This window comes from Tiliqua scincoides, chromosome 2, assembly GCF_035046505.1.
Source record: "Tiliqua scincoides isolate rTilSci1 chromosome 2, rTilSci1.hap2, whole genome shotgun sequence".
Classification (NCBI taxonomy): Eukaryota; Metazoa; Chordata; class Lepidosauria; order Squamata; family Scincidae; genus Tiliqua; species Tiliqua scincoides.
In genome coordinates, this window is record NC_089822.1 from 221,681,707 (window position 1) to 221,753,007 (window position 71,301).

General features: G+C 46.7%; 1 protein-coding gene and 1 long non-coding RNA gene across 5 annotated transcripts; one reads left to right on the forward strand and one right to left on the reverse strand.

The window, feature by feature from the left end:
* The first annotated feature begins 14,485 nt into the window (after positions 1 to 14,485).
* GATA2 (GATA binding protein 2) lies at positions 14,486 to 43,022 on the forward strand. 4 transcript variants are annotated; one of them, XM_066616271.1, is made up of 6 exons: positions 14,486 to 14,613; positions 26,842 to 27,295; positions 28,693 to 29,331; positions 32,812 to 32,990; positions 38,534 to 38,659; positions 39,492 to 43,022. In XM_066616271.1, the coding sequence occupies exons 2-6, from the start codon at positions 27,067 to 27,069 to the stop codon at positions 39,789 to 39,791; spliced, it is 1,473 nt and encodes a 490-aa protein (XP_066472368.1). In that variant the 5' UTR covers positions 14,486 to 14,613; positions 26,842 to 27,066; the 3' UTR covers positions 39,792 to 43,022. The 4 variants fall into 4 exon arrangements, with proteins under 4 accessions (XP_066472368.1, XP_066472367.1, XP_066472369.1 ...); XM_066616270.1 differs by lacking the exon at positions 14,486 to 14,613 and adding an exon at positions 26,301 to 26,363; XM_066616272.1 differs by lacking the exon at positions 14,486 to 14,613 and adding an exon at positions 26,301 to 26,363 and having other exon boundaries at positions 32,845 to 32,990.
* LOC136640883 (uncharacterized) lies at positions 24,667 to 27,446 on the reverse strand. Its single transcript, XR_010793830.1, has 3 exons — positions 27,188 to 27,446; positions 26,823 to 26,902; positions 24,667 to 24,938 (listed from the first exon to the last, which is right to left on the reverse strand). It is a non-coding gene; the product is annotated as an uncharacterized lncRNA (long non-coding RNA).
* Positions 43,023 to 71,301: the final 28,279 nt, after the last annotated feature.

The following is a 71,301-nucleotide window of genomic DNA, read 5'->3' on the forward strand; positions in this document are numbered from 1 at the left end:
ATTGAAAAGTAGCCACTTGATTGAAGGCAATGCAATGGTGAAAGCAAAGGTGTCTAGTTTTGTCCCATACTCTGCCAACAATGAACCAAAATTTCCTCTTTTGACCTAACCATACAATTGATAGTCTAAAGCCATGTTTCTCCTCACATGTGCCAGCACTCTGGGTTTCTCCTAGAGTCCTTTTAGGGGTGCAGGGCTCCAGAGGCCAAAAGGTTTGAGAATAGCTGCTCTAGCGGAAGGGTGCTCTGCAGTTGGGAAACAGCCTCTGGCAAGTCCTCTCAGACTTAATACATAGGTGGTACAGTCAAGGAGACACCCTATTGATTTTAAAGATTGTGCCTGAACAAAACAAAGTGGCTCCTGGGATATGACAGGCTTCAGCTGTTCAGGGCTTTGTAGTGAAAAGCAACACCTTGAATTTCACCCAGCAGTCAGAGCACCATGGAAAGCCAGTGTGGATGCTAAGAACCAGTAGCAGACCTCCCATTCACTGAACAGGGTAAATGCCCTGGGTGCGGAACTCACTCTCCTTCAGGACCACACGGGAAGCCTTAATGAGGCTCCCGACACGACTGGAAACTGTGCTTCTGGTTTGCTGGAAGCACAGATTAAGACCATGGGGAAGCCTCAGATGGCTTTGCCAGTTGGTCCTGGAGCCGTGTGAAGCTCCATATCGCTCCAGGTGAGTGGAGGGGGCAGCTTCATGCGGGGAGGGGGGTGGCTTCACGGACCTTTGGCCCAGGGCACCTTGAGGGGAGGTCCACAACTGCTAAGAACTGGAATAAGAGGTACTTTGCAACTCCATCCACATGAGGAGATGAGTCATCATTTACTTTCTGCCCAACCCTAGCCCCCACCAGTTCATGCAATGCAGCTGCACCATGGAGGAAGACCGTAGAGGCACATGCTGCATACTGTTGTGGGGAGGGGACAATCAGGAGGTCTCTGAGGTAGGCCTACCCCTATGGGTCTCCTCGGACCTGTGCCAACTCTATAGCTGGCATAAATCTGAGGATAGTAAGGAGGCAGCACAAGCCAAATTTCAGGGGATCGGACCAACCACAGACCTCCGCAGCCCCACGCCCGGGGCGAAGCTCTGCGACGGCATCCCCCCAAGGGAGGACTTGGGGAGAAATTCACCCCCCCCCCACTTACCAGAGGCTCACAGAGCCTCACACGACCTCCTCCCACGCCAGGGAAACCTCTGTGAGGTTCCCTGGCCCTATAAACTGTGCTTCCGGCAAACCGGAAGCACAGTTTCCGCCCCATCAGGAACCTCAGAGAGGCTTCCGTGGGGCCCTAGAGGCTGGCGCTCAGGCCATTTGCCCCAGGTCAGCCTATGGCAGATGTGCAACTGGATCAGATCTGGCATCCACATTTGCCACCAAGGTCTTCCCCCTCCAACCTGCTCCCTGCCTCCTGCCCTCCCCTGAACTACCCATTTATTCTCCTTGCCCTCCCCCACCTATTCACGGCTTTAACAGTCGTGCAGGTAACTGTGCTCTTAACATGTTGCTACCTAGCCTGGACTTTTCAAGAGCCCAGGCTAATATATTTACTCACCTCAGCAGTTCCCAGGTCTCCTGCAGGCCCTGTGACTTGTTGAGAGCTAATATCCTTATTCAGTGTATCCCATCCTTGAATAGAAGCCCCCTGCAGATATCTCAATGCAAAGCATTTCAAGCCACACTTCAGAGTTAGTTTGTTTCCCAACAGTCGGCACCAACCCATCATTCAAGGGGCAAGTGTGCAGAGTCTCTCTCTCACACACACATGCAGTCTGCTGGACCTTGGCGAATCCATCTCAGTCACAGTAGGCAGAATTAGACTCGACAGACCAATGATTGGACTCGGTATAAGGTAGCTTCCTATATTCTTTGATCAAGGAAGGAAAGGCCAGCATATCCCTGTGGCTTCCGCTGGCTGATTAATTTCATCTCCTCCCCCCTCCTTTGCAAACATACCTTTTAAACCACATTGGGGGAAGCCACTGGGGAAGGGCAATTTGGAGTGGTAAGATGGTGGGCGGGGAAAGGATTAAGCATCCCTCCTTGCTCTGCTACTCCATCTGAAATTTCACCCTCCAGAGTCACTTCACTGTTTGCAAAATGGCATCAGAACACGATGAGGTGCTTTCACATGTAACATGTAAGTAGGTCCTCAAATAGTCAGGATAGGAAGACCCCTGCCTGGGACCTGGGTGAGATGCACTGCCCATCAGAGGAGACAGTACCAAACTAGTAATGGACCAATGCTCTGCGAGAGCTTACATCTATATCCATTTCAATAGTGCACAGGGCCACAACTAATGCTTATCTGCAGCATGGTAAGGAAGCACAAGTGCTATTTCTACTCTTCTTAATATAATAGATTATAAAGAAGTAAGTGGTTTCTAACAACATACTCCAAGTATCTGCATAATCCTTAAAATCATGGAATAAGGTGCCCCATAATGGCTTTATGATGGGAGTCTTGTTTTCTAAGGGTCTTGCACATGAGAACTTCCTGGAGTTGTGCCCAGTGGGTCTGTGCCCAGTGGATCTGTGTCCACTCTGTTGCCCTTAATAGCACCCAAAATCTACCTCTTGCCTCTGTAAGCTAGGAATTTACTAGCATAATCCAGCTTTCCAAGCCCAGTCTTCACAACCTCAGGAGATGAGTTCCATTGAAGCAGGACCACCCAACGACCTCCTGATTCCCAAGGTGGCACGTTAAAGGCTTACCCAATGATGTGCCAGGCTAGGCTCTTCCCAGTCTTCAATGTTCAGCATTCTCCTCTCCTCCTTTCTTCCTCTGCCTTCTCCAGTCCAGGGAGTGGAAGGAGAAGGGGGAGCAGTGGAGGCAAGTAGGCAGACAGAGATGGGCTCCCCACACCTACGTGCTGCCTGAGGCGACCACTTCAATTGGCCTCGTGGATGGGCCAGCCCTGCATGTAAGTAAAGCAAGAACTTCCACCTAGCTTGGGCAAGTAGCGATGTCTATCATCTTAGTGCCACATAGTGATTTCAGTTCAAAAGAGATGTCATTGTATCAAGTGTGACAGGATGAACGTGTCACAGGTGCTCCTGAGATTAGTCAAAATCTTAACCTGTCTGCCCTATAATCAAACTAAACACAAAAATTCAAAACAAAACCATGTTTTGGAAATGCCACTCTCTCTCCAAAAGTGACCAGTAGGTGGCACTCCCCACCTGCAAATCAGGCTGAACCCAATTATGTGTTCAATATCACTAGAAATCATTGCTGTTGATAGAGATAAATGGGTAATGCACTACCTATGTAACAATAGTTTTTTTTTTTTTAAATTGAACTGTTCATCAGCTGCTAATCATGATTTTTTAATGCTTTGCTTTGCATTTTCTGAGGAATAAAACCTCAGGGGAGCCTACTCTTTTGTAGAAAATGAAAGGGCATTACAAAAAATGAATGTACATGGATTCTAAATATTTCAGGTTGTATGACTTTGTGTTTGACCTTAGCAGAAGATGAACTAATCCTGCAATATAATAGACTTTCATAGAGATATGGAAAATGGCTGCTTTTTTATCTCAGTTGCCATGGGAACCATCAGGGAGAAGGCCTAGCTGAGATGCAATAGAAGGTTATTAAATGCGCGCTTGTGTATATTGGAAAAATACAGCTTTTTGTCATCCTGTGTCACTCATAGGTCTTTAATACGTAATGTTTAGGTTATTAATAAACGAACACCGGTCCATTTTTAGAGGGAACAACCATGGATGTAGTTGTAAAAAAATCAGTACAAGTTGAACATTTGCAAAAACTCTTTAATCGAGGTAAAAGCCATGCCGGCTTCTGGAGGCCTTGCGTTTGTGCTCAAGTTCCCCCTGAAGTTTGTGCGTTTTGCTGTAACTACTGTAAAGAAAGGTACGCAGAGGTGTGAGCCATGTCAGTTGAAAAGCAAGCTCACACCACACCTGCTTCCTTGGACGAGGGTCCCCTTAGCATCTGTCCTTGCTTAGAACTGAAGTTACCAGTGGAGTTTAAAAGAGCACATTCTTGTCCAGCCCTGATGTATGGGTGTGTGTAGATGAGCCTTGCCCTGACATGGGGGAGACGGGGACGGGACAGACAGACTTCAGCAACAACATGTATCCCCAGCAAAGTTCCATGTTACAGTTTTGGCCTTTCTCCGCCTCTCCCTTTGGGTAAGTGCCAGATCAAAGGAATCAGGCTGGGAAGAAAGGATGTCTCTCTGGGTGCTCAGATTGTGCAGAAACTGGCCTGTGGTGGGCATTCTAGAATGAGCCCCCCAACCGTAACATTTTCCACTAGGGCTAGAACTGCAAGTGTGCTCTGTCGATCCTGTGACCCATTGCTGATTGATGGACTCAAAAGATGGGCCTTGATGCCTTGACTTCTCAGGCAGGGATTCAGTTAACCCTTTCAAAGATTGTTTTCCCCTGAGGTTTCTTTTGTGGTCATGTGTGTGTGTGCACGCATGTGTGAGACACCCACAACAGACACACATACATTTAGACCTGCCTAAGACTATGATCCGTAGGTTGTTCTTTAGAACTGGGTTGGTAAGCATGGTGTAAAAGAACCAGTGTTAGTCTTTTGACTGCTGTCCTGAACAGGGGTGGAGAAGGAACAGGCAGCCCCTGGAAGGGTTGATCTTACTGCCCAGTGTGCATGTGAATCAGGACCCTTATGTGCAAATCAGTGAGGAGAACTGAAGGCCTGAGAGCCACCAAGTGGCTCTGCTCTCCCCATCTGCTGCTTGAGGGGAGAGGGGAGTCCCCTCTGGACTCTTCCGCTATGGCTTCTAAGATCTGAATCCTGACTCCTTTCGAGGCTCTGTGACAGGGCAGACTTCAAGCTCCCTCCCCACCACCCCCAAACTGGCCTTTGCTGGGTGCCAGTGCCCGTGCCAACCATAGAGGGTTGTCCAGCTGGTGAGTGTCCGTCGCCCTGCTCTCTCCCAGCGACCACCCCACCGGATCCCCCTGACAGGCACTGGAGTCCCATATTGCAGGTCTACCAGGGAGTGCGTCCATTCCTTTCCTTTGCTTCCAGGCTGCCACTGACTGGAAAGGAAGCCTTGAGAAAGGGCATCTAGCTGCTGATGTGAGGGGCAGACGCTGTGGGTTCCGGCAGCAGCACTGCCACCTTGCAGGGAGGGTGGATGGAACTGGGAGCTCCTACCCCACCTGGTCCCAACTCCAAACTTTCAGGTGCCCAGCAGATCAAAGGGAGGGGCAGTGCGGGAGGCTGCCAGCTGCTTTGGGAGTCCCCTCAAGCCCCCTGCCCAGATCTTAGGCAGACCCCTCCAACACACACACTGCCTGTCGTTGGCACAATCCATTCACAACTGGTCGCTTGTCCCATGCGCGCGCACGCCTCCCTCCTGGGCCATCCATCAGCTCTTGGATTTCTATGAGCCCCCAGGAGCGGTGAGATCAATATTTCCTCCGAAGATCGACTTCAAGAGGTCTGGGGGGGGGGACTGTTAAATGAGCCGCACACCCCTTTCTCTCAACCCCTCGGAGGAGGAGAATGGCCTGTGCCCGCGGCCCTCTCGGCAAGCACCCCGGATCGATGCCATTGGCGAGGATCCCGAGCCGCTCAGAGGCTCTCAGGAGCCAGAGAGCCCCACACCGCGGCTGAACCTGTCCCAGCCCGCACCTGGCGCGTCCACACCGGGATCCCGTCCCGAGGAAGGAGGCCCCAGCCAGGCGGGTTATTAGCGACAAGAGTCCACCCCATAGATGCTCCCCCTTCCCCTCCCCCCCGCCTATCTGCCGATCAAACGCGCGGGGATCTGCTCTGGTAAATGATGCATTAGATGCGCTGGCTGTATTTGTTGGGCGAGTTTTGAAAGGGTCCCGATAATCTGGAGGCGAGAGATAAGCAACAGCATTTATTCAGCAGTACTTTGGAACCAATTTTCAACCCTGTTCAACCCCATTCTCCTGCAGCCTCCAGGAGCCCCGGAGATAAGGATTGGACTATTCATTATCTTCACAAGGAACAAAGATTAGCTAGCAGAGATGAAAAATTACTCCTGGATAGTAATAATAAGGCGGAGGAACCTCGGGGAGCTGCTCAGCCCGCCTTCTGGGGGCTTCTTCTTTATAGATATGTGTGTGTGAGAGCAAGCCTGCATCTGTGTTTATATAGATTTTTATATATACATATACACACACAAATATATACACAGATATCTTTTATTTATATGTGTGTGTGTGTGTCTGTGTGACACAATTTGTGTCTTCAATTTTTATATATATATTTATATTATATTTATATATATACACACACATATATATACATATATATATATGTATATATATACATATATATGTATATATACGCACATACATATTTTATTTATATATGTGTGTGTGTGAGTAAGTGTGCATCTGTGTATATATATACATATACATATCTATCTATCTATCTATCATATTTATATATATAACACTTGCAAGCTTGCTCACACACACATATATGTATGTGTTTGTGTTATACATATCACACACACACACACACACACAAATAAATAAAACACTCATGCAGGCTTGCTCATACACACACCTCTAAGTAACTTGAAAAAGAAACCAGTATTGAAGACTCGGCTGCCTTTAAAAAAATTTTAAAAGCCTTTGCCACTCAGTGTCTATCATATTTTTTTCAATATGCAGAACATGAAGAAGGAGACAGCCAAAGGGGTGGTTTTTTTTTTTTTTTCCTTGTTCTTTTCTTCCCCTGGTCTTTTTTTCTTTTCTTTTTCTTTTCAGACCTTAAAGATGACACCTTCAGTAGCAGGGCAACCAGGGAGAGTAAAACATCATTATGGCATAATGGAGAGAATTTGAGGGGGGAAATGTCAGGTGGAGGGGGTTGGTGGAAGAAGTTGGTGGACGGGGTTGGTGTGATCGGAAAGTTGGGTGGCTGAGAAATTGGGAGAATTGGGGGGAGGGTGTCCTGGAAAGCTTCGAGCCCACAAAAAGGAGAGAATATGAAGATGCAATCCTGACCTCTGGAGGAGTAGTAGTAAGTAGCGGTAGGAGTTGTAGTAGCAGCAGAGGTAGTAGCTGCAGAAGTTGCGGTGGTGGTGGTGGTGGTGGTGGTGGTGATGATGATGATGATCATAATAACAACAATGGCACAGTCACTGCCACTGCGAGCAAACTGATTTTCCTGAAGTCTCTAGGATCAAGTTCCAACATGGATTAACGGCACATACATTCGACCTACCACCAGCCGCCCCCGCCCGGGCTATGCAAATAATTCCATTTTACTCCAGCTTGTTCAATGGAGAGAATGTTCTGGTCTCTCCTTCCCTGGGATTCCAGCACCTGAAACTGCAAACAGAGGGAATTTAAAACATACTTGAATAAATCTGGTTATGTATCTCATCTCCTTGAATGAAGAGTGATACGGGAGGGTAATTAAACCAGTTACTTTGGCGATGGGCTGCTTCGGACTGATAAGAATTATCTGGAGCATATCAAGGGGCCCTTTCCCCTCCTGAACCATATCACAAAGACAGACAGAAAATGCCAGCAAAATAGGATTTTTTTTTTCGTTGCTATTGCTCTCGGTTGTGTTTTTTTTTTATAACCCACATACCATTATGATGATAATTCTTTTTCCATTGAACACCCCCCCTTCCTTCCTTCTTTGACCATATTTGTGAAGTTTTCCTGTTCGTTACTAGAAGCATAAAATATATTTAGTAATTTCACTTTATGGAGGCCTGAGATTAGAGCCAGTGGGTCCAACCCAGAGAAAGGGAGATCCATCCTAACGAGCTCTGGGCGGCAAACCTACTCGCTCGGCGGTCAATCCCATTAAAGTCAGTGGGACTTCCTTCCGAGTAAACATGACTAGGGATTGGGCTTTCGGGCACCAGGCTGCCCCCCCCCCCGGGACTGAGAGCATTCACACGACAATGTCCTTGCTGGTGTTCCTTTGTCCATCCCTGCCAGCATCCCCCTGACTTTGACTGAAAAGCGAAACGCAAGGGAAGGTCCTCCTGTGAAATGGACAAAACGAATTATTTCGTGGCCTGCTGGGGTGGGGCGGTGGAAGAGGAAGAAGAGGAGGAAGAAGAGAAGCGTGTAGATGTGAAGGAATGAGAACCACAACAACACAACAAGAAGACCGCAGATCTTTATAGCACCACCAGAAAATTAAGCACCCAGCCACGATTCCCCCGGCCTTCAAAGCCCAAGCGGAGCAGTCTTGAGCTGGCAAAGATTCCCCCCCAACCTATTAGTTCCGGCTGACTTGCCTAATGGACCAAGAATTTATGAATTTCAAGATTTCTCCCCCCCCCTTCTTTCTTTTACAACAATGGCTGACGGGTTAGGATCTGCCTTTTACAACCCACACATCACACACACACAGAAACACACACACTAACACACACACACACACACACACACACACACACACACACACACACACACACACAGTGTGTCCATTCGAGAGGGGTGATGGCCTGCACTCCAGTCCAAACGAAGTGAAGACAACAGGGTGTGCAGTGGGGGGGACAAGGTGATCAGCCAGCCCACGATCTCCAGTTGAAGACTTTGCCCCCCCACACACACACACTGAGAGAATAGGGAGGTGAGGGGTGTGTGGAAGTCCCCCTCTTATGACTTCCTCTCTGCCCCCCCTTTAAATCAATTGGAACCAGGGGTCTGGAGGGAGGGGGTGGGGTGCTGGGGTGGCGTGCGGGGTGCAACCGGGCAGGCTGGGAGATCCGGTGGCGCCCCTCTCCCTCGGCGCCGCCTTTGTGCGGCCTTGCCCGCGTGGGGCTTGTTGGCCTCCTCCGCGGAGATCGGCGCAGGGGGAGATCTGCGAGTCAAGTCGCGTCGCCCGCGACAGGGGAGGCAACAAAAGGTGCGCGCCGCAGACAATGCCAGGCGCTTGTACAGATATTGTAATGATGCAAATGAAGGCGAGGGGACGAGCTGCCGCCTTATTATGTACATCAATACACACACCGGCTCGCCCGCCTTGCCATCTTTGAAGGAGGGAGGGGGAGGGAAGGAGGGAGGGCACAGAGAGAGAGAGGCTGCCAGGTTCAGTAGCTCCCCCCCCCCCGCCGGCCACCCTCCTCCCCTCCCCTCCTGCCCAGTCATCAGCCACTTCTTGGCCCCTCTTGATTCCCAGCCACCGAGGGGAGCACCGACCTGGGCAGAGGCAAAAGGGTGGTCTCCTCCCCCCACGAACCCAGATGTGCCAGCAGCAGTAGGGGCAGCAGCGCGGTCCTTTTCCAGCCCCGGAGGCGTCCCGCCCAGGCGGAACCTCTTGAGCAGTCTTCCACCACCCCCCCCAAGTATATCTGGCCAGGGGGGGCACTCAAGAGGGAGAGAAGAGGGTGAAAGAGCTGGAGGAGGACGGGAGCCAGGCACACCTCCAGAAGAAAGGTAAGGAGAGTCTTTCAACAGCCATCATCCCGTCGTGAGGATGGGACGGCATTCTTGGACATGGGGGGGGGGCAGGGTGTCGTTGTGCAGTTCATCCCTCTCTGACCGGGGATCCGCTGGAAGTTCGCTCGGCCGGCTCCAGCTGAATTCGGTAGGCAGCGCGAGCACCTGGAGGGGCACCTGGCGCTGTTGGCGGAGGGACCCCGGGGGTCGCACCTTTGTTTCCCCCCTGGCAGGAATACAGAGGCCAGTCCGGGCTGCTGCTGCCTCAACTCCACACACACACACACCCCCAATCCAGGGACTTGTCTGTTTCAAGAGTGACTGACGCCCTGTGACAACTCCGCAGTCCGGGGGGTCAAAAGAAGGTGGGGAGGGCGTGGGCAACAAACCAGCCGTGGAGGGGACTGGAAGCATTCGTGGCACGGGGGCGATGTTGTTCTCCCTTCTGAAAAGAAACCTACAAATATGATCTGATGCTCGGAGCTTGGACCCTGTGGGACCAACGCCACCCGTGGGGGGGGGGCGGTTATAATAACAAAGCATGGGCTGGGGCAGATCTCTCTCTCTCCCTCCCTCCCCCCCCCCTCTCTCTGGAGACAGGACAACACCCGATCGCTCACCTATGGGTGGGTGGGTGCGCGCGCGGGGTCCCGGGTGTGTGTGCTGTACTTGGATGTAGATGGAAAGTGTGAGATCAAAGGTCGCCCCTCGAGAAAAAGGGGGGTGGAAGACGCGATGGGCCCAAGAGGTGCTTTGAGTCTTGGAGGAGTCCACCCCACACTGATGGCTAAAAGATAGGACGATGCCAGAGACGGAAGTCCTTCCGTGGAGAGAGGCGGGCTGGCCGTGTTGGGGGTGACGCTCTGGGGGTATTCGGGGGCCCTCAAAGACCCGACTGGGACGCCCCCCCCCAAAAAAAGGGGGTCTTTTTATGGCTTGCTGGAGCGTCTGAAAATGCTGGGAAAATCCTGAAAGCCCCGTCGCGGAATGGGAGCGCACTTTCCGCGTCGTAGTAGTGAGATCGCTACTAGTGAGAGTAGTGAGATCGCGACGGCCTCTCGAAAAGCCAAACTCTGTGTGTGTGTGTGTGTGTGTGTGTGTGTGAGAGAGAGAGAGAGAGAGAGAGAGAGAGAGAGAGAGAGAGAGAGAGAGAGAGTCTGTGCCTGTGTTTGTGTGTGTTTGCGTGAGACGGGGCAAGCAGAGACAACAGCCCGGGCGGCACGACAAAGCCACTCGTGGGCTCCGCAGTTGATCTGAAGGGGTGTTGTGAAACTGACAAGAGTCAGCAACACCCCCCCCCCCCGCCGCCTCCGAGGGAGGGGGATGCCTTTCAGCCGGGATTGGAGAGGAAAGGAAACACACAGAGGGAGAGTCTTCTTCCAAAGAATGTCCTCCACTCCTGTTCCGATCGCCCACCCCCCGCAATTGTTCCGAGATTTATGAATCAAAGTGAAAAGACGCGAGGATCCGGCCGCTTTTGTGTGCGCGTTTGCGGGTCCCTCTATTGGAGACCCCCGCGGCTCCGGGGAGCCTCCGTGCTGCGGCCCCTGCACCTGCCTGCCGAGGGAGCCTTCGCAGTCCCAGTCCCGTGCAGGAGATTTGCACGGCTTAGCATGTTTTAAACCCGGCCAACTCTGGGCGACCAGCCTCGTGTGCCCCCCCTCCAGGCCACGTCCCTTTATTTATTTTCCTTCTGCAGGGCCAGCTTTCAAGAGAAGACCCCTTTCTTCTCTTATCGCCCCCCCTTTCTGTTGGGGGACGCGGAGATGGGGCGAAAAGACCCGAATCCCTTCCCCTCCCCCGATTGATTTCAATGAGAATAGTGGAGGGGCTGGAGAGGCCGAGCAGTTTCTCCCGGAGACCAAAGAGGAACCCAAATAAAGCAAGCCAAACGGAAAAAGGGGGGAGACCCGTGCCAGGCAGAGAACGTGGCCTGCACGTGTGAACGGTGCCATCCCCGTGAAAACAGCCACCGCCTCCCCCGCCTTCCACCAAAAGAAGCTGGAAATAATTTTTACCCCTAAGCATAGGAAACACAGTGTTAAAACTTTCCATATTTTTACATTGAAAACAGCGATTGTCAGCCACTGGTGTGCCGCGGACGCTTCGCGGGTGTGCCACAGGAGTTTCTTAGTAGGGTTCTTGGGGGATTTTGAGCCCCCTACCAGCAGCATGGTGGGCAATTTTAACCCCTTCTCAGTGTGCCGGGAGATGATAAAAGGTTGAAAATGGCTGATGGTAAAGTTGCCAGGAAAACAAAAGTGCCTGTTGCGAAGATACTCGCTCTCACAAGAGAAAAGGCTCACAACAAACGTAGTTCAAAAATTGCTCAGATACTGTTTTTCCCCCCATTCCCCCAATTCTGATCCTTTTTTAAAGCCCCCCCCCCAACCCTCAAATAAAGGCACTCTAAATGGGGTGGAACGGGATCTTTCCTGTCCTTTGGGGGGGGGGGGTCTCAGAGATATGGCATTTCTAAGCCTCTCTAATCCGGCCATGTTCCCATCATGGATTGAGAGCCCAAGCCTATGCCTGTCTACTCAGAAGTAAGCCCTATTGTAGTCCAAAGGGCTTACTCCCATGAAAGTTTAGGATTGCAGCCTGAAAGATGCCAAGGTCAAGGTGATCGGGTCGACGTTCGTCCAGCGCTTGGGAGACCTCTAAGCGCCCTGACTGGTGCTTGGTCTAGAAACTCAGGAGTCGCCCTTGGGAAAGGAGGACCGGCTTGTTGGCTCTTTAATTTCAAAGCAATGCAACGAAATGGAAGGGATTGCAGGATCCCTTTACTCCTCCACGCCTGGAAAGATCCCACCGCTGCAGGAGGCATTGAGAGGAGGATTCCTCGGGAGAAAGGAGTCCGATCCCTGCTGCAGAATGGCAGGGGGCCTCTCTCCGTGGTTGAACCCACGGATCGCCTTGAAATCGAGCACGAAAACGCCTTTGTGCTGCTCGGATTCCCTTGGAGGGCGGACAACGACGCGAAGAGGCTTCCGAGCAGAATGAGAAATGCATTTATTCAAGGGGGGGGGCGGGGGGGAATCAGGCCTCTTCTGTCCAGAAACCCTCCTGAAGTCAGGGCAGGAATGGACTCGGGCGATCATGGTGACTCAGCCCGATCTGGGCTTGGAAAATCGTATTTGATCTTTTGTGTAGGTGACAAACTATAAGCTGATCCCCCACCTTTTCCTGATGTGAAACCAGCCGGAGAGCTGGTGAGGAGGAGGCCAAGGCTGGAGACGGGGTTCGAAAGGGATGGACTGGGCTGGGGAGGGGAAGGGGGGCTGCTGCTGCTGTCTTTACAAGCTGTCAGGTGCATCTGCTGCTCGGGAGATTTTCGGGAGAGAGCTGGAGCGAAGAGGGAGGAAGGAGCGGGTCCAGCAGATGAGAAGCAGACTCCAAAGGGGGGGGGGAGCATCCCATAGAAATTAATGGGGTGAAAGAGATGGGGGTAGAGAGAGATGGAGGAGCCTGGTGCGGTATTTCCTTCTCCTTCCCAAGGCTAAGTAGTCCTGACTTATTTCACAAGTCGCCCCCCCCTCCCTCTGTCTCTCCAAATAATGCAGCTTCCAACATTAGCATCCAAGGCACTGGTAACAATGGGCATATTTTAAGAGAAGAGATATGGGGGGGAAAGCCCGACCAAAGACATTCCTTCCAGCAGAGAACAGGAAAGGTGCCCAGGAAGAAGAAGCAGGGCGATTGGTGCCAGGAATGGCAGACCCTGGCATGGTGGCAGAGCTTGTCTTTCTTCCTCGAGGGCTTCCTCGACTGCTCTGCCCACCGCTACATTCAGGCTGCAATCCTATCCATACTTTCCTGGGAGTAAGCCCCATTGAATATATGGGCCTTACTTCTGAGTAGAAATGCATAGGCTTAGGCTCTAAGCCTCCTAATGGCCATACTCAAGGGCAGCTGAAGTCTGGTTCTTCTGTATGGCCGCCTGGCACAGAGAAGGGGGGGAGGAGAGACAGTATAAGTGGTGTGTATGTGTGTGTGTGTGAACGTGGCCAGTTTGCTTTCAGAACTTCCGGCCCTTTCCCATTGTTTTAATCTGGTCTGAAGTCAGTGAAGTTTGAGTATGATCCAGAGAGAACTGAGCCAGGGCACAAAAGACCCAGAACTGGGAGTACAGATTTGTAAAAAGAAAAGAAGGGGGGGAGGGGACAAAAAGGAATTTGTCTTCTTAAAACTCCAGGCATCTCCGGGGATCGCAGTTCAACAGCGTCCTCAACCTGTCTACTCAGAAGGAAGTCCAACTGGGTGTTTAGGGGCTTAAACAGCCCAAGCCTAGGCATGTCTACTCAGAAGTAAGTCCCATTATAGTCAATGAGGTGAGTGTAACAGCCCAATCCTATCCACACTTTCCTGGGAGTAAGCTCCATTGACTCGAATGGGACTTACTTCTGAGTAGACATGCCTAGGCTTGGGCTGTCAGACTACAATCCTATCCACACTTTCCTGGGAGTGAGCCCCCCTGAACACAATAGGACTGACTTCTGAGTAGACAAGCATAAGACTGTGCTCTTACTCCTTAGTAAGCATGAGGCTGCTGCAGCCCTGCCCTGACCCCCTCTGAAGCCGGAGGGGTCACTTCCGAGGGCGCAAAGTGATTGGGCTGCACAGAACTGGAGGGGGAAGTCTGGGATGGGGGAGGCGGGAGAGACGAGAAAAGGTGGCCCCCCCACCCCGCGCAATCCCCGGTCCTGCCTGTCCTGGGGTGCACGAGGACGGCCGGCCCGGGGTTTGGAGCGAGGACCCCGGCTGGCTCCCTGGCTCAGCCTCCCGCAGCAGCAGCGACAACAGCCAGCGGGCTGTGGGGCGGCTGCCTGGCTGGACGGCTAACCCGGAAGACAAGAGAGCGGGGAGGGAGGGAGGGGAGAGATGGGGTGTGTGAGTGTGTTTCTGACGCCAGTTGTACGTGATTCTATTTCTGTACCTGACTCCTCCGGCTGCCTGGAAGAACACTGAGAGGGGGTGGCAGGACAGCAGCAGCAGCAGCCTGGCCGGCCGCTCATCCTGCTGCACCCCCCCCCCGCCTCCGATCAGCGACTTTCTCGTGGCAGCCACTCCCCCGACCACCAGGCGCCCCCCCTCCGCCCCATCCCCAGGATCTTCCCCTTCACCCTCCGCTCGCACCGAGGAGCTGTCTTTGCGCCGCTGCCTCTGCAGGGGACAGGCGTCTGGGGAGACCACCATCGGTGCAGGGGTGAGTAACACATTTCCGTGCCTTGGCGGCCCGGGGAAGGCAGTTCCTGCTGCAGCGTGGCTACTACTACTGCTGCTGCTGCCCGGGTGTAAATCCGCCGCCTTTGCAAAGAGGTCTTTCAGTGGGCCTGCCCCCTCTCCTTCTCTCTCTCTCTCTCTCTGTGCCATCTTCCCTCTCTGGCTTTGCATGTGGAGAGGTGGGTTGCAAATAGGAAGGGTGGAAGGAGGACATTGCAGAGAGAGAGAGAGAGAGAGAGAGAGAGAGAGAGAGAGAGAGAGAGAGAGAGAACTTGGTAACGTGGTCTTTGCAGGCAGGCTGGGCGGCAAGGCTGGAAACAAAGAGCCGAGTCCAAGGGGCTGCGATTCTAAGGGGTCGTTTGACTGGCAAGAAGAAAGGGCGATCAGAAGGCACAGGCAGAAGCGAGGAAGTTCTGCGTGTGAAAAGGGCAGATCGTTCAGGGAAAGAGATCGCAAAGAGGTGGTAGCTGAGAGAGAGAGAGAGAGAGAGAGCCCTTGCATTTATTCTGCTGCAAGGGAGAAAGAAAGTCTAAGGCTGTAATCCTAACCACACTTTCCTGAGAGTAAGCCCCACTGAACAAAATAGGACTTACTTCTGAGTAGACCAGGTTAGGCTTGTGCCCTAAGAGGCTGCCACAGACGGGGAGAATGAAATCCTACCTTCCAAAGTGGGGTTGGCTGGTGGTTCCTCCACACACGCACTTTACTAAGGCCAAAAAAATCCCATGAAGAAGACTGGCGGAAGTTGAGAGAGAGTCTCTAGGAGAGCAATCGTCTTCGGGTGTCCTTGCGCGTGTGGAGAAATGGCCAACATTGCCACAGAGCGGGCAGCTGTTAGCCAACCACTGGCTGGCCCGTCGAATGCTGCTTTCGAGGATGTGAGGAAATCGCTAGTCCAGGGAACGATTTCTAGGACCAAGGCTCCTGGCTGGGGGGTGCGGCCGGGGGTCCCTTCCTGAGCCTTAAGATTGGGGGGGGCGGAGTGTTTCTTTTTGAGTTTCTTGAGTTAAATTGGAGAGAGAGAGAGAGAGAGAGAGCACGTCGCACCAGTGTAAATAAACCGTCTTTGTTATGTCTGTCCTTGGTAGGGTTCTCTTTCTCGCCGGCCACAGGCACAGGTGCCTGCCCGCCTTAACAAGCACAACGAAATCGTTGCAGGTCATGTGCTGTTGGGGCGCCTACTGGGGGTGGTGATGTCACCTCCATGTTCTGGCATGATTTGTCCCAAGCATTCAGACGTACGAGTGGAATCTCTCTCAGAGTTGTGTGTGTGTATATATGTATATATCTCCCAAATTATTAAAGGCTTTTGGTTTTGGTTGTTTCGTTTGGAAGGAAGGTGAAGGCTAGTTAAAAAAAAATTAGTAAATTATTAGTAAAAAAATTAGTAAAAATAATTTTTATAATTCATGGTCTCCATCTCTAAAATGAGATGGGTCAAAAAAAAAGTCCCAGTTCCTATAATGGATGGAGAACAAAACTTGGAGAACTGAGGAAACGCTTGCCTGTGTTCTCGGTCTTCTCCATCCTCCAAAGATAAATCTTCAGGGATATCTCTCAATCGACCCGTCTGCTGGTGTAAGCAAGACAGCTGACAAGCTTTTCCTGGGACGAGAGATGCGCTCCCTCCCTAACCCACCCCTCCGCCTGTCACAAACCCGCCAGGGTGCGAATGCATCTTGGCCTCCCACCCTGCAGGGAGAATCTGCAGGCTGGGCTGGAAGGGTCTCTGCCCACCTTCCCACCCAACCCATCCCCTTTGGAAGCTGGCATACCTTGCCCAGAGCATCTCCTGACGCTTGGATCAATCCCAGGCGGGGATGGAGGAGGAGGAAGAGGCTCAGGCTGATCCTTGGGCCCAGGCTGGGATTTCAGGGCTGGCTGCTGCAGTCCGCTGCCCTCTCGAGCAGATGCTGCTCTCCAGAGAGGACTTTCAGAAAATTGACAGCACCGTTGTTTAAGCAGCCGTGTGAAGCCGCCTGCATCTCCGCCCCGGGAAATTAGTTCGGCTCCTGCGCCCGCGGTCCTTGCGCGGGTGAGTTTTCTGCTGCGATGAGTGCAGGAATGCAATGAGAGCCCTCCACACGCTCGGAGGAGCCCCTGGCCCTGCGCCGCCCTGCTCCCCGTTGGCTGCAACAAGCCCACCCCGGAAAGCCCGGAGTGCAGAGGGAGAGAGGGCCGCCGGCGCAGCGCAGAGGAGTCGGGGAAAGAGGAAGGATTCACAGTTTACGGTTAGGACCCAAGGCGGAATCTGATCTCGGGTAAATATCGGCGGGACTCCAGGCGGCGTGACCATGACAGGATCGCTGGCCCATCGCTGGTGGGAACCATGTGGACACAACTCCTGCTTCCCCCCCCCCAGCCCCGCACTACTTAAGTCACTGGGTAGTCCAATCCTATCCTCACTTTTCTGGGAGTAAGACCCTTTGGATCTAATGGGACTTACTTCTGAGTAGACATGCCTAGAATTGCGCTGCAACAGCCCAATCCTATGCATGTCTACTCAGAAGTAATCCCCATTAGAATTAAAGGAGCTTACTCCCAGGAAAGTGTGGATAGGCTTATAGCCTAAGAGCACAATTCAAGCTTGGTTACTCAGAAGTAAGTCCTATGATCTTCAGTGAGGCTTACTCTCAGGAAAGTGTGCCTAGGATTGCAGCCTAAGTCTCCCATGGGACTTACTCCCAGGAAAGTGTCCGTAGGATTGCAGTGTCAATAAGATTGCAGTACAAGCCCAATTTGAAGTGGGGTGAGGTGGGGGGCTGCGGTGTGGGGAAGAGGTTTGATGATGACACATGTGTTGGATGGGGGAAAAAGCAGGATTTGGAGGTCTGATCCGGAAAGGAAAGAAGCCTCGTCTTTCTGCTGCTGCAAGGCTGATCCGCAACAAGGCGAGTGTCCCATTCGAGAGAGAGAGGAGGTGGATCTGGCCCTATAAGAGGGTCGCGCTGTAAAAGCGCGGTGTGTGGCTGGTTCTTGCGAGGGCCGCGTCGGCCTAAGGGCGTCCCGGGGCAGAGAGGGCTGCTGCTGGGTCGGCCGGCCGGCCGGCCGAGAGTCGACTGGCTCGCGGCAGGGAAGAGGCAGGAGCAGGCTGTAGGGTAACCTGACACGCGGGCTTCAGGGGAATTTCCTGGGCAGCGGCAGCAGCAGCCTTGGGGTCTCTCTCCATAAATCAGGCAGCTTGATTAATCTTTACAATTTGTCTTTTAAAACAAACAAGGGCGAATTATCAGCTCGTTAACTGCGATTTTATCACCTGTCTAAAACAAACAGCTCTAACCCCCCCCCCCCAAAAAAAAACCCGCTGCCTTCGCTGAAGGCGGGGGCGGACAATAATTAAAATGAGGGTATTAATTAATGAAGGGGGGGGGATCATCCTGAACGCACTTTCGCCGGTGTGCGCAAAAAAAGTGGAGGCTCTATCCAGGGGATGCAAAAATGGGAGAGCCTTTTATTCTGGCACGTCTGAGCCAAGGGGCTCTAGTTTATTTTATTTTATTTTGCGATTTCCAGGGGGAAATGTTTGATCAGTGATTAATTAAAAACAGGCTTTATTAACCTTAAACAAAACAAAAAACAAGACACCGAAAGGCTGGGAAGGGCGAGCGAAAAAATCCTCGAGTTCTTAATGTGCTGAAGGCTTGCTCTTGCTGCGGGCTCTGGGGTGGAACCGCACGCCTGCCTTTATTCCTACCTTTTGCAGTGGGTCTTGGGGAGGGAGACAGTCCCGCGTGCTCCGCTCCCATCTGCAGTGTGGTTTCGTTGCGAACGTGTTAAAAACAAAAGAAAGGAAACGGGAGGACTCCTCGGAATGAACAAGGACAGTCAGTCCCCGGGCCTGGTGGGATGTGAAGCCCTTACGCAGAGATAGCGGGGGCAGGCGGATCGAGCTTTCTGCGCCTTGAGACCGAACCACCCCCGGCCCCCTCGATCGGATTTTAGGGCTGCGAGCTTCGGCTACAGTCCTATCCACACTTTCAGTGGAGTAAGCCCCATTGACTATCATGGGGCTTACTTCTGAGTAGACAGGCATAGGATTGGGCTGTGAGGCTGCAATCCTATCCACACTTTCCTGGGAGTAAGCCCAATTGACTATCATGGCACCTACTTCTGAGTAGACATGCCTAGGATTGGGCTTCCCCAGATACTCTGCAAGGCTGCGATGTCCCTCCTGCCTGGCTCTGGGGCGAAGGACTCCCCGCTCCTTCTCACCTGAGGACATCCCTATCGCTGAGGACGGGGCAAGACCTGAATTTGCAGGGGTCGGCGGCTGGGAGCAGGCTCTGGACCTGCCCGGGCCAAGCTTCCGCAGGATTGCAGGACGGGGCTCGTGGCGATGCGCTGCGCACTCCTGTCCCCGGCCCTGTCAGAGCAGCCACCCTCCCAGCCATTAGCCCTTGTCTCCAGGCTCAGGGCGACCCTGGCGGGCAAGAGAGAGGCTTTTCCCAGCCCCAGACCGCCCATCTCCGGAGTCACTAGTCGAGCAGCCCGGTCCTTCCGGCGTGGCTGAACACAGGCAGGGGCACTGTGGCTGCAATCCTAGGCACCCTTTCCTAGGAGTAAGTCCCATTGTGTTCAATGACACTTACTTCTGAGTAGACAGGCATAGGATTGTGTTGACACCCCGCAGAGCCCAGCGGTGGCCGCGCCGGCCCCCTTTGCCGGGATTCCCCGGGCTCCCCTCTGGCTGGGATCCTTCCCCCAGTCCCGGGGCTGCTGCAGCCGAGGGGCGCAGGGGCCAGGCCGCCTGGACGCGCCTTCCTCCCGCCCGCCCGCCCGCCTCCCTCCAGGATCTGGGATTGTTTTGTCTGGGTGGGAATTTGCCAGGGAGGCAACGGGGAAGGGTGGCGGGCCGGGGCTCCTCCGCGGAGCTGGTGGAGCAGGAGCTGCTGCTGCTGCTTTGGGGGAGAAGGTGGCAGGACGGGGGGGGGGAGGGTTATGATTGGGCATTATTAAAAAGTTCATTTCCTGGGGAATTTGGCCCCAGGGTGACGTCAGAGTCCCGGCGTCTCCGTGACTGGGGCCGCCTGGCTGGGTTGAGGCAGGCAGCCTCCTCCGATTGCCCAATTACCGACTGTCAATCCTCCCAGCCCCCTCCCTCCAGGAGAAAAGTAGGGCTTCTCTGGCCCTCCCCATTAATATCTGGTGGCAGAGCAGATGAGAGTCACATCTCTCCCCAATGCCACCATTCCCAGCTAAGGGTGCCAGATCTGACTCTGACCCTAATTTTAATTGTGCCTCCCACATCTATGCCCCCTCCCAAACCTTTTGCCATGCAAGTCTCTCTCTCTCTCTCTCTCTCTCTCTCTCTCTCTCTCTCTCTCTCTCTCTCTCAGTGTGACCAGATACAGTGGAGTACAGAATCTTCCTATATCTTTTACCATTGTACAGAATCTGAGGGAATTTGGGCAGGCTCATCTCAACGAGGAAGGGTTTAAAAAGCTGCACTTGCCAAAATTTCTATACAATGGTTAAAGATATACAGCCCAATCCTATGCATGTCTACTCAGAAGTAAGTCCCATTACAGTCAATGGGGCTTACTCCCATAAAAGTGTGGATAGGATTGGGCTGATAGGCATTCTGTCCTCCATTGTATCTGGTCAACCTGCTCTCTCTCTCTCTCTCTCTCTCTCTCTCTCTCTCTCTCTCTCTCACACACACACACACACACACACACACACACACACACAAAATTATTTACAAAGTCCACCTCCCCACAAATAGTGGTGATGCAACACTGGATCACATACACCCTAATGTGTTGTCTTACACTGTAAAAGGGAATCTCACCCCAGCGCACCCTTTGTTCATTATTCCTGCACACGTGCACCCACAATGGAAGTTATGGTATCTTGCAATGTGTGTAGGTGTGGGGGGGAATGCTTATTTCCATACATATCAGAGCCAACACAAATTCCCTTCCTTTTCAAGAGCACCTAGAAATGCATTCGAAGGACAGGGCCTCAAATGATTCAGATGGTATTTCTATTGTAACTAGTGTGCTGAATAGGACCACAAACTTTCTTGATGCACAGAAATCTTTTCTGTGGAAGGAAACTGAAGAATGGGTTCTGCACAGGCCCAAAGCTTTCTTCTTGTGGATTTAAACAACAACAACAAAAAGTATCATTTGAAACTTTTCTCCTATAGCCTTCCACCCACACAACTATCTAGTACAGTACAATGTGGATACTTTACCAGCAAGTATGAAACACACTATGGTAATCCTTCCCCTCCAAGCTGACATTATACAACAAAAGATCGCAACTCCTCCAGCCCATGCAGCACCACAATCTATTCTGTTTTGTGGCTGAAATCCCAGGAAGTGCAAGTAAAAAGAAAAAAATGGAACAGATTAAGGTGGTGGGTCAATTGTAGATTCACATATGAATTTCCTTCCCCATCCTGAAACTAACACTAAATTTCACTTTTAGAGCTGGAGGAAAGGACTTTCTCTTCCTCTCACTTAGACATGTTTATTTGTCTGATTCTTCTAAAAAATCAAAGGGTTTATCAAATCAAGATATTTTACATTTCATTGTTTAAAAAAAATGAGATAAATTAGTTTTAAATGTTTGTGGGAGGGAAAAAGAGGGGCATGCCACAATACCCTAGTCTATACAAAGAATCCCCCATCACTTTTTAAAGACCTCCCCCAGAACTTGAATAAATTCAATGAATTAAAAAAAAACTCCATGGCTTCAAAAAGAATGTGCCTATCATTGGCTAAAACAGGCAGCCTGAAAGAGTTCCATGACAATAGAAGTTCAGCTGGCTAAAAGGTGCCCTAAATACACAACACACCTGGAGAGGTTCTGTCTATTGTTGCTAAAGGGGTGGGGTGTGATGGGATTGTGTGCCCCTCCATCAGACTCTTTGCAAGAAAATAGAGCACATTTGTGTCCGCAATGACAAGGACTTCTTCCCACAAGTCTTCCTTGGGGGCTTGTCTTTTAAGAGTGGTTTCCTGACAATTGAGCAGCTCTGGGCGTCAAGAAAGAAAGATCTGTTGCACTTTTGAAATCAGCCTTGCCTTGTCCATTTAGAGCATTAGTTAGATGTGATATTTTATTTCCTTTGGGGGGAGTACAGAGTTGGGATCTAGATGTAGAATTAGGAGGATCAGCTGTGGGGTTGTCTATGCAGGGGTGATCAGGGATGTCCCCTTTTGGAACTAAGGCTGAATTCTTTTCTTTGCTGACTTTGCTCCACTGAATACAGTGGAGCTTAATTCTGAGTTAGCATGCATAGGATTGTGCTGCGCATGCCGGATGTATCACTGCACATGTGTCTGATAGCATACTCATTCAGCTATGGGTTATATAGCTGTGTGTGTGGATTGTTGTGTGTGTGGATTGAAACTGAAAAGCAAATTTATTTCATGGTCTTTTTTCCCCTCCCATGCTGGGTTCTTGATCTACTGATTACTGTAGTCCGGTCTTCAGTAGATCAAGAACCCAGCATGGAAAAAAAAGACAATGAAATGAGTTTGCTTTTGGTAAATATATATATATTTTTTTCTCTGGGAGAGGGGGAGATTTTAGAGGAGAAAATTCTTTTTAAGTAGCCTGAAAATAAGAGGTGTGGTGGTCATCTTGCAATTTACATGATATATCTCTCCCTCCCTGCATGTGCCTGTGCACAGGACATTAGAGGCATAAGGTTGAAAGTGCCGGGGACTTTGTAAAGCAAGGTGACACGCATTTCTCATTAACGGGATCTTAGAATTATTATGGAAAATGACTCTTCAGTTCCAAAATTGATGCACACTCTGCATGTTGCTGTACCTTTCATTCAAATAGGAAGTATGTCTAATTTACGGTAGCATTTGGCTAAGGGTGTTTCAAAAGGGAAGGGGAAAATCAGGAAGACCTATTAGCATCCATTCAAATGCATTGCTAGCACTGGGCATGTTTTTATAAGAGAAAAAGGAGAAATAATAATAATAATAATAATAATAATAATAATAATAATAATAATAATAATAATAATAATAATAATCCTTTACACAGCAAAGCACAGGAAAGGCAACCAGTTGGTGTCAAGGAAGAGACAGGAAGTCTGGATTCTAAGGAAGATTACCCTTGGAATTGTGATTAGAACACATGTAGAGGGAGTGTGAACTATAAACCTATAGGAGAAATGGCTTTGCCTCTTCTGTCCAGAGCCACATCCATCAGCTCCTTGCCACACTCAACAGCAGCTTAGAATAGATCTTGATCTATGCGAACCTAGAATATGAGAAAGACGTGAGATGGGGAGACACTCTGTGGACTGCGTTGGCTTTCAGAACTTCTTGTACTTCCTCACGGTTTTAAAATGAGTTCTGAAGTCAGTTAAGTTTGAATGTGATTGTACAATTAAACAATGCAACAAAGATGGAGAAAACAGGCTACAGATAAACAAAGAAAAAGAATACTGTATTCATTCTTAAAACTCTCAAACTAGGGAATATGTAGGCGAAGGTTCCAACCTCATACACCAGCCATTTTCTACCACTGTGCCGTGGCACACTGGTGTGCTGCAACTGGTCTGCAGGTGTGCTGCAGGAGTTTGGGGGAAGGTCATTTCTTAGTACGGCCATTGCGGGATGTGAGCCCCCCCACCAACAGCATGGTGTGCCTTGACAATCAGTGTGCCATGAGATGAGAAAGGTTGAAAGTCACCACCTTACACACTAAGTTCTTGGGGATTTTCCGTAATCGCAGGTAGACTGGGGCTGCCAGAAAGTGAAGAGGGTATGCATTTATGTGGGGCAGTGCTCCCAATGTTAATGGGGGAAATGTATAAGTGTTTCTTATATCTGGTTTAGCCACTGAGAAGAGGTGAGGCAGAAGCAGACAGGCCATGGGGCTACGCTTACTCCCTTCTGCCATCCATCAGATGGTTTTTGATGGCTCTTCCTAGTGGGATGGGGGTTGGGTTTCCCCATTACAGGGGGCACAGGTGCCTGCCTCAACCTGGCAAAACAGGATTCTAAAGTGTGCATAAGGGGAAGGGAGTTCAGCCTCCCCTGGTTCAGCATTACCTGCCCATCAAACTGACCAGCAAGTCACCAATCAGAGGGAATCACTCTTCCAAAGCATGGCTGAAGAGCGGAGGGGAGGCAAATGTTCAAGTCAGTTAATTTTTTTCCCCTTATTAAAAGAGCAGAGTCCTGGAAAATAGAGATGACACCTGGAGTACAAAACTTCCACAACTCAAAAGAGTCTTGTTGTCAGTATGAGCAGTCAGTTGTGTTGAAAAGACTGATCTGCCAGGCGACTCTCCTACCTGTCCATTGGCCTGAGAGTCTGGAGACTGAGACTGGAGGCACGCAGGCCACTGAATGAGGAGTGGGTGGGTGGGGGGCGCATTCAGAGGGGACTTTCGCATCTACCTATGCTGCAAATAGACACAGAGGTGGAATCTGATCTCCTGTGTATATCAGGGGGACTCTATAGTGTGTCACAAAGGCAGGCGCCCTTGCTCATTTCACTGTTGGAAATAATTGGATAGCAGTATCCCTTGCCCCCCCCCCATTCATCCACAGTTAAGTAGCCTGGTCTTGCGCCAAACAAGCAAGATTTGAAATTGCTGGGGGGGAAGGGGGGTTGAGGGAGAGATTTCTCTTAGGAATGAGCTCGTCAAGGTGCTGGATTTCGAGATCTGATCAGAGCAGAAAAGAAATAGGCGAGTCGTAGAGTTCTCCTGCCAAGCTCCGTTCACACAGCAATGATACAATCCCAGTATTAGCAACGCAGGCGATAGGGTTAGGGAGAAATCGAAAGTCTGCTGGTGGATCTCATACTGTGTTGTTGTGTGTTTCAGTCTGACAATGGCGTGATCGGGGTGTGTGCGTGGAGAACTCTTTCTTGTTTGTGAACTATGGTACCTCTTGAGGAGGCCAGTTCCCTGCCTGCAGTCAACCGACTTGGGGTAGGAAAATGGGCAGAAGGGGACGTTCCAAGCTGTAGCAGGCTTGAACACTTCGGTAGTTAGGGAAGAACAGAAACCCTGCGGGGTTGGTTTTAGTCTGTAAATCTTAAAAGCCAGAGGAACAACAATATTAGGAATAAATTGAGAGTTATAAAACAAAATAAAACAAAAAGGGGTTCTTATGATTTGTCATAGTGGATCATTTTATAGCCTGAAAGGTCCATGCTATCAAATATTGTATGTGGTTTGTTGGGCTTTTCCTTGGAGGTGTAAATGTACCAAACAGTCGCAGTGGAAACAAGAATTCCTGATACTGCTTTGGTTCCAGGCGAATTTTCCTCTTGGAAGACTCCCCAACATTGAACCAAGCTGGATCCCTTTTCACAGATCTAGTTAAAAACAAACAAACAAACAAGCTCAAAGACCACCTACAAGAACAACAACAACAAAACACCCAGACTGATTTTTACTTCCACTCACAATAATTTCAGTTTCTATTTATTTTCTGTTACTTGCTCTGAAGCCATTTGCTATTTTAAAGCTAAGCATTTTCTGATGGGGATCCGATCTAATCGTCAATTTAGAGAGTTAATTAGAAGCCACGCTGTGCGTTATTTTTGCCACTCAATTAATCCAGGCACAAAATATTCCTAGAACCACTTGGCATGGTTCTGAGAATATCAATAAACTACCATCAGAATATCAATAAACTGCCTTCGTGAGTGCATTTACTTCTGAGAAGTCCCATTGCCTTCTGTGCGGCTAGTGTGGACGAAATGAACTCAAGAGTCTGCAGTTACGGCAAACCAAAAGACACCAAATCTTTGGAAATGCAAAGGCCAAAAAAATGGACACACAAAATTAGAAATAAAATAAAATCATTCCTAATTTGAAATACATTTTAATTCAAACTCTCTCTCTCTCTCTCTCTCTCTCTCTCTCTCTCTCTCTCTCTTTGTGTCTAAAACCAACTCATGTAATACTCTCCTTGCTACTAAGGTCTCTACTTGCAACAAGCATGCAAATGGGAGAAATGTTTGCCCTCCTTAAAAAATGCTGGATGACCAGACTTTCTCGCCCTTAGCAAATGGCATGCCCTATTTCCTAAAGCTGTGCCTATTTTGTGGCACCCTTTCCCTCCCTTCACGCCAGGATCCTCCCCAAGTTCTCCAGTGCCCGTGTAGACTCCCAAGTCCTTGGCACGCGGAGTACTTTACACTGAGTGTAACGTACAACAGGCAGGCGTCATTTGTGATAGGCAAGGAAAAACGGGTTCTGATGAGAAATCTGGAGTGGGGAGAAGCTAAGGAGTTTGCAGTATGTGGCAGGAGTAAAAATAGGGGGGGAGCAGTGGAGGAGTGTGTGTGCGAGCGGGGGGGGGCGTCTTTCTCTTTGGCGGGTTCAGCGCTTTGGAGCTGTTGGAGTAAAAGAGGAGAATGTGGATTTTCCGGGGCCAATGGCGAGGCGAGGCTGGGCGCCGAGCTGCTGATTGGCTGGGCGGAGGTTCTTAGCCTGCGCGTCGCCCCTAGTTCATGTCTACTGAACTGAGTCCAGCTGGCGCCAGAGCTGACATAGGATGCTTTGGGGATGTTACAAAAAAGGCCAGGATAAGTGGAGCTTGCCATCTGAGTAAGAGCTTCCATCCGAGCCGCCTCCTCTCTCGCTCTCCTTCGCTTCTCCCTCACTCACCCCTTTCTGCCTTCCCCCCTCCCAACAATCACCCGTCACCCCCCCCCCACCCCTCGTTTACAACCTCATAAAGAAACTTTTCAAACATTTGGAGTTAGATCCGCTCTGCTTGGAAGAGGCTCTCTGTAAGTACGCTTGGTAGTAGAGAAGGGGGAAGGGAGCGGGGAGGGACTGCTGGGTTTATTCTGCAGGAGAAAATGCTTTCCGATTGCTGTGTTTTCAACGCGTTCCTAACTCTGGCTTCACTTTATTGGATTCCGATTTAAACTTCGTTTACAAACAAAGGCAGATCAAAGGAGGGGGGCGCTTTCCTTCTTCCCCCCCTTTTATTACAGGCAATTGGGGGAAAGTTGCTATTTTCGTATAGATAAAATAAGCATTTTTTTTTCAAAAAGTCTTAAGTGGCAGGGAAGAAGAATGAAAGATTTGGGGGAAGGGGGGCAGAAGAGAGGGGTGGGCAATCAAGAGCTCCTTTTCTCTCCCTTCCTCCTCCCCCTTGCCTATTTCTGATGGCGATTTCGATCTTCTGCAGTCCAGTGAGTGCTATTGGGCAGACATCGTCCCAAGCCCCGTAACGTACTGACCGTTCTTTTCTCCTTACAGGTGGTGATCCCAGGTGTGCGGCAGGAGCCTCTCTCTCTCTCCCCCTTTCTCCACCACATCCCTGTTTAAAAGAGGGACCCGGTTACTTTTGGTTTCTCTCCCGAGAGCAGCCCCACTCCTTCTTGAGATCTCGACCACTTCAAAAGCAGAGCCACCCAAACCCAGGCGGTTTGGGGGTTGGAGGGAGGGCTCCAGGGGTGGAGTGTGGGGCAGAAACCCACAGGCATGGAGGTCGCCACGGACCAGCCCCGCTGGATGGCCCATCACGCCGTACTGAACGGGCAGCACCCGGAGACCCACCACCCGGGACTGGCTCATAACTACATGGAACCAGCGCAGCTCCTACCTCCGGACGAAGTGGACGTCTTCTTCAACCACCTGGACTCCCAGGGCAACCCCTACTACGCCAACTCGGCCCATGCCAGAGCCAGAGTCTCCTACAGCCAGGCGCACGGTAAATCCCCCTCTTGACCGCCCCTTCCCTACCGGTTCGCTAGGCGTTTTTGCCTCGTTCTCCTGCGGATCTCCAGCCCGGAAAGGACTGGCAGGTTTCAGGCCAAAGGAGGGCCACCGGGTGGGTCGGATCCTGGGAATGCGGGGTGGTGGGGAGTAGGATCGGGAAGAGGGGTGTGTGTGAGAGAGTACAGATATACCTCGCAGGCACAAGGCAGGCCCATTTCCGGGATATGAAATGTAATCCAATTGGAGACACTTTGTGACTCTGGGCCAGGGTGCATCAACGAGGTGGGGGAAGGGATCGCCCTCATTACCCCCCCCCCCATACTTTAAAGGAGCATAAAAGCCTATCGAAAGTAAACCTCCACCTATAGAGTGGTTAAAATTCCTATGAACTAGACAGGGGGGAGGTGTGTGTTATCCAGAACGGTCCCCCCCCCTCCTCTTCCTCCCGATTTGCTTCCATGTCCGAAATGATTGTGCTGCTTGACACTAAGAAAAGTGGCTTGGAGGGCTCCTCGTTTAGGTTGAGCGGTGGCGCCCCTCACCACACTGGACTGCCGGTCCTGCCCCGACAGAGGAGGACTGCACCGGGTGCCTGGGGGGTGGTTGTTATGGCTGCTGCTGCTCACTGTTGATCCTGCACTTTTTGGCGGCGTGTTTTTGTTTTGGTGGGGTTGATCAGATGGTGATCGAGATGGTGATCTGTCGCAGTCCGCTCGCCCCACTGCTGGACGGCGGCCTCGCTTTGTTGCTTCTCACTCCTTGATCCTCTGGGCAGGCAGTCAGTCAGTCACCACCAGGGAGGTTCAGGACAGTGCCTTTGCTGGGCCTGGGAGGCAGGGGGGCCAGATGTCCTCTTTTTTTTTCCAGAACTGGTCCTCTGCCTCGTGTCCTGGAAAAGAACTTAAAATGCCCTGCTTTTCCGGGGGGGGGGGGACACATCCGGGGGAGGGTGTTTAAATTAACCCCATGAAATCCATAGAGGAGCGTTTTTAGCTTTGATTTCGTCATGTCCTACATTTTTTTTTGGACGCCCCACATTTTGGGGTTGCCTCCTTGTTCATTTCTGCGGTGGTGACATCTGGCCACCCTGGTGGCAGGGCATGTGGCCACGATGGGGGCCCCACTGGAGATCGGAGGATGGGGCTGAGTGTGCTTGTGGGCGCAATCCTGTAAGTAAGAAGTAAGTCCCATTGTGTTCGATGGGACTTACTCCCAGGAGAGTGTGGCTAGGATTGTGGCCTTGGGCTGCAAGCCTATCCCCGCTTTCCTGGGAGTAAGCTCCACTGACTATGGTGAGACTTACTTCTGAGTAGACGGGCATAGGATGGCGCTCGTGTGGAGAGCCGGAGGGTGGCCTTGCACTGATGCCCTCTGTGTCCCTGCCCACAGCGCGCCTGACCGGGAGCCAGATGTGCCGGCCCCACTTGCTCCACAGCCCCGGCCTGCCCTGGCTGGACAGCGGCAAAGCGGCGCTCTCGGCGGCCCACCACCACAACCCGTGGACGGTGAGCCCCTTCACCAAGGGGCCCCTGCACCCTTCGGCGGCCGGCGCGCCGCCCGGTGCCCTGTCGGTGTACCCCGGAGGTGGCAGCTCCGCGCCCAGCGCCGCCTCCGCCTCCTCGCTCACGCCGGCCTCGCACTCGGGCTCGCACCTCTTCGGCTTCCCGCCCACCCCGCCCAAGGAGGTCTCCCCGGACCCCAACGCCGGCAGCAGCGCCGCATCGCCCGCCTCCGCCTCGGCCGGCAGCAGCAGCAGCGCCGGCAGCAGGCAGGACGACAAGGAGCCCCTCAAGTACCAGGTGGCGCTGGCGGAGGGCATGAAGATGGAGAGCGCCAGCCCGCTGCGCAGCAGCCTCGCCGCCTCCATGGGCGCGCAGCCCTCCACGCACCACCCCATCCCCACCTACCCCTCCTACGTGCCCGCCGCCCACGACTACGGGGGCAGCCTCTTCCACCCAGGCAGCTTCCTGGGGGGGCCCGCCTCCAGCTTCACCCCCAAGCAGAGGAGCAAAGCCAGGTCCTGCTCAGGTAAGAGCCTGCGCCCCCCATCTGGGCCAGGGGAGTGGAGGGCAGGGCAGGGCAGGGACTGGGCACTGTGAAAGGGGGTCTCCTGTCCAGGAGGAAAGCGCTTTGTACCCTGAACATAAGGAGTGCGCACCACATTATGAAGGGGATGGGCTGAGTAAGGCTGCAATCCTATCCATAGTTTCCTGGGAGTAAGCCCCACAGACCCTAAGATTTCAGTGACTGGGATAAAATGTCATAGGTCACTTCTTAAAAATGTCCTCTGCTGTGTTTCAGTGAGAAACTATAACCAGATTGAACTTATTTCTTGAGTTGGAGTCCAATTCGCTGCATGTCTACTCGGAAGTAAGTCCCACTTTAGTCAATGAGGCTTACTCCCAGGATAGTGTGGATAGGATTGCAGCCTTGGAGACCTTTCCTGAAAATCGGATGTCTGGCATTCTTGACAGAAGAATTCAAAAATATTGGGGTACTGTTAACAGTTGCAAAAGTGCTTCCCAATAACAGTGGTCTCTTTTGGGGGGGGGGCAGGCTATTTCAGGGATTGTGTTGTTTGATGTGTTCCATTCAAAATAATGAAAACAAAGAGACAATTAAACCCACACACTGGACTATTTAATTAGTTGCTTCCTAATTATTTAATTAGTTTTTTAAAAAAAGATAATGAAAGAATGCTGAAGTTCTGATCCTGTGTTCACACCCAATCACCCCTTTGGTTGTGTAATTGCAATAATCAAGGCAGATTAGAATCGCTATCTCTCATGCATAAACATTCATTGAAAATGGAAACAATTGTTTTTCAGATTTTTTTTTAAAAAACCTCCTTAAATGCTCTAATTGTGGGTTAGAAAAGCATGATTAAAAGTGTTAAGGATTTGGTAAATAATCTGGATTAAATGATGTGCAAGTTCACATATAAGTAGGTCCCACTGTGCTCAGTGAGGTTTACTCCCAGAAAGGTGTGCATGGGATTTGCAGTCTGAGTGTCATAGGTCACTTTCTAAAAATGTCCTCAGGTTTTTTCACTGCTGTGTTTAGGTGAGAGACTATAACTGAACTGAATTTATTTGTACGTTTTATGAGGATGACGGAGCAGCTTGGAACCGCAGGGACATCCTTAGCTTAAAAAGTTTAGTTTGTGATTACTAATGGGTTGTAGGCAAGCTGTCTCTCCCTTCAAGTTACAGCCGCTGGTCTCTGCATTCGGTCACTGGTGGTGGGCCCGAGGGACGCAGTAATCCGTTAAAAAAAAAACCTGGCAGATCTGAATTATGCAAATAAGGGTTTATATTGGAAAATCTCTTAACACAGCGACATAAAGGCCTAGGCCAGCTGTATTCATTGGAAATATCTGGCAAGATCCTGTATTCCTTTGCTTCCATTTGGGGGATCTCTACTGAGTTGCTTTTGTTAACTTGCAATGAAGTGCATCTTTATTAAGCTGTGCAACTCGTAAAGAACGAACTGTTCAGGACCAAACATTTACAAGGCCATTTTCTTAAAACTTCCAGAGGGCCTGATTTTCTTCTGATCATACAAAGAGCAAAAGTTCAAATATAGTTTACATGCCAGTACTGGCTAGTAAGGTACCTTGTAAATACAGTACTAATTTAAATGAATCTAATAAAACCCAGGGGAGGGGGTGCCACATAATCCCTGTTAGTTAAACAAGTAATCTTAATATTTTGCCCATCTATCATTGTATTAAAATGTTCATTCCAAAGAAATTGTTTTATTTAAACTTCTATTTTTTACTGAAAAAAAACATTCAGTTGAATCAATAATATTCTCATGAACCCACATGCCCATAATTTGTGCTCATTTTGTAACATTAATACTTTTGCTTTTAAGCCTTTAACAGGGGGTGGTGAATAAAGTGTGTGTGTGCTTCCATATACACTGAATTTTATATATGTGGAATTTTATGTGACTATAAAGCAAAATAAAACAGGATATACTTGTATATACACACATCCCTTTTCAAAGTGGCTAATAATTCAGAAACTTGATCTCTTTTATGAGCATTGCAACAAAAATATCACTTGCTTTATGTCCTCAAGATCTCTAGTTCAAATCGCTCCCTTTAGATAGAAAGAGAGAAAAAAACAAATCTCACACTTTGCTCAGTACTTGAAATATTGCCATTTCCCGTGCAGAGAAGCAACCTACAGCTGACAAAAACAAAAATCCTCATACCATTTCTACTTTTGTAAATGGCTCTAAACTGGATAAACAGTCACTTTGGAGTTCTCCCCCCACCACACCCTGCCACTCTCCTTTCTCGCAATATAAGGCTTTTTATTAGATGTGAGTTTTTTCCTACGTTTTGTAATTGAGACTCTGTCCTGTAGATGGAACTGGGGAGAGTTCGTGACCATTTAATGTTTTTGTAGGAAAACCAAGACTCACGACAAGGCGACTCCTGCAGTTTCCTGCCCAAGGAGGGACAAAAGCTAGGAACTCAGCTTCACAGAGTTCCCTCATTTTTCACTCCAGCCTGTACTGTTTAAAAACCACCCACTCCATAGATTAAAGGAGACACAGACACTGCTGAACTCAGCATGGCCTGCTCGAGTTACTGGCCAAAGTGTATTTCCTCTGCATTAAATACTATATGATTTGCATAAACGATGTTAAAAGAATTTCCTATATTAGCTAGACGCCCTCAGACAAATGAACTTTTAGCAAATATACGCCTTTCATTTTGTTTGCAGAACAAGCAGGCGAATGTGTTGGAATCTTTTGAGTCAAGCTATTCTATAACAATATATAGCCAGTAAATATATGACTGATATGAATAAGAGTACTATATATATATTGCAGTTTAGAACTCTTTAATGAAATGGTACAGAAACAAAAGCCAGTGTTTCAAGTGGTTTCAAGAACACTTTTTAAAATAGTTCCTCCCCCCCCCCCCCCAATATTCTGAGTTACATTAAAAATTCAGGTTGAATTACTTACGTTCTATATCTCCTTTCATACGCTGCCTTATTTTGGATAATGTAACATTCACAGGAGAAAAACAGAGGTTGAAGGATGGGGAGCTGTCACTCTGTTTAGGTAACAATTTTAAATTTGGCAGTGCAGTTGTTGCTGATACCTACTTCGCTTTTCCTCAAAGTGTTGTGGGTGAAGCAGCAAGAGGAAAGAATGGCCTTAAATATGATCTGACCATGTAACTGCATTAGATTGCAGGAGAAAGGGAACTCGACCTTTTCTGTCATGCAATTGATTGAAATAATACAAGTTCTGTTTGACGCAGTCCTTTTCTGACCACCCTACAAGAAATTGCTGTTTGAAATCAGTTTAGCACTACGGAGCTTCAGCAGAATTTAGACCTTCATTGCATGCATTGTAGATGTTGTCATTGATGTCTTCCCCTCCCCCCTTTTAAAAAAAGTAAAGTGAATAATGTGCTGTTTTGATTTCTGGAATATGTCTAAAAGGACAGTGCAAAAAGCTTTTGTGAATTTGTTTTTAAAGAAAGAAATCCGGTTTCTTCGTGTTTCCATTTAGAAGGCAGAGAGTGTGTCAACTGTGGAGCTACTGCCACCCCTCTCTGGAGAAGAGATGGTACCGGGCATTACCTGTGTAACGCCTGCGGGCTCTACCACAAAATGAACGGTCAAAATCGACCTCTCATTAAACCTAAACGGAGACTGGTAGGTGTCTCTTTCTGTACATGGTTTGGGGCTTTATGATTTTCGTGGGACCACACACATGCATGTGATGGAAAGGGAACAGCTTGAACCAGCTCTGTGCTTCAGAGCCTTTATGGAATCTCGATGTTGTACTGTACCTGAAATGTATGTCACTCAGAGGTCACAGCATAGCCTAGGGACAGATTTGAAGGCCCCCACCCAAAGCAGTTTAGATGCCAAGGTATATAGAACAATAGCAGGTTAGTGTGTGCATATACACTTAGCATTTGAACAGTGCTTTTGAAACACATTATTTTATTGTAAGCTTTCCAGTTGTCTTTTAAGGGAGGTCAGTACTGCTGTATTCATAGGGCAGATATTGGTGAGAAGAGCAGTTTACCTAAGGCCACTTACTGAATTCATGATATAGGCATGTTTCAAGCTAAGGAGTGTCTGATTTGTGCCTGAGACTCTTGGCTGCTACATTAGCTCTGTCTACTTATCTGTTCTCCATATCTCTGCCTCTTTGAAGGTGTGTGACCAGTTATGCCACCCTGTTTGTTCCTGTGGCTGTGTTCTGTCCCTCTTTATTCAGAAAGGACGGCTTTAATTCATTTGACCTTTTAGACAGTTCAGAAGTCCACTGGAATTGAAAGTGTTAGTCATGTACACATCCCTAGCCCAAAAGTACAAAAAGCATTGAGAAGCCGAACGTTCTTTGTAAAAAAAAATCAGATGTGTCAAAGCTGTTATCTGTTCAATAATCATTTTGTAAAAGTTATTTCAGAGTCACAGATTCCATAGCAAAACTACCATTAGTCCTCCTTTTAGGCAATCCTCTAATTGCCCTTCTAAAGAGCTGATTATTTTTCCATGGAGTCACCTATACTTTGTATTTTCATTTGAATAGTTTTTTTAAAAATGTCCTTTCTAAGCTCCTGGTAGTAGTTTCCTATCCGGATATCTGTACTCTGAAGATAAGGAAACTTTGTGTATCTGTTTCCTGACTCTAAAAGCTTTAAAGAGTTTCTATAGGCAAGGCATGCCAGTCAGGCTGGCTGTTTTGAAATGGCTAATGTGCTCCATTCTACAAATGCAGTGTTAAAAAATGCTAAGAATAATATTTTTTTTTTCTTTTTGGGGGCAATGTGATTTATGGGACCTAAACATCTCTTTAGCATTTTGGAGGGGAACATTTTTGTCAGCAAAAGAAGTGGGAGACAGAGGGAGTGGCTTTAACTATCTAATTCTGGGACGGGATAGCAAGGATTTCAGTGAATCAGAACTTCAACAGTGCAAGCCTCTTAATGACTTGCTTTCCTTCTGAAGTGACTGACACATCTAGAAAAATGTTAAGACAACAGTGTAACTTTATCGTCTCTCACAGGCTGAACTCCATGCCAGACTAAATGGGACAGGCCATAGAGTTAAGCGGCAGAGCCTAGTATCAATAAACCATTTCAAAAATGCAAACAGAGCTCTCTGCTTTCCAGTGTTTGATGGGAGACTATAAGCTCTTAATTCACTTGCAAGAGTGTTTGGGGAGCAAGTTCCTAGATCTTCATTTTTAATTTCTATCTTATATTTCTATCTTAATTTCTATCTTATAGATCTAAGAAATAGATCTAGCATTCCTGGAATGGGGGTAGATGATGTGCATTTTAAAAAATGATCAGTAGCATAACATTGCCAATTCATAAACACTGAAAAGTTCTCTCAACGTGTCCAGTAATAATGAGACTAACTTGGAAGATGCAGTACCACCTTATCATGTAGAATATCCCAATTGTTGCAATATTTGGAAGTCCAGATTAAATTGAGACTATTTATAGTTTCTGACAGAAGGCTGAAGCATCTCTGTGCAGATCTGTTGTAATGAAGGCACAATGGGCTGTTGTAAATGTGTGCCTTGCAATCAGCCTGCGCATCCAGCAGGACTGAATATGGCATGCATATCTGTTTGTGTCCCAGTGCCCTCCCACCAATACTTGGTGGATGCATTCTGAGTGAAACCTCTCATGGCATTAATCAACCAACAGGTATCCTGAGTAGGAGTGAGGGGAAGGGGCTGGAGTCAGTTTGAGGACATGTCCCACTCTCCCAAACACATGTAATCAGTGAGAAGCCCTTCACAGGAATATCTGCTGTTGGTACAGAATGAGAAAAACGGCACTGTGTCCAGGCAGTTTCTTTCTCTGCTCCTGTCCCATAAATTGCTGATTAGGGCTGTAAGAAACTTCTGCGCACATTGTCAATCCGACCCAATGAACTCCAGTAGGGAGCTTCTGAAAACAGGATTAGTTAATAGAATAATGTTGTAATCAGGGCCAGGCCAAGACATTATGGTGTCAAAATTCACATTGTCTGTGCCCCATCCTGTCCTCAGTCCCCAGCCTCTTCTGCAGTTCCCATCTCTATGGGGCTCATGCAGGAGATGTCCTGGATAATTTGATACCAGTGGGACCACTCTCCTGCATTTAATTGTACCCAGAGTCTTGCCCCTTGAAGTAACACCTTTACCTTGCATCTGGGTAGGACTTCCTCTGATAGGCTTTTTTCCTTTCAACTTTTCCTTTATTTTCTGAAAGTGCTTGTCAGTTATGGCCGCTTCTTCATTTTTAATTTTAAAAAATCATATATTCAAATATATATTTTCTGCTGCCCATCTCAAGTTCTTGAGGGCCAAACATACCATTTCAGCAACAACAGTTGTAAAAATAAATTATTGTAACTGTATCTCTATCACTTATTGTCTCTAAAATCTGGAGATAAAAGAAAAACAAACCCCATTAAGAGACTCATGGTGACATTGTGAGATTCAGCAAAAGAAATTCCTAGTTCTGTATTGCTGAAATGTAACTGAAATGAGTTTGTTGTGCATAGCCAGGGTGATGTGGCCTAGTGGCTAAGGTTGCAATCCTTTGCTTACTTACCTGGTAGTACTTCCCACTGAACATAGTAGGACTCACTTCTGAGTAACCGTGCATGGTATTGTGCTGTTAGAGACTGAGCTGCAAAAAAGAGTTCCCCAGTTCAGACCTCTTTTTTTTTTTTGTCTGCTTTCTAGTCTTAGGCAAGCTGCTCCCTCTCAGCTGCAATATGGAGATATTATACTTACCATACAGCATTGTTGTAAGGACAGTATCTCAATAGTACATATGAAGCACTTTGCACATTCAGAAAGTGCCATAGACATGCTATTAGGTTCAAACCACTCGTCCTCTTTAAGGATGTTTCAACCTTTAATCATCTTGAAGACAAGACTGTGGAGTGGAGCACTTCTAATATCCCATGTAATTCAGGGATGTGCGGTGTGGGGGTGGCAGGTGAGGCAGAACTGCCCCGTTGTCTATGGAAAAGTGCCATAGGTGCCCCACCTGCTTTTTCAGTTGTAAGGATAACCTACTCTGTTGTAAGCGGATGGGTTGGCTATGGCGCTTTTCCATGGCCAACGGGGCTGTTCTGTGTCAGCTGATGCCCCCATACTGCACACCTGGCATAGTTAGGTGCTTTTGCAAAAGAATCCAGAACACCAGTCTTTCATATAATCTCCTGGTGTGGATACTTGTGTACTGCATCATTTTGTGACTGCTTCAGATATCATGGGGATGCTGGGTTGTTACAAATTAGATCAATGTCACAGCCCAGATCATAAGGGGTTCTAATGATACATACACTCTATTTACTCTGATAGTGTTGTAGCATTCACAGAACATTTTTAAGGATCAGATGGGCTGTGCTATAATTAAAAACAAGAAATCTGTATTTCCCTACTGCACCCATACTGCTCTGAACAGAGTGTACTAAAATTATTTCCTGGTGCAGGATACCTTTGAATGTTTTGTATGAAAGATTCTTTCCTAAAAGAGAGGGTGCATATTTTTTCCCCCACTCCTAAAAACTTCTGAAATGACCCCATTGTTTTAAGGGTTATGGGTCATCTAGTCAAGTGCCAATCTAGGAAAAAATGAGTTTTGTGTGGATGTAAATCTAAGCTGCTTTCAAGTTGAGGAACTTAGGTCTGTCTCTCCCCCCCCCCCCCCAACTAAGCAAAGTTATAAAACAATTAGGATAAACAGTATTCCTCAAGAGATCCACAGGCATTTTGTCATAGACCAGCACAGTTTTGACTTGCTTCACAGATAGTGGATAAAACTTCAGTCTTGCAGTCCTTGAATTCATAGTCTTATGGGACTAATAGCCAGTTGGTAAGACTGCTGTAAGCCTGAGATTTGGTTTTCCAAATGTGTAACAAGTCTTTACAACCACCTTCATTTTTTTCTTATGTACAGAAAGTCAGCAGGCAGCTACATTGGCCTGCATGTTTTGCATAAGAGTGTTAAGTATTGAGTTGAACGGACGAGTTGCCTAAATACACCATACGCTCAGGTTACAAATTAATAATCAAAGTAAGATCATTTTCATCTTAGGTAGAACTAAATGCACTCTTGTTGCATTTAATACACTGACAAGTACAGTACAATCTCATTTATTCAAGTGACCAAGGTGATCAGAAGTTTGGGTAATGGGTATTTGTACAGGGCTATATTTGCACAGTGCTTCATGAAGGATGGGCAAGGACAAAGTGCCTTTGTTTAAAAAGAGTTTGGTGGAAGTATTGCAATTTGTTGTGTTTTGTGAATTGGCTTGTCTATTAAAAAAAATTAAGTAAGCTATGAGTAAAAAGTAAAAGTGGAGTTTAGGGTAGTAAGAGATTTGGGAAAATTTTCTACTGTATTTACTACCACAAAATAATGAATTCATGGACCGACTTGATGTGATGGGGCCGTTGTCCCTATGTCTGTCCCATTCACATATAAAGCAGGGGTGGAGGAATTCTGTCTTTTTAAATGAAAAGGAGTATATGGGGGAGGATTGAAGGGGCTCAGTAGGCAGAGGGTCAGAAGGGGGTGGCAGGCAGACACGGGGTGTGGGACCCCCACTGTCAGTTCATCCTGCTTGCTGTTTGGAACACTTGCTTCAGTCAGTTTCATAGCTGGGCCAGTCGGAGCTGGCTTCTGGGGGGTGGGGGAGGGTGGAGCAGGGGGAAGAACTGGGGCAGGAAGGGGATCCTGAACTCCATGTTGGACCTTCTGGCCCAATGCGAAGTCTCTCAAGTCTGAACCAGCAAAATAGCTGCGCAGACTTGAAAAACCCCACTGTGGGGCTTGGGTTTCCCCGGGGGAAGGGGATGAAAGTTCCCACCCCCTGAGGAGACTCCTGGTGGCTTCCTGGCATCTGCTGGATACAGCAGTAGCTGCTTTGGTGCTGGTGCTCCAGCTGGCACAGGGAAGCTCAGGATTGGGGTGGAATAGTTGGGTAATAAAGTGAAACCTGTCTGAGTCACAGGGTGGTTCTTGGATATATACCACCAATTAGCATGGCGTTCAGGCTGATAGTTTCAAAAGAAAAACTTGAAATCCCAGCAAAGAACGAAAGAACATTATGGGGGTGGGGGGGGTGGGGGAGGTCTCATTTATTTAACTAAAAACCATACTTTTAAAAATTAAAGTACTGCCCATTGCAAGAGCAGCTTCCTCAGCATTTGCTTCTTCTGTTATTAGTCAGCAGCTAGGAGAGCAGGAACGTGTTGTGCCAACTGCCAGACAACCACCACCACCTTATGGCGACGAAATGCAAATGGAGACCCAGTCTGTAATGCCTGTGGACTTTACTATAAATTGCACAATGTGAGTATTTGCTTACCTTACGTCTTTCTGCTTGCTTAGCTAGGATTGATGCCTTCAGTGCATGGCGTCCACCAGCCGGTATTCATTGCAGAGGTCTTTTTTAAAAAAGCCTCTTTAAGGTTCCCCTGGGAAGTCACAGCCATTCTTCCTTGGCCTAGTGATGCTGAGTTCAGTGACATTACAATGTTTGAGCTTGGCTTCTAAAGCGTGGGTAATTTAGGCAAAATAGAGTTACAGCTCATAGTTATAATGAAAGTATGTTTGGCTCTCTGTGTCTCCAGAAATTTAGAAGACTTTTAAAACGGATTAATGTAAATGTTAATCCCTGTGGGGTATCTTTACAAAAATGTGTTTTTAAAAAATGAGCTTGTAAAAAGCTCAAATCAGTTCCAAGGTGAACATATTTGATATGTTTGAATATAAAAATAGTGAAAGATGGCATTTTTCTGGGTTAGCCCCCCTCCCAACACACACACACTAGTCCAGTTTTAGAAGCGAATTTGCAGCAGCATGTGCGGTGTAGTTTTTTTTAAGGCTTTTAAAAAAAAAATTAGGAAATGAATGAAGGTTAAGGGTAAGCCCAAGGAAAGGAAGGCTGGAAGCTGCCAGATTCAGTCCAACTTGCTCTTTGTGTCTGAGGTTTTACTGTGTGGTTTCATTAAACAAATCAAATTTATAAACAAAATCTGCAGAGAAAGAGAGACGTGATTTTTTTTATTCTGGCCTGAAAATGATTTCTTCCAGGAAACACTCAGGGGCTGTTCAAATATTTTGATTTGTGCAGAAGAAGGTCATTTTGCCTGCATGAGCCTGATTTTCTCATTTTTTGCAGGTGAACAGGCCTCTCACCATGAAAAAAGAAGGGATTCAGACCAGAAATAGGAAAATGTCCAACAAGTCCAAGAAAAGCAAGAAAGGCTCTGAGTGTTTTGAGGAACTATCCAAGTGCATGCAAGAGAAGTCCTCTCCCTTCAGTGCAGCCGCCCTTGCCAGTCACATGGCTCCTATGGGGCACTTGCCCCCTTTCAGCCACTCTGGACACATCTTACCAACACCTACCCCCATTCACCCATCTTCCAGTCTCTCCTTTGGACATCCACATCCATCCAGCATGGTCACAGCCATGGGATAGAATCTGAAGATCCAAGGATGCTTACAGAGACTTAAAGACACTGGGCTTTGCCTAAGGTGACAGCAAGGAAAGATTCTGCCCAGAAGAGAGGATGTAGGGAAGGAAGAAAGGAAAAAGGGGATCTCGTTCCAGTGTGGTTCAACTCTTAGTGCTAGACTAGAACCTTGCAATGATGGGTCTTCTGCAGAAATGCTTAATGGTGCCTGTTATGCACTTTGCCCCCTCAGGTAAAAGGAGAAAGAGGAACTCACCTGTTTGATAGAATACCTGCTGGTCCCAGCAGAAAGTAAAGATGGCTGAAGCAGTAGAAGAAACTGGAGCCAGCTTTCCTTTCTCTTTGTTAATTACTGTGAATATTGTAAAGAGATTAGTGGCCTCCCAAGGCAGAGGAAGCTCAGTGGTAGCTGCCTTGCTGGATTTCTATCACAAACTTGCTTTTGGGGGGGGAGAGAAGAGAGGAAAAAAAAGGACAACTTTATAAAAATCTACTTTTTAAGAAAACAAATCAGACACAGAAAAAAAAAAATCATTATTTATTTTGCTCTTATGATCCAGAAAGAGCTTCAAAAACCCTTGCATGTATTTGTGGATATTTTATTTTATTTTTTTAAAAAGGAACATCTGCCCTAGTAGAAAACTTTTTCTCTTTAAATTGCTTAATGGTCAGCTTTTGATTATCTTAATTGCTGTTAGATTTAACCAAATCTACTAGAAAAAGGATGCGAGAGGATGTGTGAGAGAAGAAGGAATCATGTAGCTCTAACATATGTTTCAGTAGCCTCAAGGTGTGGATTATTTTGAAATAGTTCTTGCATTCTTTGACTCAATGTGACAGTCATTTTTTTAAAGCATGGCATCCAACACAATGACAGATACACTGAACAAATGGCTAAAAGGTTTTTCCATAGAGAACCATTCTGGCTTGGCTGGAGGGAGCAATACAAGAAGGCAGTTGGTCTTTTCCATCAAACTCCTCTGGCCAGGTAGGAGACGGTAGGGAGTGGCAATAGGTATTCACGCACCAGTCAGCTTTGCTTGCCGTGGATCATCCTCCCTGGCTCCTGTTCTCTCTGTAAAACTCAGTTGCTGATAATGGCAGCTTTGCACTGACCCAACTCCTGTGTGTTCCGCCCATACTGCTTTGCTTCAGACAACCCCAGCTGACCTCACATCCACCAAATTCCATGAGACTGCAGCTACCCCATCCACCTAACTTCAGCTTGCTTCGCCACTCTGTCCTAGACTTCCTGATCAAAACAGAACTGCAGCCGTTGGCACCTTCTTTCCCCTGTCCTTGAGCTACACACACAGTCTTTTGAAGCTCAAGCTGATGTGCTGAAAATCTCCACTAGTGTCCTGCACAAGGCCCTATAGCCCTCCAAATCATTCCCAAAAGGGCACAATCCTCCAGACAACAGACTGCTGTTCAGTCTCTAGTCACTGCATGGGTCTTGCATGGGGTGCCTGTTCGAAATGAATCAAGGCAGTATAAAAGTATAGTGAGCTGCCTTGCAGACTCAACCCATGGGTCCACCTAGTTGAATACCTACTGGCATTCCAGCTGAGGAATGCTAGGTCTCCCAGATCTCGGGCAACTTTTTTTCTTTCCCTGGAGAAAGTTTAACAGGATATGCTAACTTCAGAACCTAAGATCCTGGATATGCAAACCATATGTTCTGCTATGGAGTTATGGCCCCTTTAGAGAATGGTACCCTTGAATCTAACACAGCCCAACTGGGGGCAGGAGAAAGAAAACCTTATTAAGCTGAGCAACACTGAAACCCTTTTTTTTGTTTGGTTTTGGGTGTGTATCTGTTTCATCGGATGTTGTGCCCTCCCCCCATACAAGATAAGTTATTTGATGAATTTTGTTTACTGTATCCTAGCAGAGCTGGCCAATTCTTAGGCATCCACTTGGTTTCCCACTTGGGACGGGATGAAAGGCAGAAAGTGCTTGAAGATCCAAACGACTGGGGAAAGAGGGAAACGATCATTTTCAGAATCTTTCAGAAGTTCAGCTGAAGCAACAGCTACTGAGCAAGGGGTAATGAGGAGAATTACATTTGGTAATGAGGAGAATAGGGGGTATGCTGACTGTTTCCTGTAGCACATCTTTTTCATTTTTTTAAAGAAAATCAAAAGTGGAAAAAAAAGTTGTCTCCCATTCTGAAACCATATTGTACGTAAACAACTGAAAAAATAAAGCTTTTGCCAGTGTGAAGTGTATTCTCTTGATTGTTATGATCTGATGACTCTCATGATTACAAGGTCCAGTATAACATATGATGTACATATTTAGCTATATTTCTGATGAAAAATGCCCCTTTGAGCAGAGGGGTTTGATAATGTAAACCGCATAAGCTTAACTCTGTGATGAGCTTTTCTTGTTTTTTTTTCGTTTTTTAATCAAGCCAATTGTATCTTAACTGCAAAAGTCTGCTTAAAAGAAAAAAGGTGTACGTCAGTTTCTCTTTTTTTTCCTTCTAAATATGTATTTGAAAAAGAACGAAGGACCAACCATCCAAAGTAAAACTGCTTTCCCCCCCTTTTTGGTCTGTGTAGGCATATATAGCTGCACTTTGTAAAGATGATCCCATACCAAAAAAAAAGGGAACAATAAATTCTGCCTGGGAGAAAACATTTTCAATTGATCAAGATGGAAATTAACTCTTTTTCCTTTTTCCTTTTTTTTTTTTTTTGTGGGGGGGAGGCTTTTAAAAATATGGTACCGTTACACATGGTTTGTAACCAATTAAAATTCCTATAGGATTGGGAGCTTCGGAATGGCTGGGTGAGAGAATGAGGAAGGTTACTGATATTAGGGGAGCAATCCACCAGCGCTGCTCCTACTGCTGGACAGCCTCTTATTTGTTTCAGTGGGGTAAGCCCCATTGAAATAAGCAGAGTTTGCACAGCAGGAGTGCTTGCTGGGCACAATCCACAGTTGACAAAGTGCAATATATTGTCAGTCACTGCAGCATAGAAGAACCGCAGTCAGGATTTAAATTATTTTGTACTTGTATCAGCATAAAGATTTGGCAGTATTTTCTCTTTATTTTTTTTTTATTTTTGCTTTTTTTTTGTTTTGGATTAGTGAACTAAGTTATTGTTAATTATGTACAACATGTTTATATATTGTCTGTAAAAAAAAAAAGTGTATGCTTCCCTCCTATTCCTTCAAGGTGAATACTGCTAAGAATAATAAAAAAAAAATACCCTTTTTTGTGAAAACAGTTTGTGCTCCGGTTTATGCAAGCTAGACATTTCATGGGGCAGGATGCTATGATTGGTGGGTTGCTGGAAGTGGGGCTTGGGTGTTCATGATAATACTACAACATATATTGGTTTAATTCATGCAGGGCTGTTGAGGGTTGGCACCAGGCCCAGAGCAAGAAACTTGATTGGGCTGCCCCTTCTTCCTAAATTTTCCTACAAATCAGATGTTACTACATTTTAAAAAAACAATTAAATTGACAATTTTGCCATGAGCACAATAAGGGGTACTGTATAGTCTGCTTTGTCGTGGCCTGGGTCCCCTGGAAGCCCGGGCCCTGGTGAGTTTGTCCCCTTTCCCTCCCTCTTCAGGCCTGAATTCATGTCCCACCATTCTTGGAACTGTGGAACTCAATGCAGCAGCCAGATGTTCCCACATAGTCTTCCGTGCAGGAGCTGATCAAATCCAGATCTTCAGTAAGGTGGCTGCATCCTTTGCCCTATAAATAGCAGGCAGTGGGTGGTTCTGGGTCAGGAATGGGATCCAAAAAGGCTTCTAGGTATAGGTAAAAGTTTCTACCTGAATACAGAAGCTGCCCCCCTCCCCCAAAGTTCCAACTGCTCTAGAAAAGGGGGGCATGAATTCTGTCCAACTACAGCTCTCTATGCTGCATCTGAAGACGCTCCCAAGATTCCAGGCTTTGGGAGCTACTGAGGGGGTGGCACATAATACTGCAGTTTGAAGGAGGAGGCTGAGAAGATCCACCTTGACAGATGGGGCTCCCCTTCCAGTTGTTTTTTTCCCCCATCCATGTTCATATGCTGAAATCCTCATATTCCTTACCACCACTCCACTTTTTGGTGATGTGGTTGGTGATGTGGTGAGGGCTACATCACAACTGCAACAATGGCACAAGCCAGTGGTGTCACTAGGGCTTGCATCATCCAGTGCAGGAGACCAGCATGTCACCCCTATGATGGACCTCCTCCCATGCAATAGGCAGGGCAATGCCTCAGGTAGTGGGCGTGGTGATGGACCATTGCCCACCCCACTGGTTTTTGGGCTATAACTTTTGATAGTATAGAGATATTTCAACATGGTTTGTTTCATTGCATTCCGCATGAAATTACACATCAAATGATACATAACATGATGGCATTAGTCAAAAATACCAAGATTTCAAAAATTTTGACCAGTAGTGGAGTTGCCTCCCTCCCCTGTGCATGTCATCAGATGCGGCCCATACCTCTCTAGTGATGCCACTCCACAAGCAAGCTTGCTGGTCTATGTACGTGCATTGGGAGCTGCGGCCCTGTCTCTAGCAAGTGTAGCTGCGTGATGTACAGAGCAGGTGACAGAAGCTCGTTCTGCACATTTGTTTTTTTGATGCACATGCAAAAGGCCAAACAGGCGCAATTGGAAAAAAAATGTAATGTGCAAAGCAGCTCTCAGATTAGTTTTTTTAAAAAGTTTGGAAGCCACTCTGCAATGAGGTGATTGGCATTTGCACTTGCTAGGCTTGCAGTACTTCTAAGGTTTAGACTTTCAACTGGTTTTTACAAAGTGATTAGCTTGAGAATAAAAATTTAGGCTAAAGAGTTTAACAAAGGAGGGCTTTTAGGACCTTAAGCTAATGCAAAGAGTTTATGGATTTATAGGTAAAATACTAACCCAGCATCACCCCATGCGGCACAGGGAAGCCATACACATGAGAGAGTCTGACAGCTGCTCTAAATCTTAGAGCTCTAAATCTAAGAGCAAGAAAAGCTTTAGGACAGGCAAGGTTCAACTGACTGTGAACTTGTAAAGCAGTTCCTGTTCAGCCAGGTACCAATCCTTGACCATCCTTTTATTAGCCCATAACAATTACCTGGAATAGTTAGATTTCAGGAAGCCAAAATACTGGTGGTAAGCTCAACATTATGCTCCACTCAGAGAGAGGCACTGGGGAAATATAGTATGCTTGTTATGTTTCAGCATTTGTTCCACCTGTGGCAGTTAATCCAGGGCTTGTTGTTTCATATTAAGATTTAGGATGTTTCAATTATAATACTAAGAAGCACCTTTTAGCCTGTCTCAGGTGGTTTTTTGTCTGGTGCAAAGTACATTTAAGAGAGACAGTTGTTTTTCAACCCTATGCACATTCTGGCCAATGGAGGAGTACTATTTGTAGTCTACCAATCTGAGTAAAGCCAAGTGATTTAAGCTTCACGTAGAAAAGTACTCTTAGCTTACATTCAGATACCTTGGTGGTTGTGAAGCTAACCACGTCAGAATTTGGTACACAATATTGGTAAAGTCTTCCAACAACATGGACTTTTATGGTGCAACACATAACTGTTAAAATTTTGGTTTCAGTCCTGTGCATGTCACAAGTCCTTGTTCAACACAGTGGGACTGACTTCCGAGTAAACCTGCCACGGCCTCCACTGACAAGCTTTATCTACTATTGAACTAGCCCAGCAATCCCATTTTACACGTGGACTCTGGCAAGCTGCTGGTCAGGGCTTTAGAATTATGCAGTTCTGGAAGAGAACTTCATGGGGTTTTGTCTGTGTTTCTTCAGAGCCCCATAGCCTTGGTTTAGTGTAGTACATACAGGGCTGAATTTAAGGAATGGTTCACTCTGTAGGACAACCCAGAACCAGGTTTCCGTTACGAGTGCTCAGCTGGGAGAAACTGGAAGCGATTACAAGTACCTTGGATCACATACAAGATGCTTTTATCTCACCATCAAATAACCACAACCAGCTTCCTCATCTAGGGATCAGAATAAGATGCTATGCTATAATTTCCCTGGTCCAAGGGAATCACTTTCTGTGATAATTCCCTGTTTAGAAATTAACTCCTGGCTATAGAAGATATCCCACAATCTTAAAGTTTTCATGGTGACTCAGAAGCAAACTGCTGGAAATGAGTAATAACCGAGAGTGTCTGAAGTTCAATAGGAAAAGACAGAACACTGAGAAGATATCAAGCTACGGAAGATAGACCTCTGCTTGGATGCAGTTGCATTTATATGCTGCTTTCTGACCCAAAGGGAAATCAAAGTCACTTACAAAAAAAAAAGATAATTATAATCATCCTAACAGAAAACAACAATTACACAAACACCATACACTTAATAAAATAATGGAAAGAAGTAAGCACAGTAGCATAGAGATAAACACAATAAGCTCAGAGATTTAAAAAAGAAAAAAAGAACTTAGCAGAAGAAATATGGCTTCATCCATTGTCTAATACTGCAATCCTGCACACACTTACCTGGGAGTAAGTCTCATTGAATTCAATGAAGTTCATTGAAGACATGCATAGGATTGCACTGTACGACTGCAATAAAGCAGCCCTACGTGGTTCTCTTCAAGAAAGGGCTTCCACAGTGACTGCACTATCGCTGAATTTTCTTGAAAGGACAACCTCATCACAGCCAGTAGGGCAGTGGTTCTCACACATTTAGCACCGGGACCCACTTTTTAGAAAAATAATCTTGCCAGGACCTACCAGAAGTGATTTCATGACCAGAAATGACATTATTGAGCAGGGAAATTTTTAACAATCCTAGGTTGCAATCCTACCTACACTTACTCAGGAGTAAGTCCTATTTACTATCATTGTTAAAAGCATATACATAGTAGTCTGTTAAAAGTACTGGTCTGTAACATTTCCTCAAATGCAGTCACATACTATGGTAGCGTCAAGTCTAATATATTAAAAATAAAATATTGAAATGAATGAGGACCCACCATAAATTGGCTCACAACCCACCTGGTTGGTCCCGACCCATAGTTTAAGAAACACTGCAGTAGGGCATCTGAACAGGTGACTCCATTTCTTACTAACTCATGGGTTAGGGGGTGGACAAGTGGGATGGGGATGGACTCCCTAAGGCAGGGCATTTCAAACTGGGGTGTTGTGACACCCCAGCCTGTGGGCCCTGGCCTCTGCCCCCTTAAGGGGCGGGGGTACCCTGGAGGCAAGGAGCAGGCAGCTGTGCGAGCCCCAGGTGATCATCCGCTAAAGCAGAAGTGGAGCGCGATCGCTTCACTTTCACTTCTGAAGCTGCAGGGAGCCCTGCAGAAGGTCATGCAGGGCTCCCCACACCCCTGGGGGGCTACAGGAGGCTCAGGTATATGCAGCCAAGCACCTGCAGCCCCCCTGAGCAGCGCAGTCCTGGAGATCGCGCTGCTGCCTCCCCCCCGCCCCCGCAAGAACCTACAGCAGCTCAAACTCTCCCTGAGAGTTTGAAAACTGCTGCCCTATGGTATTCTGGACCTGGGCTCTTTAGGACTTTATAGGTCAAAACTAATTTTCTATTCATTTTCTCTGCAGTCAAACACTGACTTTTCAGTGAGTTTCTTCACTGAAAAGTCCTGACATTACTTGTCTTTGGATCCTGTTGTTGGGATTAATGTTTTAAGCCATGCTTAATTGTCATGTCTCTAAGGCCACATCAAACACCAAGAAGATTAGGTTACAGGCGCTGTTTGATGTCAAAATACAGGGGAAAAATAGATTAAAGGTAGAAGTCTACCTTCTTCGTTTTTTTGTTTTTTGGTGTGTGTGTTTTTTTTTTTTTTTTGCAGAGACTTTTGATTGACTCTTTAAAAGGTCTTATAAAATTGTAGTGTTTTCTGAAATTAATCACTGGGTTTCCTTCTTATGCCTCTGTTTACCCACTGTTGTTTGAAAGAGTTAATGCATCTTTCTTTGATGGTAAACATAATTATTAATGCAAACTTCTCAAGTTATCTGGGCGACCTGTAGATGGCCACATGAGAATTTTCTTATTGATTCCCTTGCCAAATGTATACTGCTTATAGCTGGAAAACCAGGCTATAGGTTGGAACCACAAAAACTCACACACAACAGTACATATCAATCAAGGACAAATATACAATGTTCCTGTCAGTGTGTGTGTGTGTGTGTGTGTGTGTGTGTGTGTGTGTGTCCTTTCTTACATGAATATTGTGTTGGTAAATAGCATCAGATTTGATGGTCCTGAAGAATTATATTTTTAGTTCAATGGAGGATGGTTGATAGATCAACTTGCAAACAACAGCCGCAATCCAGAGCGTGAGAATATAACGTGGACACTTCATTTTTGAAGTGACTATAGACTATAGACTATAGACTATAAGGAGGGGACCAATCAGAGCTGACCTCAAGGCGGGGTGAAGAGGCCAAAGAACATCTCTCTAAGGGTGTGTTCAGTGGTGAAGCCAACCAAGGGTGATTGGAATGTGAATCCGATGGCATATTCACAGAGAAGTGGCAGCATTACAGCTCAATATCACCTTTACAAAGCAGTTTGGAGAAATGCTGCAGGGCCTAGGAGAGGGGGGTAAAGGGGGTAATTTGTACTCGGGCCCAGGGTCAGAAAGGGGGCCGAGGAGCCAAAGGAGGGGGCCCAGAAATTTCCTGGGATCTGATATTTTTCAATCACACCCAGACTCACTGCCCTTGCAGAATGCTGGGGGCATTACTATGGGAACATGGCAGCAACAACTGCCACAAGGCTCAGGAATGCATACATTCCTTAACAGTGTCACATCTGGGAGGAAAATGACCTCCTACAGTAGCTCTTTGGCTTGTGGATCTGCTTACCATGAAGGAGTGTAGAGGAGCTCAGCAACATAGCTGTGGGACTGCAGCTGCTGCAGAAGGTTTTGGTGTACACAGGACACTTTCCATTCTAGTGTGAGCCTGAATACAATGATACTAATCTCCTGCAATTATTTTCCATCCTTGAAAGTTTTTAGAGAGACTTGGGAGTGTGTTTGATTTTCTGTATTACTGCATCTAGCTGCCAACGCCAGGCAGGCAGGTAGACCTGAGCTCTGCATTGGAAAGACTAGTAGACCTAGTATCCAAAGACTATTCCAGCTGTTGCCACTTTCCCCCTGCCTGTTTTGTCCCCTTTCTTCCCACCCCTATTGCCCACCCCCCACTCTATTTCTCCCTCTTTGGGAAGGGGCCCAAAAGAAACTGTGTACCCCCTGATAAAATTCCTCTAAGAGGCCCTGAAATGCTGAACTGCATTTCAACACTTTGACTATGTTGCATCATCATCACACACAAGAGCACTCAAATGTATGACATAGGCCCAGTTCACCTGAAGGCAACCCCATGGGAATGCAGGCGATGCTGTCACTGAGTTCACTGCTCAGAAACACTCAAGGAGACAACAGAACTTGCATATGAACACAGGAAGCTGATTGATCCTGAGTCAGATCACTGGTCTATCTAACTCTGTAGTGACTCCACTGACTGGAAGTGGTTTTCCAAGGTTTTACGTGGGAGTCTTACAAAGCCCTACCTACAGATGCCAGAGATTGAACAGAGGCCCCCCCCCCTTTCCCCAAAACAATTTAGGGCGCAATCCTAACCCCTTATGTCAGTGCTTTCCAGCCAATGGGACGTGTGCTGCATCCTGCAATTGGGTGTCACTCACGGAGGCCTCCTCAAAGTAAGGGAATGTTTGTTCCCTTACCTCAGAGCTGCACTGCCCTTATGTCAGTGCTGAAAGCACTGACATAAGGGGTTACGACTCCACCCTTAAAAATGTTATTATCGACAAAATGTTTTTGTTACCCACATTGTTACAAACTGCAGTCTCTCAATACTTAGATGACTTCTATAATCATATGATACAGAAAACTGATTCCCAGTCATCCCATTCTATTTTGTATTCCAAAATGTCTTAGACTATTTCTGCTCTTGTTAAACTTATTCAGCATATAACTTCCTTGATGGACCCATGTAATCCATGTCGGTTTGTTCATAACTGCTAACTCTCAAAATCTGATATAACATTCTCTGACTCTAGGAATTCCTTTCAGTTTCCAATGCTTGGCCAAAATCATTCTTGCAGTCACCAACACATGAAAAAATAACATCTCCTTCTCCTCAGCTACTTTTCCTTCCAGTCTTGTTAATAAACACATTTTACAGTCCAAGTCATTCCTCTAATACCTTATTAATCGCATGCACAGTCTGCTGTCAGGATTTCTTCAACTCTGCACACTCCCACCAATAGTTATGAAATCTGCTCTCCCCTTCCCACAAGTGTCTGTTTAGTTCATGTTAAACTTTAGCAATCTTGCTGGTATAATATGCTTCGGGGCCGTCATCTGAACACGATTCTCCCTTAACATTCAGGCCACAGTATAATCATCCAACTTATTCCATAATTGTGGCCAACATTCATCAGGCATATCGGTTTCAGGGCACAAAGCTTAAGATCTTCTGCCTGCAAAGCATGTGCTTTACTGGTGAGCTACAACCCCATCCCCGACAGTGAAAAATGGGACCAAGAAATTATTGGTTGTGTATATGAGGTCCATTACAAACTGGCTTTGAGCCCACGTACGTGGGGCTGCCCTTGAAAACCTTTTGGAAACATAAATTGGTCCAAAATGTCTCTCCAAAAGTTGCTGCTAGATATAACTCCAGTATGGTTCGGTCTCCACTGGTTGCCTGTTCATTTCTGAGCTCTTGCCCGCTAAGATCCTCCAAGCCTTGAGGTACTTTAATCTGCACTTTCTCCCATATGTTCTCTCTTGTGCATGCCTGTCCTGCCCAGATCTTCGCTTCCCATTGACTGAAGTGTGGTGAGTGGGTACAAAAGACAGACCCCTTTCAGTTCTTCTAGTAGTGCAAATGTGATTCTCTCTGGGAACTTTCAGAACGAGGCTCACTTTTGTTTTCCTCTTTGTGGTTGCTGCACTGTGATGGTGGAAGATTTTTGTGTGCCACTGGCTGCTGCTATATTCATTGCTGCGGCATTGTGGCCGTTATTTCATATCATTTGATTTAGTTTGACCTAAACTTTACTTTTTATTGCTTGTTTTGATTTTTCAAACTGGGCACTCATGACTTCAGATTCGGCTGAAAAGAGAAAAATAAGACACAGATCATTAAAAGAAAAGAGACATTATCATATTAATTGAACTGGCAGCTACTTTTGGATGCCTAGTGAAAACACTACTGTTTACACAGTCACTGAAATTGATGGCACTGCAGTCTATACTCATTATTGTTCTCTTATAATTGGGTAGTGTTACTGCATGATGATTATTATTTTTAGGTAACTCATGTTGTAAGCCTGCTTCAGAATTTATACTGAAAGTTGTTGTTGGCATCCTTCAGTCTCGGAAGACTATGGTGTCACGCTCTGAATGGTGGTTCTGGAACAGAGTGTCCTCTCCAGTGCGCGAAGCCTGGGTAAAGTAGGTATGGAGGATAGGCTGTTACCCATGCAGCAAATCCCCCCTCTCCATGTCGCTGAAATGGTCCAATGGAAAGGCAGAGGCCAATACGGTTGGTTCCAGCGGCGTCGCAGGAGTTGCCAGAACGTGACTGTGTTCAGCCATGAACTGCCTCAGGGACTCCGGCTCCGGATTTTGCCTCGAGGTTGACTCCTGAAGCCTTTTCCATAACTGGATGTAGCCACAAGGCAGTGGAGGTTTGGGATCAGAGTTTTCCTTCTCTCAGATGAGCTGCCTTCCCAGGCTGACGAGTCCCATCTACCCATTATACCCCCTACTGAAAGTGGGGGTATAAATATCTTAAACAGCCAACTGACCATATTAACCGATCTAATATTCTAAGAATTAGGGACAGCATTCCTAGATTTTCATATAAAATCAGATCAGCTTGGAACACAGATGTTACTAGCCTCTGATTTCAAAAGAAGGTGGACTTCATTGGGTAAGCACCATTACATTGCAAGTAATTGCCTTCCAGTAATGTGTAAATGGAAGGGCCATTGTGTAATTTCTTGCATACTGATTGGATAAGTGGAGGCTACCCTGGGGTAACTTTGTCATGTGAACAGAGCCAACAACCAAAAATAAGTCATCAAGGGACTTTAGAGCTTTATTTCCAACCTGGATTTGATTCTGAGGAAAAGTCTTAAAGTAATGAAATGCTGTGTTCATTATCCCAGATCTCTGGGTTATCTGGTCCTTGTGAATTTACTACTAATTCATTCCCATGGTATACATGCCATTCAGGTAAGTTTGAAATAGAAACAAGGTTGGATTCGTTGGACCTAACCTCCATACCAGCTCTGCTGCTACTTTGAATCTGTTACATTTCCTTGGGTTTGAATCCTATCCAAGGTACATTAATAACTTGTGTACTGCTATGCATGTTTTTAACAGACTATCAGAAATCAGAACCTTTGCTAAAACTTTAAGAACCACTCTTCTATTGCGCTCATGACAGAGGTTAGATCTAAACTGGAGGCTTCCATATTGACACCCTTGTCTTCCACACTGACACCCTTGTGATCCCTGCTAACTGGGCAAGAGGCCTTTTTAAGTGGGTGCTCTTCTTTTATTTAGCAGGGGGAGAGTAACTGGCCCTCCTCACCCCAGCAATGTCTTATTTAGTGGCTATCTACTGGTATTCATTTGCATCTTTTTAGATTGTGAGCCCTTTTGGGACAGGGAGCCATTTAGTTATTTGATTTTTCTCTGTAAACCGCTTTGTGAACTTTTCGTTGAAAAGTGTTATATAAATAATAAATTACTCCAGCTTAAAAGTAACGGGGATACCTCAGCACCCAAAGGCTAATTGCACTTCATTTGATCCTCACAACCCATGTTCACCCAAGCAACTTCACTTAGATGACCAAATAACAAAAGCATTCTTATTTGAACATACCCTGTACTGTATAGTATGCCAATAGCAATAAATGTGATAAGCTGTATAAATCTTATGTGCTGCTGCTGGAGAGCTGAAAAGTTGGAAGGATGGCAAGTGTGCTTGTGTCCTTCTTCCCCTTCTGCGCTTAGAAAGATCAGGGACCACTGAGATACAGCACTTTTCTTATGCGTATTCTCTATTTTTATGAAGTATGAAGAATGTCTCCATTCTCCTTCCGCCCTCCTCTCATATGAATGGAAGGCAGAAGCAAGAGTTTGTTCTGCAGAATGGGAAAGAGAAGGTGGAGAAAAGCAAGCAGCACCTTGATATCTCCCCTGACGCCCAACATTTCTCTTTATTTCTAGGTCAGGGACCTAACTATGGCCATTATTATGTGGCCAAGCAGACCAGGAAGCTTCCAAACAGGTCACCTTCTAAACTCTAGAATTTAGGGGAAAAGTAAAACTACCTAGAAAAATGCTCTGAAGTACAGGCAGTAGTCTGAAGACACACAACACATGGTGGAACCAAAGGTTATCTCAGTGATCGCATGCTTCCAAACCTGCATTTGCTGAAATAACAAGAATGTGAAGGGTTCAAAACACTTGCAGGGGAGAAGCAACAGATGGGATGGAGGTCTGCTTCATTTCCCCCTGCAGATTGCTCTTCTAAGAGCTGGCAGACATGAACTGTTTTGGTGCTCAGCTGGTGGAAAAATTAAGCTAAAAACAGCTGGGGAGGTGTGTTCAGAGGAGAAGGTTGAACATCCTCTCCCCTCCCCAACTGATTGTCTCCTGTTCCCCTCATTCTGTCAAGTTCTGCACACAAGTCCCCTGTTGAAGCTTACTGGGATTGGTTCTATATACTGCTTGGATGGTCATGGGAGAGTTCGTAGAATCAAATGCTTTGAACTCTCCATACTAAAATAACTAGCTATTTCTCAGGGGCATAACTAGCTTGAGCTCTTGAGACTATGGGTGGGGATGAGTTAGTTAGATAAATAAATGAGGAGGTTCCTTACATGGATTTCCCCAGCTTCCTACATGCAGCAATTGTTAGACCAAAGTACGACAGAACCAAAATATGACATAAACACTGAATTCAACTGGAGTTGCAGCTCTGCCCATTTCAGCTTGCCATGAGAAATCTTCTGATGGTTTTAAAGCAAGCCTTGAATCAGCATTACTTGATCCTTCTTGGCAGCCTTTTAACTGCTTAAACATTGCAGCGAATAGTTTTGCTTTATATTTGGGTATAAATGGTCCAAACCTGAGCTTGGCAGGAATACCTTTTCTAGCTTCACCAAATCTTATTCTCTGATGATGTTGAACCACAGTGTACTTATTTAACTAAACCCAAATTCATAGGCCACACTTAGGGCTGGTCTTCCCAGAGGGCAAATATGTGACCTTTGCTCCATGTTACAAAAAACAATTCTGGGCCAGCGTCAACACTGAAGGACTCTGGACAGGGCCATGCCCTCCTCCCCTTCTCGATGTTCAGCATTCCCTGACCTCTGGGGCGCTCCCCACTCCTGTCATGTCTGTCTACCCTCCTCCCCCATAGCTTCTCACCAGCAGTTCTGGCTAGAAGAAACTGGCTGTTTAGCATTCCCCCAGGGCAAGTACCTGGGAACAATATCCTACAAGTCTGATCAATTCTGGGGCCTTGTGACTAAGAGAGAGTGACCAACCCCACCTTCAGCAAGCTACAGTGGACCAGCCCTTCTACTGTAATGACAGAAACATTAATAGTGAAACCAAACATTACTCTGAGATAGTCTGTTCATAGCCATAGAAATTCTATGCTCCTCTAAATGACTGGGTGCTTACAGAATAAGAGGACCTCATCAGGTCATATCAGAGAGTGCATTTAGGGTTGCCATCTCCCCCCCCCCAAACCCCCTAAACAGGGCTTCTGTGCTCTTAGCTGCAAGGAAGGCAGAAAGATAATAGGTACTGCTCTTCCTGCATCTTCATTCTGGGAAAACTCACCTGATGAGTTTCTGCCTGTCACACAGATGTTAAAGCACAGAGGTCCTTCCAGAAAAAGGTGGCATAACAGTATTCTTCAAGTCACTAATGTTAAAAAAGAAGCTTGTGGCTTTTCCCTTGCTTTCCTTGTTAAGTGTTTCTTTGCCATTAGCCTTTCAGCAACTCAAGAGATACAGGCAATAAAACTAGCACAGAGCCCCACCTGAAGAGTGACCAAGCTGCCTGTGAAAAGGATCTTCCTCCACCCTAAAGATGGCATTTCCTGTGACAACCATCATGAGAAGCAACCAAGTTCTTATTAACTAATAATAATACATTATCCCTCCACCCTTTTTTTTTTTTTTTTGGTTAATACTTAAATCAGCCAAAACTTTCAGCAAATAAAATCAAAGCCTCCCTACAGGCATGGATTGTCTAAATACAGAAAACAGGAAGTGAGTAACCTCTGACAGGAAATAGTTCATCTGATGGAGGCCAAGACCCAAGGTCCAGTGCGTTTAAGAAATGCTTGGAGCAAAGCCAGGCAGTGAGAGAGATCTAAAGAAATGGACGGACGCTTTAGATTTCACAGAAGAGAATATTGCAGAAAGGCTTCTCCTTTGCTTTTCTCTGTTGTGGGTAACGTGCAAAAGCCGCACACAAAGGAATGAGACAAATGTTTCTAAAAGTGGGGGAAAGGTGTCTTTTGATAGGGAAATAAGGGAGAAAAAGAAAATAAAAGATAGCTTTGCACAAACTAAGAGCTTATTGCTTCCTATGGAGGTAATAAAAACTAAAACAATGGCAATGTCTCTGCTGGGATGTTTCCAGGATGTACGGGTGGAAATTCTCTTTTCCCTTTTAAAATGCAAGACTAATTTGTGAGAAAGTTTCACATTTAATTCCGAGGCAGCCCCATGGCAGCTTTTCTTCCCCGTTTGTGTATGTACACAAGAGCTACCTCTGGAGTCAAACATGAAGTAAGGAGCATTAAGGAAACAAGGAGTACTGTACTATGCTCATTCCCCTGGGGGCTGGGAGATAAGAATAGGCCCTCAGTTTGGCTGTACTTGTCATAAGAGGTGACTAAACAGCCACCGGGTAGATGGGACTTAGCCTGGGAAGGCAGATCATCTGAGAGAAGAAAAACTCTGATCTCAAATCACCACTGCCTTGTGGCTACATCCAGTTATGGAAAAGGCTTCAGGAGTCAACCTCGAGGCAAAATCCGGAGCCGGATTCCCTAAGGTAGTTCATGGCTGAACACAGTCACGTTCTGGCAACTCCTGTGACGCCGCTGGAACCAACCATATTGACCTCTGCCTTTCCATTGGACCATTTCAGCGATGTGGAGAGGGGGGATTTGCTGCATGGGAAACAGTCTATCCTCCATACCTACTTTACCCAGGCTTCGCACACTGGAGAGGACACTCTGTTCCAGAACCACCATTCAGAGCATGATACCATAGTCTTCCGAGACTGAAGGATGCCAACAACTATGCTCATAACTCTCTCCTGAACGCAACTGCGACAGCTGCCTGACAGGCCAGAACTGTTTGAGCTGAAGTAGGGTTTCTAGTTCAGAATCCCTCCTCCTTCGGCCCCAGAAGGTGACAGAAACAGGAAGGCTCATATTGGCTGATTTACTTTCCTGCTCCCTCTCTGAAGTGCACTGAATACATTTTGATCCCCACGCACCTGCTGCAGTTGGTGCCCACAGCGTAAATGGAAACATATATCAAGAATGGCAGGTGGGAAATGCAGACTCTCTGAAGTCTGCAACCAGCCTCTCCTCTGAGCTTTTGCTGTGCTCCAATCACAGGTGTAATGGTTAATCACCAGCTGCTCATTTCACAGAAGGGACAAACAAACAGTTTGACACCCTCATTCAGGTGTAGGAGGTTTAATGAAGCAGATCAGGCAGGTTGCTTCTGCAGGTAGGGCAAAAGGCTGTCTTTTGAATTGGTGACAATGGCACTTACTCTCTCTCAGGGCAAAGGCATGTTGGGGGGCTCTGATTCAGTTTGGGACTCTTGAGGAAGGGTTTACTCCTTCTCCATGCCATGCCCCAGTCCAGATCAGGGGCTCCCACTTACAACTGCTATTTACAACAACAATGAAAACAACAACAATGATGGTGATGGTGGTGTTAGTGGGGTCAGCTCTATGAGCCTTGAGATAGGGTGGGGGAAGGTCACAGAGTTTCATTAAGAAAGCAGCCTGGACAAGGCATTCTAAACAACGAAGCCTGCCATCATGAACCTGAAAACCAAACTAAGATGTTTTGATGTTTAGATACTTAGATAGACGCCCTCAAACAGCCCTGGGAAGAGCCCTACTGCAAAAAGCAGCTGCATCTATTACACCCACTTGCAAAACTATGGCCAAATAGTACAGGAGTATATATTGCCATGGTAGCCAATATATATGTAACCAGCACAAGCAACACCTCTGTTAGGCCATAAAGCTTCTGACACAGGTACAAACAGCATGCATTCTGGGTACAGGAGGCATTTCAAGCCCAAAGAACAGAAGGACTGTGGCACATCCTCATGCCTACGTGTGCAAAAACACCATCAGCAACTCATTTTTCTGTTTACAGAAGGAAAGTGTTGTGTCCAGGTACAGAGTTGTTTCTTTCCAGAGAGTAAGGTAGGATTACGTCCTAAGTCAGTGGTTCTCAAACTGGTGGGTCGCAACCCATCAGCCTGAGAATGCTTATCCTTTTCCCTTTAAGGGGCAGGGACAGGAAGAAGGCCGCGATGCGATCCCCAGGATTGTGCCGTTGTGGGGGAAGGGGAGCCTGATTTTAAATTGTACTTACTTGCTGCCAGGGTGCAGGGAGCCCCAAGGAACCCTCTGCAGGGTTTGCCGCAGCTTGTAGAATGTTCAAAAAAAAATCAGTCACAATGCACTTCTGATTTAGCTATCACATCCAGGAAGTGGGTTGTAATAGTTTTTTTTAAACATTCTACAAGCTGTGGGGTTTAACATTCTACAAGCTGGGGCTCCCCACACCCCCAGACCCCAGAAGCAAGCAAGTAAAGTTAAAAATAGCCCCCCCCCATTCCCTGTAGTGGCGTGATCCTGGGGATCGTGTCGCTGCTTTCCACCCTGCCCCACAAAAAGTACCCTGGTTCTCAAACTCCTGGAGAGTTTGAGAACCAGCGTCCCAAGTCTTACTGAACACAATGGGCTTACTTCTGAGTAAAGTAAATAACACCCTTTTCAAATACCTATAGGTATGGTAAGCTAAAAACTGCAGAGTTCCCCTAAGGACAATTCACGCTCCTCTTTTCTTTTGGCCTAGGAGAATCCCTTTTGCAGACCTGCATTAACAGCACTGCCAGGAATAGCCTTCTTTAATAAATCCATTCAGCTACCAGCATCTGTGTGGAGCATGAATTTCATAAACGGAGTTCAATACCACAACCACTTGGGTTTCTACTTTGAACCTCTATCATTATACTCACCACATCTTATGGTAGTGAATTCCATGCATTACTTACACGTTATGTGATGAGGGAATAGCTTTCTGCAGGAGCCGAGCAGCACACTTTTTCTGTATTACTCACATATTCCAGGGCTTAGCTGCGGTATTGGAACTGGGCTGTTGTGGGGCAAGCCCTGCCTCAAATTAACCAGGCACAATTCCCACTGGGTTATCACCACGTGTATCTTTTACTAATTTTGTCAGAAATAATTTTGGCTAATGTGACTAGAGTTGGAGAATAAAGTCTATTCATTGTTGGTTTTTTCAATAGATGGTTTAAAAAAAAAAAAACTGGTCCTGTTTTCAGCCATTTCTGCCCAAAGTTGCATATACGCAACAAAGTTGCATATACGCAATTGTGTACACCTGTGAGGCAGGCAAAAATGGGTTAAGGTCTTGACAAATCTTATCAGCAGGAGGGAAAACCTTTTCTAGTTCCTGGGGAAAGGGAGAACTCATCCTTCCCTCTTATGTCAGAGTTTCTCCTTGTGCTTCAGTGTATAGGTGTTGTTCCACTGGGACTGGGGAAAGGTTGGCCTTGATCTCATAAAGGACAGCTTGATCTCTCTTACACACACAGAGGAGCTTCCCTAGACTGTGGGATGGTCGTTTGCCTTGATTCATTGGCAAGTGAATAATAGAACTGGTTATCAGTAGCAGATCCAGGGTTTTAAACTAGGAGGGTGGCACTGCCAGGAACTGCAGCTGGCCTTGCAACAGTGTGACTGCCAAGATGGCAGAGCCCACCTGTTTGTTAGGGTGACTGGACTGCTGTGATTCTCTCCTTTTTCTAGTACCTGTAGCTTTTCCTGTTTGCCCCTCTTTCAGACTCCAGTATCACTGGAGCTGTTTTTTCCATCTGCATTTTACATAGGGGTTGCTGCCCAACCAGGAAACACAACACAGACACACACACACACACACACACACACACACACACAGAGAGAGAGAGAGAGTGAGAGAGAGAGAGAGAGAGAGAGAGAGAGAGAGAGAGAGAGAGAGATTTGGCTGGGTTTTTTAGTTTGTTGCCAGTAAAGCAAGGGATAAAGCTGTTCATTGTATTGCCCATCACACTTTATTTTTTAAAGGTGTACACCTTATGTGCAATGCTCAGTGCAAGATCTGCCAAAAAACCCAATGGACTCTGCCTCTGCCTTCACTCTTGGACGTGTTCAGGACTCCATTCCTAGTTCATGGCCAACTCCCAGGAGTATTTATGTATTTTGAGAGTTGGCAGTCCTAATTTTGTGTACCCAAAAAGTGATGGGAACAGTACACACTTCACAGACCAGTACAGGTACTAGAGACCTTGAGAATAGTGGAGGATGTGGTAGTGGCTACTTGCCACCCTCCTCCTATGGAAGCAGTGTTTTTCTTCAACCATCACACCAGACAACATGTTCAAACCCCATGGGGATGAGGAAGCCATAGAGATCAATTTAGAGTAGAACTGCATAACTTGTGACCAGCCTTCCCTGTAAGCTGCGGGGCAGTGCAGTCACACAACTGTAATGGAAGTCTCATGCAGCTGAAAAAGATTGCTGTGCAATGTGAGAGGGCAGTACAGCAGCGAGAGTTCAGGTGTGTTGACTCCATGGCCTCTTTACCCAGCGTGTAATTAGTCTGTGGAATTCCTTGCCACAGGAAGTAGTGACAGCATCTTGCCTAGACGTCTTTAAGAGGGGATTGGACAAATTTCTGGAGGAAAAGTTCAAGTCATGGTAGGTATGTGCAAGCTCTTGGTTTTAGAGGCAGGGTGCCTCTGATCGCCAGATGCAGGGGAGGGTACCAGGATGCAGGTTGTGTCTGTTGTCTAGTGTGTTCCCTGAAGCATTTGGTGGGCCACTGTGAGATACAGGAAGTTGGACTAGATGGTCCTTTGGCCTGATCCAGCAGGACTCTTCTTATGTTCTATAGAGCTTGGGCTTGGCCAAGCTGAATTGTATAGGTCGTGGCAGAGTTTGAGCCCCACTGCTAATCTCTGTTGGCGTCTCCTCCTCAGTGCTTCAGTTAGGCAATTAACGCCTAACCTTAATGCCAAGGTCATCTGGATGGTGACAGTCATCATAGGGCTCCACACAGTGAAGAAGAAAAAAATCAGAGGAAACATTACTTGTGACTGGCCAAGCCCAACAGAGTTCTCCAGATATGCACTATCTGTGCATAACTACCCCTCTGTGTTATTTTTGCTCTCTCAAGTAGGCAGCAAGCATTTCTCTGAGCCCCTGGTGTACCATAGGGCACCTTTAATGGCTGCTGAGCTGCATTCAGCTTAGTGAGTCACAAGTTATGGCACCTCATCCTCAGTTTCCCCCTAAGCTCCAGAGCATCTGAGGATGTCTGTTTGGGTCTTGAATAGAAGACAGACTCCAAGGAGACAGTCAATAATAAGGTTCCCATTCTGACACAGTTAAACTGAGTTTTGCTAAAGCCCAGATTGATAATGAGAGAATTACTTGGAGACAATGGCAGTGCTTGGGGTTCTTTGGGGGGGAGGGGGATAGGAGAATGCTTTTCAACTGAATCACCCTTATATTCAAGCAATTTTCCCTGCATATATATAGGCAAATGCATGCAAATAAGCACACTGAGTACTTTGTGATTGCCCACATGTAAGAATTCTACACTCTGAACATTTTACCTTTCATTTCTTTAAAGTAGAAAAGCAAGTTGCTAGCCCTCATGATAGCCAGACAAGTATATGGGGCAGTGAAATCACAGAAACAGGGCAGAAGGAGGAGGGTCTGGATCTGATTTTGTGGGATTAGGCTTGATTGTCTTTCATAGCTCCTGGATGTTCCACCAACCTACCTACCTAAAGCAGATTAGGTTATGCCAAACAGGGTACAGAGTTCACTTTTTGACAGCTGCATGTATGCGTGATGAATCAACTGAGAACTGCTCCTTTATGCGCTACCCAACCCCCAGACTCCACCCTCCTTTCCTCTCTTGGACTGGAAGAACAATTGCCCCAGGCCTGTATTTAGACCCCCAGCCAGGGAGCTGTATATAACCCTGCTGAATAAATCTGTTTCAGTACCAACACTTGCCTGGAGCCTGATACAGTCATCAAAGTTCAACAAAAGCACAGCTGGCACAGACTCTGGGCTAAGTTGGTGCAATTGTTTGTCTTAGCGCAGAGCAAATGCGCCTGTGCAGATTAACAGAGACATGTGCTCCACCTTCTGCATAATTTTTCTTCAAACTTTTTAGAACTTTATTTTTAAAACCTGCTTCTATTTCAACAGCAACAATGAGATTTATGAATGACTCCGTGTGCCACTATTCTCCGGACTCCTGGAGATGAACAGCATCATTTCAGAGGCAGTGGCACACACATATTCATTCATAAATCTCATCCTCATTCACCTTTCTGCTGTCTAAGCAGCTATGCTCAGGAGATTCCTGTGTCTCCGCTCCAAAGGCTGACTTGCAGTACCTTCTATTCTGCTGTCCTCCATTTATGTTTTAAGTGGGCCGAGTGCCCAGAACAGAGTGAAATAATTAAGTTAAGGGGAGACAAAAGATGGAAAATGTAGTTCTCTTTCTCCTCAATCCAGAATGAGCCTGTTCTCCTTTCATATGAGGGTCCAAGCAAAGTAGGCCGAGAGAGAACAGGAGGGGAGCCATGTTGGGTGGATCTGGATGCTTTGCAGGAAATCAGCAACAGAAGACCCCCCTTCCTTTTGCCTGGAAGTAACCAAGAGACTCATAAGCCTACACTCTAACAAAGACAACAGCACACTGGTGTCATGCTTGGGTGCAGTTGATCCCAGGTGAGACCTTTTCAGCCTTTGTTGCCAAAATAATGGGGACAAAGTCATGGGCTGTTTATTGTTGTCTCTACCCATCCAGATTATGCGATGTACCTGCCTCGCTTTTAAAGCAGCAAAGGGAAAGGACTATGTTCTCTGAATGGACTGAGCACTGGCACTAACCACTCCACCTAGGATAGGACCTTGTGCAGATGTTCAGTCTGGGTTGATCTATATGCATGGAGGGCATGATCAGGGCCAGCCCAAGACCTGAGATGGTAGGCCAAATGCTCCCCCCCCCAACAATGATGTGCCAGCCTCTCCTCCTTCCATTTTCCAATCTTCTAGCTCAGGGCACGCCTCCTTTCCACTCTCCTTTCCATTCTCTTGTCCTTTCTTTCCCCCCTTCCTTGTTCAATCCATGGATTGGGAAGAGGAGCTGTGGAGACAAATAGGTGGACAAAGATGGATGTCCCTCACCAATCTGCTGCCTGAAGCTACTGCTTCAGTTGGACTCATATATGGGCCAGTCTTGGGCATGATCATGCCTATTGGTCCTGACCCCTCATTGTGCCTGGCTTCCATAATCTGAATCCCATCTGCACAGCAATTTATATACATATATATTCAGTCTGTTCCTTGCAAAAATGAAGGAGAGCATTTGCAGATATAGTCTCTGCATAATGGGGTGCACACATAGGTTCTCATACTGATGGAACCTCCAAAGTGGAACTTCTGTGTGGAGAAGGCCAGCTAACATCATCCTGACTTCCACGCTCATCATGTGTATCTACCTATACAGATTTTCTGCCCATGGTCAGAATCAGGGGTGAGTAGGATCAGCAAACGTGCTTTGCTATTACCAGGGATTCCTATGCAGGGATTTAGCTTGCAAATCCCAACAAATAAATAATTGCAGCCGAAGTGCTTTGAAATCTCAGAGTGAATGCACCCTAAAGTTCCAAAGATATTCCAAATCGCTGGAATATTTACATCCCTAAATGGCTCAGGTGTCTGTGGAAGCTGAGTCCCAGAAGTAAGTCCCATTGAATTGAATGGGCCTTATTTCTGAGTAGTCATGCATGGGATTGTACTGTAAAATGGGACAACATTACCAACTCTATCCTGAGGAGGAAGGAAAGGGTGTAAAACAAATGGGTACTAGTGAGTGAGGAGGCCAGGAATCCTAAATGAGGCAATCATGAGGTGAGATGGTGGGAGAGAGAAGGAAGAGGGAAAATGAGAAAAGAAAATGCAAAATATGTAAAATGCTCAGGAGACAGCTGCAGGTTCTAAGAAGATCAAAAGAAGACTTGCCCTAGAAGTGGAGAACAGGAGAAGCAACCAAACAAGAATAGGTAGTCAGTTGACTTGCAAGGGGAAAGATAAGGATGGAAAAAATGCAGAATATAGCCAAAGGGATAGAAGGGAATAATATGCCTTTTAACAAATATATCTGGGGAAACTGAAGAACTAGGCAGAAGGGTAACTTTGGCCAGAGGAGAAGATGAACAGAATGAAAGACACAGGATTCTTCCTGAAGTGCAGCCGTCTTTTTACCACCCAAACTTCTTGGAGGAAGGGTGCATTTAAAATGTCATAAAGAAATATGATAAATATACTTGACTGGCTAAAACCCCTGAACTGCTGATCAACAGCAGTTTTACCATTCAAGTCTGAGGCCAATTTCAAAGCATTAGCAGGAGAAACCTTTATCCTTCGGTTTTTACCCATTAAAAGAAACCAACCTTCTGGACAACATTAAGAAATGTACTATACTATAGGTCAGGGGTGTTAAACATAAGGCCTGGGGGCTGGATGCGTCCCATGGAAGCTTTTTATCTGGCCTCTCAGCTGCTGAAATGTTACTTCTTAAAAGGTGACCCATAAGATAATTGGGCTCTCCCATATCTTGAAATATGATCAAGATTTGTTTATTTTCTCTTCTGTCATTTGCAGCAAATGTGTTCCTAAGCATGAAAAAGTGCTTATTTCTGGTCATGACCTGTTTAATGACATCACATACTACCTAATGACATCACTTGCAGCCCTCAGCAGGCATCATAAATGCCATTTGATCCACTGTATGAAACGAGTTTGACACCCCTGCTACAGGCATTTAAATAATAATAATAATAATAATAATAATAATAATAATAATAATAATAATAATAATACAGGTATTTCTATACCACCTTTCTTGGTCCTCAGATTTCTCCTTAGACTTTATTCAAGGCGGTTTACATAGGCAGGCAAATTAAATCCCTGCAGGGATTTTTACAATTTGAAAGAAGGTTTCTATCTTTCAAGAAACCACAACATTCAGATGTTTCTTTCTTTATCTGGTCGCACATTCTGGCCTCCATCCTCCCACGCTCAGAGCAGATGGAATACCTCGGCTCAGCTTGTCAGCTGCTTCAAGGTCGCACAGTGCCGGCCTCAAACTGGCAACCTTCGGATGTTATCTTCAGGCAAATGGAGGCTCAACCCTCTAGACCAGACCTCCTGCATAAATAAGCAACTGCTGTGCCTGTAGAGAATCAATAATTTTTTGCCCAGCTCTGTTGCAGTGAAGTTCCAGTTCCCTAGCACTCAAACAGCAACATTTGGTCTGTAGGAAACTGCCATTTGCCCTCCAGCCAGCAAGCAGGGCCATGGCAGCAGGAGAGTTGTAGGCAGCTATAGTATGTACTAGTGAGCATGACTTCAATAGTGATGGGCAACGTTCTTGTCCGTGAGTATGCCTGCAGCTTTTTGGGAACTGCGTAGAAATGGGCTTGAAGGGTTATTTCTCCCCAGTCTGTTTTAGAGGTTTCAAAACCTCTGCTGAAGTATTCCACTTGCACCCTTTAAAAATCTTGGGCATAGGGGACCTTTGGTTACCACCAGCAAAGCTGCCTCATGCTGATCCCTCATCATTTTATCAAACTTTTTTCCCATCAATAATCATGTGGCCCCCATCTCCAGTCCTGGACTGCACATCCAGACTCTCTCTCTCTCTCTCTCTCTCTCTCTCTCTCTCTCTCTCTCTCTCTCTCTCTCTCTGTGTGTGTGTGTGTGTGTGTGTGAGAGAGAGAGAGAGAGAGAGAGAGAGTTAGGGCGCAATCCTAACCCCTTATATCAGTGCTTTCCAGCACTGACCTAAGGGCAATGCAGCTCCAAGGTAAGGGAACAAACATTCCCTTACTTTGAGGAGGCCTCCGTGAGTGACACCCAACTGCAGGATGCAGCACACATCCCATTGGCACCGCTATGCTAGTGCTGGAAAGCACTGACGTAAGGGGTTAGGATTGCGCACTTAGTGTGGTATAGTGGCTATGAGACTAACAGCCCAATCCTATGGTTGCCATCTGCTGATGGAATTAATTTTGTTTACTGTACTTACCTCTCCTTTGCTCCATGGTCTCTGGCCAGCCTACAGGATGAGGTGGAGATTGTATGAGTGCCGCTGTGCCTTGCAGGCTGACTGAGGATAGGACTGGGCCATAAGCTATGGGACAGGAAAGGTACCATCAGCAACCATTATTGTATGAATTTCAGCAACAATTCAAAACAGCATTCACAGGACAAGCAGTCTTCCTAGCTATGCTGAATTAATTAACAAGGGCCCCAATTAGGTTAAAGAACCTACCATAGGATCAACATGGATCACCATAGGTGGCTCCCTTGACCTTCTAGGCCATTAGCCATGGCTCCCCATTAGGGCTACAATCCTATACATTGTATAGGGTGGTGGGTTTTTCTCAAGGATTCCATGGCTTCCTTGGCTTATTTCCATGGCTCCCCAGGGACAAGCAGTCTCCCTGGCTTCCCAGGGAGCCATGTCTCACTGTTTGGGAACCACTGCCGTAGATGATCAGACAGCCTATGGTGGTGGTAGTGGTGGGGGTAAATAAAACATATTTCACTTACCTTCTTCTGGCTGTCTGATCACTCCCCCAGTGGATGCAGCTCATTCTCCACAGGTACAGCTGAATTGCTGCCAATGGTGGGGGATAGAATTGGGCAGAAGGTAAATTAACTCAGCTCTATCTACTATAATTGTTGTTTTGTCTCCTTACTGAGCATTATCCAATAATGATCACTGATTGGACCTTTTCCATCCCACAGCTGGTTGACCCACCTTTGACATCCCCCCTCCCGCCATCGCCCTTCTGGTTGTCCCCAACTTTGACACCTCCTTCTGGATGCAAGGCTAAAATAAATGTGTTAATCTTTAAGATAACGCAAGACATGTTGTTTTTGCAGCAACAGTCCAATACGAGTACCCCTTTGGAAACTCAGAAACTAATGGGAACGTGGGGGAACACTTTTAAATGTTTTTGCAAGTCCATCTATAATGTTGAGCAGCTGACCTTCAAAACAATTCAGCATGGTACACTGGGGATGATGTGTACTGTATATGATTCTCTGTGTGAATCAGCTTGTTGCAATGTATGGGCTCCAAGAAGGCCTGAGTTTCAGGAGATGCCTCTGCTGAAAAACCATTCAGCACAGCATGTCTGAAATGTAGCTGATTGCCCCATCTTTGTATTTATGATGTCCTTCAGATGCACAGATCAGCCAATTTATAGTCATCCAATTTATTAAGAGCAAGTAGGCAAAAGGCCAAAAGGCCTACTCTCCAAAAGCTACCTGCTATAACCAAACCCAGCTGATTTCAAGGTTTTGTCACCTGCTTTGAGGGATATGTGAAAATCACCAGCTTATCTGACCTAGGGGAAAAATTCCTTTCTACCTTCAAATATGTTAATCAGTTAGTCCTTGGACATGCTAATAAGATCTGTCTGATGAGCCTTCCAGGAGAATATTTTCTTATCATTTAAGCAGTACTTGACCAAGATCATGTTTCTAGGTTAAATTGTTTTCAGTAAACAAATCTGACAGTTATCCAATGCTGCTAACCTATGTTCTTAAAACCTATTGCATTACTGTATATTTTCATGTCTCTGTGTGTGTCACTCTGTGTGTTAGTCCATTACAGTTAAATGAACAAAGGAAAAAAACACTCCGCAATCTGGCAATACTATCAATAGGACCAACCCAAAATCTTAAGCAACCATTCAAATTATCCAGAATCCTTTATCAGACTGAATGTTATGCAAAGCAAAACAGGGGTAGAGGTGATAGGACTTGATGTGAACCCTCCCCCCACCAAAGTCTGCAGTTTGTAATAGTCCCAAGAAGGGGAACAGGAGGATTAAAGCGGATTCAGTGTGGATTAGCCTCATGAGGTGCTAGACAAGACCTCAGTTTGCTCTCAGGACTTTTGGGAAGAAAGTGAGACAAGAAATGTCAGTTGTCTCCCTGCCCCAAGTTGACAGTATAAAGTCCAGAAGTTATAGTCCCATCCCCAGTGCTAACTGAAGCACATGGGCCTCTTGTCAGGCAGAAAGCTGAACCAAGAGGGTTCGTATATGTGGATATTATCCAATCTGAGCATTTCCATTGAGTTTGGAATGGCAGAATATATTTATTTCCATAAATGATACATAAATAAATAAATGTGGTTATGTCTGATGCCTCAGAGATGGGAGGAGACTCCAAAATCTCAGGCAGGGGACCTACACTTAGGCTGCAATCTTATGCACACATTTCTGGGAGCAAGCCCCACTGAACATAACAGGACCTACTTCTGAGCAGGCACCTATAGGATTGCTCTGTTACAAATCTCCCATAAGCCAAGATGGAGTCATTTGTTTCAAATAGGTGATAACATTTCTTCCCATAGACATATGTACAGTAATGCTGTGTTAGCATTAATGAGGTTAACGCAGCCATTTTCAACCACTATGCCCTGGCACACTGGTGTGCCGCAAATGGTCTGCAGGTGTGCCGCAAGAGTTTGGGGGAGAGTCATTTGTTAATAGGGCTAGTGGGGATGTGAGGTCCCACCAACAGCAAGGTATGCCTTGTCAATTATCAAAAAACTGATGGTGTGCCTTGATAATCTTAGTACCTTGTCAGTGTGCCCTGAGACCAAAAAAAGGTTGAAAATCACTGGGTTAATGTATCTAGTAAATAACAAACCTTCTGCTCCCTCCCAAAAGTTATTTTTTGATACATTCTCATGATCTTTAACTGCTCTTGTGAATTTGATCTTTCAGGAGAGTGTTTTTAGGTTTGGCAGCCAGGCTGGTGTCAGGGAGGGTAATCTGCATAATGCCCTCTTGTCTTGAGTGCACACCCCCAGGCCACTCCCTGCCTGTCTGGGCCACAAGTGTTAAGAGGACAAGCAAGCAACTATTGTCCTGGGAACAAGGTGCCAGTATGGCTGTCTCTGTTTAGGATAATGTTACTCCACAAAGTGACAATGAGGGGCTGGGAACTTGCTTGAGTATAGGGTCTTTTGTTCTCTCTTTTTCACCTGGAGGTGTGTCTCCTTTCACCTTGGCCACCTTTTTTTCCATTCTGCATCCTCTCTCTCTTTCTCATGGACACCTTTCCAAACTTCACAATCTCACACATTCAAGCAACACAAACAATTGAAACAATTTACAGCCTTCTGCAATAGGTCAATCTACAACCTATCAAATAGTATTTTCAGTATCTTTTTCCATTGAAATGCTTTCTTCCACCCCAGGAATGGTCCTTGGGGTAATTCCATTTACACTGAAGGATTCGGGAGTGGTCTTTTTTGTTGTTGTTGTTAAATCACTGCAAGAGCCTGAGAGTCCCATTCTGCATCTCTTTCCACCAATTTACAGTTGCAACTGTGAATTCCCAGGGTATGACAAGGTCAACTGAAAAGTCCCTTTTGTAATGCCTTGGTGTTTCACAGATACAATGCAATAACATTTTGCCTTCATGTAACTCTTTCCAATGGTCAAAGTGCTTCCCATCCATTTCTTGCAGCAATCCTTACAGCACCTCTGCAGGGCAGGTTATTATTCCTCTTGCAAATGGGAGCTTGAGAAAGAGTGACTTGCTCCAGGCTGCCTGGTGAGTTCATGGCAGAAGCAATATTTCAGAACTTCCTGGTTCGCAGTCAGGGCCAAACTAGATATTCAGGGCAGCTGCATGTTTGCTAAATATGTGCTTGCCCTGATCATTCCAAAAGTGGGGATTCGGGGTGTGTGTGTGTGTGTGTGTTCATTTTTATTCCAAAATGAGCACATGGGGAACCCTGTCCCTCCCTCACCTTGCCTATCACCTCTGCACCTCTGCTTTTAAGCAGTTTTCCCCCAGCTTGGCTCAAGTATGGGAAGTGAGTTGGGGAGCAAATGAACTACATCAAGAAGTTCAGCATGGGAAAGTAAAGTGGGGAAGGGTGGATTTCACTCCCCTAACTCTTTTTGGTATTAAAAGAACACCTCCACTGCTATTTCCCAAGTGTATGGGGGCAATCATGTGTTTAACAAACATGCAGTTGCCCCAGAGAATCTAGCTTGGCTCTATGCAGTCCTACCCAATGCTGTGCTAAACTAGAAATGGTACCTGGGTGCTGGAACTTGCATGTCAGTACTACCTATTTTATCTGACAAAAAAGTCTGTTTTGAATTGAGATGTGGGTAGGATAAGAAGTCACAGGCTGGAGCCCTGTGGGCTCCAACAGTGTGGAGGATTCTAGGAGCCCTGATTCCTGGGATGACACCTGCCATGTAGCTTCCCAAATGCTCTCAAAGCCTTCCCTCTCCTGAGCATTGTTGCAGGAGCTGAGGGATACTTTCCTCCTTTGATCATTCCCTTTATTTTGAGCAGCTCTCTGAGGAGCAGGTTTGCAAATGTGACAATGAGATGAGGAGGCGTTGGGAAGGGGCTGAAAGGACCCAAGCCAAGAACCATCAAAGCTCCAAGCAGCAGTAACGGAAGGCAGTGCTTTGAATAATCTCATGAATCAAGCATGACATTATCTAGAGTGAAATGCTTGGGAAGGGGTTTCCCATGTACTGCTCTGACCTGAAAGGTTGAATCCACAGGGACCTTTCAAGGTTCTTTAAAATGCAAAAGACAAAAGCCAAATCAAAAGGAAATGATATTTTATTTAACCTTGGCGTCAGGGGAGCTGGTGACAGGATCATAATGCCATGGGATTGAGAATAGATAACTCAGCAACATATGGGGCTTTCACTAAAGCAGCATATACCACCTAGAAGCCAATTCCCTCCCCCTCTCCTTGACATGCTGTCAGTCACGCTCAAGGAATGAGAGCAGAGGGTCTTGCAGAACCCACATTGCTGCAGGAGGAATGAGGATGTCTGCTCAAAAATTGATAGTGGAACTGCAGTGCTTGGAGGGAGCAAAGAATTCACTGCAGGGAAAGGGAAGGTTGTTTCGCACTGATGCATGTACAAATTATGGATTTACAAATTAGAGCCTACACCTGTGCTCCTGCAGGGCTCTGGCATACACATGCAAACATTCCTTGTTGCAGTCGCTACTCCTGTGAATCTCCTAGGACTCACAGCAGACCCTTCAGCAGTGATGTGCCCAGGGCCAGTGCCTGGTTATTTTGCACCCTAGGCAAGGTGAAGGACATGCAGTACCACCACCCCCTCCCTAAAAATGGCCAACTTCCATTTTCAAAAAGAGATGTCTTGTAACAAAAAATGAGAAGCACAAAACATGAAACTGCTCAATTTATTTCAAATGGCAAGAATAAGTATAAACCCGTGCTCCTCTGAGGTCTGTGCCCTGGGTGGCTGCCTAGCTGGCCTAATGATAATGCTGGCCCTGGGAGTGCCCACCTGGTAGCTGATCTGAGTGAGTTTACATGAGAAAATATTTCTTTGTCCAATTTGTAATTAGTTTGTGGAGCTCCTTGTCACAGGAAGTAGTGATGGCATCTTACCCAGATGCCTTTAAGAGGGGATTGGACAAATTTCTGAAGGGAAAGTCCATCACGGGTTACAAGTCATGATAGGTATGTGCAAGCTCCTGGTTTCAGAGGTAGGCTACCTCAGAGTGCCAGATGCAGGGGAGGTTACCAGGATGCAGGTTGTGTCTAGTTGTCTTGTGTGCTCCCTGAAGTACTTGGTGGGCCACTGTGAGATACAGGAAGCTGGACTAGATGGACCTTTGACCTGATCCAGCGGGGCTCTTTTTATATTCTTATTAAGTTCTTATGCTCCATTTGTGTCTGCTCTTCCTCCAAAGAGCTCAGGGGAGCCTGGTTCTTCCTCTCTTATCATCACACTAACCCTGTGAGGTAGGTAAGACTAAAAACATGTGACTGGCCCAAGGTTGTCCGCGTGAGGTTCACAGCAGAGTGGTGAGGTAAATACAGGCTTCCTCTGTCCAAGTCTGCCATGTGTTTACTCACACCACATGGTAGCTCCTACCCCTCAGCAGAAAGAGGTAGAGATGAGTTGGTAGAATCCCAAGGGGTTAGAATGGACTGCATCATTTCAGGTTGCATGTGGGCAGATCATATTCTTGAATGCCCCTGTAAGAACAGCAAACTCTCTGCTAATAGAAAACCAAC

What these genes read in the sequence shown, in the direction of transcription:
- GATA2 (XM_066616271.1), top strand. Translation starts at nt 27,067, where the DNA reads ATGGAGGTCGCCACGGACCAGCCCCGCTGGATGGCCCATCACGCCGTA. An exon ending in CTCCTACAGCCAGGCGCACG is followed by an intron (nt 27,296 to 28,692) that starts GTAAATCCCCCT and finishes CCCTGCCCACAG; the next exon opens with CGCGCCTGACCGGGAGCCAG. An exon ending in CAAAGCCAGGTCCTGCTCAG is followed by an intron (nt 29,332 to 32,811) that starts GTAAGAGCCTGC and finishes TTGTTTTTAAAG; the next exon opens with AAAGAAATCCGGTTTCTTCG.